Consider the following 72089-nt stretch of genomic DNA (forward strand, 5'->3'; position numbering starts at 1 on the left):
AATGGGAAACAGTATCCCTGCAGTGTTCAAAGGATGGTGGAGAAGACGAGGACAAAGAAGAAGGGGCAGGAAAGGATTCTCATGCATCCTGCTAGCAGCTGTGCTGGAGCTGCTGCTGGAGTCTCTCTTCATCTGGGCCATAATGATATACTTGATTATAGTCTAGCTCTGGTCACATGCTCCACATTCCTTCTTCTCCTCTTCTCCTGTTCTTTCTGCACCTTCCCCCTACCACAAGCAGTATGGGAGAATACTTAGGGCAGTGTTGTCCAAACTTGGCCACTTTAAGATGAGTGGACTTCAACTTCCCCATGGCTGGCTGGGGAATTCTGGGAGTTGAAGTCCACTCATCTTAAAGTGGCCAAGTTTGGACAACACTGACTTAGGGGTATATATCACTCTTGGAGAAATGCTGGCATCCAGTCTTTCAGAAATCTTTAGAACTGTATACCTGCTCAGACATTAAGGCACAGCTCTTAACTCTACCTCTAATCTTCTGACTTCCACACCATTGCTGGAGGTCTGAAAGAAAGGCTGGCTTGGACTTGAGCATACCTTTAATGGGATGCAAGGCCAATAAAGCAGGGCCCTAAATTGTATGGGGAGTCATACCCACATTCAAGAAAATACAAGGATAGGTCCACCTGAGATCTCCAGCTGAGTGCTTGGAGGTTAGGGAGAGAAAGGCCTAGCATGTATACTTGGTTCTCCACCTACTTTTAGCTTTTCACCTGTTCACTGATCTCCACTTGTATCTGTCAAAGGGAAGATCCCATAGATCCATAGAAGGATATATGATCTGCAGAGATGAACTTCTAAATACAGTCCCTGGCATTTCCACATAGGGAGGAAAGATCCCAAAGAGCCATTTCCGGTCCGTGTCATGGATAAAACTGCACTAAATGGACTCGTGTTCTTATTTGGAATAAGGCACCACCTTACCTTTGGGACAGCTAATGAGAAGAGCAAAACCAGTCCTAGACAGTTTTGGCTAGTGATATCATCTGATGGCAATATTTCTTCCTTTGTGACTCTTATCTTTTTAGGAATTGTGATTTCTCCATGGCACCCTGCCTCCAAACCCACCACTGTCCAACCCAGTTCAGTCCAGGAACAGTTTTACTTCACTGAGCAATTGTTGTCTCAACAGGTTTTAGAAGATCTGAAATGACACTCAAGCAATGCCCTTTGGCGGTGCTTGCGAAGGCAAAGAGATGCTTCTGGAATAACTCATGGAAAGTTAGGGGCTGGATTTTTTTTCAGTGCATGTGGGCAAAGTACCTGACCATAATCTCTGGTAAGGCAATGATTATGCTGAAGTTTTTTCTCCTCTTAAGACAGAATGTTTCCAAGCCACCATTAAAACAAAAAGGGACTACTGGAATCATGTTAAGTTGTATAGTTATTTTCCCTTCTCCCACCTCTGTTCAGTTCTGCAGCGTGCATGCAGAACATAAAGGCAAAAATGGAAAAAAACCAAGACAGAAACAGAAGTAGAAGGCATTTTGATGGTAGCACAGATAAAAAGAACAAAGCTTTCCCAGCAGAAAGAGATGGAATGTGTTCAAGTGACCCCAGGCCAGACAGCTGTAGGAGTTGTCAATTGCAATCCTCCCTTGCCTAGCAAATGGGAATTGTGGGCAGATTCGATGGAATAAGAAATGCTGACAAATGAGCGCCTGGTGCTTCTGCTTTGCGCACTGCCATTGTGATGTCAGAACAGGCATGAGGGCTTAAGCTAGCTAGTTTGATGTGCGGGACGGGCTCTCAAGGGTAGGTGCTCTTCCTCTGAACTAGCAGCACAGAAAGTAAGAATGGTTGTGGACAATTAAGAATGTTCCTGCTGGAATTCCAAACTCGACCTGCTGCTCAGACGTTCTGCAGACCAAAATGTGTGGGCTTTATCTGTCTCCTTCTCCTCCTCCTCCTCCTCTCCCCTCCACCAAAGAAAACAGGAGTAATTGTGTAGCTGATTTTTTTTTAAGAGCCACTTCGGCTCTGGAATAAGTTGCAGTATTGATAGAGTCCCTGGTTGGCTCCCCTTACTAAGTCTCTCAGTGACCTGATATCTGGTTTCTGGCCTACCTTTTTCATATAAGCTTCATTGTTCCATGCTTTAAAAAAAGCACTACATTTTTTACCGTTCTGTTGTTCAGTTTATCAATGTGAGCTAAGCTTATCACCAATAGCAAACTGACAAGATGTTCTTGGGCAAATGGGTGTTTTCCAGCCCCCATCTGCCATCGGGGGATAATCATTCAATTCAAACTTTATTGCAGTCATCAACCAGCAAGGAAATTGGCGCTCGAATATCCTAGATGTGCGGAACTAAGTTGACAATATCAGGATAATTAGGAAAAGTACATACAGACAGAGAATTTGACTAAAAGACAATATTAAATCAAAATATGCTAAAGGGCTTGCTCAGACTACACATATGCAGCAAGAAAAATTAAAATTAATAATCCGGATCATATAGATTTTGAAATAGCAATATAAAATGCAAATACAATGCAGGTACATATGCACATAGTTGTATATATAAATACAGTCGTGTGAAAAAGAAAGTACACCCTTTTTGAGTTCTATGGTTTTACGTATCAGGACACAGCCAAGGCTGCATAAAATGAAGCAGTATTCCGAGAGATGTATTTCTCAATAAGGTGTTGAAATATAAGACATTGGTCAACTGTTGAACGACCTTCCCTAAAACCAGCTTGTTCCTCTGCCAATAGTCCTTCCTGTTCCATCCAATCTCTGAGCTTCCACTGAAGATGTCTTGTGTAAAGTTTACTTATGATATTAAGGAGGCTTTTAAGGATAATTGGCAGAGTCAGTCTAATTCCCTTTCTTATGTATAGGCACAATGATCGCTAGACCCCAATCCTTTGGTATGCGGTCAGATTTATCAATTGCAGTGAAAAGTGATGCCAGTATAATACTAACTCTTTTCACTATTTGTTTGTTATTCTGGGGATTGGCTCTTCGTTCATCTCCATAACAACAATCCTGTGATTGTTGGGCTGAGAGGGAATCGTTTGCTCAAAGTCACTTTGTAAGTTTCATAGTTACATGGAGAATTGAACTTGATTTTCCCTGGTCCCAGTCCATCTATTAAATACTTCTAAATTCTATTACATTTTCTAAAAGCATTATATAAATGGCAAAGATGTTAAATATCTGCCTTAATTTTTAACATTTGTATAGCCACTAAAAAAACAACAACCACTTATTATCTCAGATCTCCACATATCAACTTCATTCATGTGATGTTGATGGATTTTTTTCAGGGAGGAAACTGCATCTCCCCTTGTTCATTTTTTATTTCACTGGGCTCCAGAAGAAGGCCATGATAAATTACTTTTGATTATTGCCAAGAAAACTACATGGATATATCTATGAACCAGGAGCTGAACATAACTCACGGGGATCTTTACTGTACAGCAGGACTTACCATACCTTGGCTGATCAGCAGGGTCACCCCGGTTAATACCTAGATGGAAATCTCACAACTAGGAAGTTGGAAAACACCTTCCAGAAGAAGGATATGGCAAACTACTGTTGCCATGAAAATTAAATATCGGTGTAGGAGTTGAGGATTACTTGAAGAGACTTCACTTTATATACATTGGTGTTCTGCCAATGAATAATTGGACAGCCCTACTGCTCCAAGGACCTGTTAGGTGATAGGGTGGCATGAAGCATTGTTGGGGGAATTTGTTAATTTGGGGGTGGTAGAACTAGCATCCCATCACAATAAGCCAAGACAACATGTACTTAATAACAAGATGGAGGTGGGCTAGGAGATACGGGATCTGTCTTTTTCTACTGTAGAGACTTTCGTAGCTGCTTATTGATAAGTACTTGGCAGAAGAGTTATTTTTCCTCTGGGGGCTGTTTTTGGAGGGCAGACCTGTGAGATATAAGTCTCCAATCCAAAATTCAGTCAGTTAAGGCCAGCAAACACTTTAGGAGGAGAAGAAGGAGAATTTGAAGGAGAACTGGTAAAGAGGGGTGCTGGGCAGGGAAAAGGGGCTTCAACAATATCACACATGAAATTTCAGATCTCAGGAATCTTTACTGTTACACTTGCCTCCCACCAAGGCACAATCATGTCTTGGTAACATTTTTATTTCTGTCCTTCCCTATAATACCACCTTGATTTTGTTCCCCACCCATGACTAAGGCAGGCTGAAGTCCTCCTTAATTGTACCAGCCTTAAGGAGAGCTTTCCCACTTATTCTGACCTTGTTCAAGGGCACTGCCAAGGTGAGTAGAATTAGCTGGGCTTTATCACTCATTACCTGTGACGATTTGAAGCTGAAACAACAGATGCCAAATCCAGGTTGGCAATGCTGAAAGCACACTTTAGGTCAGCAGAGTTCTTGACCAACTTGAGGATGCATGGAATTGACTTATAAGGTATGGAAAAGCCCACCGTTCCCTTGTTCTTCTGAATGTATTGATCTTCAGGGGTGGGACTGTAAGGCATGAGAATATTCTAGATGGTAGTCCAGCTCTCTTCATGTTCATGCACTATATATGTAGAAGACAAAGATGAGGACTACTTTCATGAGGAGCTAGAGAGGAAGGACTAGAGGGTTGCTATCGCTGTGTTTCCCTCAGAGAGGCTGGGAAGGAAATCGCCTTGAAGAAGGAAAAAAAATATATATAGCCATGTTCTTTCTTTACACTTTTTCTCTCTAAGGAGCCCAGAACAGTTTACAAGAGAGCAATCAAAACAATCTTAAATAAAACTACCACAAAAAACCCAACAGTCCCTAAAAGAAGTGCTTGCCAAAATTAAACAAGCTTAATTTAAAAAATAAAATAAAGGAAAGTAATATAACAGACCATCAAAAAGACAGCTCCCCACTCTGCTGATCCTCACCAATCTTGAATATTCTCAAGGTACATTTTGGAGATGTGGGAAGGAACTGAAAGAGAAGTTAAACATGGCAAAAAAGTGCTTCTTATCTTCTTTCTTTTCTGAAGCCAATCCCCTCTCTTTCTTTGTAACACATTTATTTGGACAAACACAGTGTCTTATGAGAACTAGTTTCACCAAGCTGTTCTGGCATTTGGGGGTAAGGGGAAGCTTGCTGTCTTTCAATTTCAAAGATAGCTAAAGTGAGCGATTGGTATTTTGCAACATTGACTTTAGAAAATTGCTCAACCTTCCCTCCCTGGATTGTCCTACTGAGGATGCAAATAAGCCCCACCAGGCCTGCTGATTAGATTATCTTAGCTCCAAGCCTGCACTTATTGGCTGTTTTGACACTGGGTGGCAATGTTCAAAATTCCCTACTTACACCTCACAGGTATTAACCAAGATTTACAATTCCCTGTTCCCTCCATAACCTCTGGGAGAAAGACTTAACTATCATTACAAGGGTTGGTGGAGAAAGTGAAGGAGAGGGAACATCTTAAAATTCATCCTCTTGACCAACTCTGTATTTGTGTCAGTACTGTAGTTCACTTGAAAAGCCACCCACATTCATCTTAAACCCCACCTTCCACGTAGAGTTTGAATAAAAATGAGAAAAACTGAAATATTCTGAAGGTGAAATTTTGAAACATTGTGTAATTCCTGACCATAATTTCCCAAGTAGGTCAGGCTATATTATAGATGACACAACTGAAATTTTGTTCAGGAGATTCAAGTGTAAGATTATAATGAAGGAAGAATTGTCTTGTCCAGTATCTTTTTTCAACAACAGCAACAACAATAATAATAATAATTAGATGCTTCAAGAACCCTGCAAATAGAGCATAATGTCCATAGTTGTTTCCCAGGGGTGCGTGTAAGTAAACTCTTGGTTTTAGGCCATATACAGTATCCTTAGCAGCATGACTAAGGCTAATTCATAGTTTTTAATGCAAATCATTATTGGAGCTAATGAAACAGTCATGTGGAGCCAATTCTGTTATCAAAGAGATAAATCACTGTTATATATTGACTGTCACTGTGTTGATAATCTTGCAACATACATATGCCTGCACACAGACACACATATGAACTTATAAAATACTTTGGAGGGGATTGTCCTTGTTTTTCTAGATTTAATAGTGTGGGCTATTATTTGCTGATAACTCACATTTGTAAAACCTCCTAATTTCTTGACAAACGTTTTGGACCTCGATGAACCTCGATGGACCTTCAAATATTGGAATCTAGCTTTTAAAACACATTCCAAGGTAAGTCAATACTTTGGTAAGAAATTGATATCTTTTATGGGATCCCCTATAGATGATTGTTTCTCATTGTATAAATCTGCCAAGCTTGTAACAGTAAGACCTCACCGCATGGCGGGGAAGAAAACTGAGAAATTGGATCAAAGTTATAGCTGCTGTCAACAGACCCAGGTAGACATAACAGGATTTAACTTGTTTCTCTTCAGTTCCCTTTCTCTAATATGGCTATTGGAAGATTCTGGCTTCATTTTAAAAACTACCCTTGATTATTCTTGGTAGGAATGGGCCATTCGCAAAGTGCAAGGGCTAGTAGCAGTCTAGCTGAAAAAAGAGGGAGTCTGTTCTGCCTTCCTGCAGTCTTTCTTCTCTTCTTAATACAGCAACACTTCTCTGGGATCATCCAGCAAAAGGAAGATTACCATGGATGAATAGAGGCCTGATGGCTTTGAAAGTGAGTGGTATTTCTGTTCTCTGTCTTTGGAAAAAGCTATTCTGGACTGTTTGTTTTTCTTCTTCTTTTTTTACTTTGAGCAGATAAACTAGCAGGGTTGCTGCGCAGTGCAGCAAAAGCCTTTCATTCTGCAGATGTAATGGCAGATTTTGAGTGCAATCCAGTTTAGTTTTTTTTCCCCCAGAGTGCCTACACATTGTGTTTCTTTCCAGGAGAAGTTAATTCAGCCCAGCTGCAAACCACTGGGAAGTGAGCTCAGTTTGGCAACACGTTGCTGCCTCTGAGAGCTTTGTTCCAAATGCTACAGTAGAAACAAAGGATAATTCGCTTGCTCAGATGTAATAATTCCTGCTACCCGGTTACTGCAGAAAGCCAATTAGCAAATAGTTGCTGGAACATGAAGGAAAGAAAGACGGAGGAATGGAGGAAGCTCTGTAAAAGAGGAGGAGGATTTGGAATGGTATTTCCTGATTAGGGAAAAATGTCATTTATAAGTTGCTCACTTGAAATGTCCTAAAGGGTATTACCTTCATGAGAACTCATAGCCAAAATATATAAATTCACACGCATTGACTGTACTGTAAATGTCTCCCTGGAAACTTAAGTATGCATGCTACCAGACTTGCTTTGCTAAGTAGTGAGAAATCCATCAAATTGCCTCCCCCCCTCCCCACATCTGAGCGATTTGGGAAAGATGTGTTAGGTCTTTGTCGGCAGGTGAAACTCTGCTTCCCCATTTGCTTCTGCCTGTTTTTTTTCTCTCTGCATCTTTAGAAAGGCAACCTAGGAGTAGAGCTGGCAATGTTTTGCAAAAAGAAATGAACAGGCTGAACTTTAGAAAGAGAATCACCAGTTCCAGTACAGGAAAAGGAACTTGAAGCTTTCATAATCCTATAGAAGACAGATTTTAGGAGGAACAACTTTCTTTGCAGGATATACTGTATTTGCCTCCTTCATCCAACTCTTCTGGAAATGCTCAGTGAATCTCTTGGTCTGCTTTAGAAGCAAACCATCTTCACAGCAATTAAAAAGTGACAATTTAGATTTTCAGAAAGCCATCAAGACCTGGTTAAAGGGTTGGTTAAGCATTCCACCCTCATTCTATGGAGTCCTTGGGGCCTTTCCCACTACTAAGTGAAAGGGAAAAAGGAATGGGGAAGTGATTGTGCCATTCTGTTCTCACCTTAATATGTATTTTCTTGTGATCCTACTACCACTGCCATGTGAGACGGCCAAGTCTCAACTTCTTTAAGAAGGCACAGCCAGGAGCAGTCATATCCACTTTGAAGCACCATTCATCTTCACATCCAAAGCACTGCCCATTCCTACTATGGACAAAATGGGAATTGGCTGGACAGCCCCATTCAAGATGTTCTTTTGCAATGGTCAAATTCACTGGGGTCCACTAGAACAAGGCCCCAGGAGCTCCAGAGTTTTGTTCCCAACCTCAAAATAAAACTTTTGCAACTCGTTTTGTTTCAAGCAATGAATGCTTGGGACAGCTGTTTAAGATGTTCTGTACCTCCCTAGGCGATTTTTGTCATGAACGTAGCTAGACTGCGTTCCTTAAGACAAAGGGAGTCACTTGGTTTGCCACATTGATATATGGGTTTGCTTGCCACAGATCAGTTCTACCTTAATGAATACAAGGTCTTGAGTTTTCTTGCTAGTATTTTGGAAAGCTTCTGCTAAATGCAAGGAAGAGACTTTTGAAGATATTGCCCACACTGGTGACCTATTGCTATATATAGGAACACATCACTTTCTCCAATTAATGGAGAAAGTAGTTAGTGCACCCAGCATTTCCATGTGCTTTGTAGGAAGCCTTGTATCACCCAACTAATTAACAGAATGAGGCAGGATGCTGACAATTAGCACTGTGTCTATTAAGCTTGGATTTACTATTTATTGTACAAGCATATATTGCCTTTCTTTCATCATGAAACTCAAAACAGCCAGTGCTGGGTTAGGACATGGTTCTCCAATCAGGCCTTCTTTTTAGCTTCAGGAACCTGCTTTCAGGACAGAAGGAGTAACTACCAAATGTGGGGGGAAAAATCATCAATGAAGATTGAGAAATGTTACTGCTTTTATTGGACAAATATACCACCTGTGAAACTGGAGAAGAGGGCAAGTGGACTTTGTATAAGGAAGTTGTGATTACAGCTGTAGCATTTACTCTTTGACTACATAGAGATTTATTTCTGAAGAAGTTATGCACGAAAGGAACTTGGAAGCCAGCCACTTTATTTTTGTACTGGTTCTCTGGAATTGTCTTCCATTGGACATCAGGTTGTCTCCTACCCTGACTGCATTTGAGCCTTGATTCCAACTTGTTTTAAATTCAAATTTTAATTTAATTTAATTTTAATCTGTTTTCATTCATTTGTGGACCTTTTACTTGCATCCTTTTTCTTAATGTACAGTATATGGTTTTTTACATGTCCTATTTTGTAAATTGCTGAGAGTCCTTCAGGATTTGGTGGTGTAGAAATGTAAACAACAATAACCACCCCCAGTGAGGCACTACCTTGATGTGGTTGTGGGGTTTGTGTGCTCCAAGGAGGATGAGAACTATGCCAGAGTTTCAACCATACTGGACAGGTCTCATCAGGGGAGCCAGATGAAGAGTGTCTCTCCCATAAACAATAAGGTGAGCTGTAATTTACAGAAACCCATATTGGACTGGTCTTGCCTGGATCAACAAGGACCATGCTAGATGTTCTAGTTCCTGGACATCTGGTGACAAGTGGGCTATAGGACTCAGGACTGTTGACTGAGCTAGCAGGGCCAGCAGCTGCAGGACTACTGGAAGAAAAATTGTTTACCAGTCACACATATATGAAGACTGAAACAAAGAAATAATGATCTGCTATTATAAATCAAGTCCAATGAGAAGAGGATATCTGAAAAGACTGCACCAGTTCTGGAAAGAACAACATCCAGAATCAGAAACAATGGAACAGAGGCTAACAGATCAACATCGATTTATAACACAAAATAAAGTATTCACAGAAGTAGAATTGAAATAGAGCCTTTTCCTTAGAAAGAACAAAGCCCTCTAACTAAAAAACAAGAGGAATTGAAACAAAGAATAACTGAGCATCTAGAACATCACAAAAACAACAATACGGTTGCCTGCATTGAAGCTTGCTACAAAGAAACAGCACAAGTATTAAATGATGCCAATACTATAATATCAAATATAAGCACCAGCTCACTGCAAGAAGCAAACCAACTGATGTACAGCATGGCTGCAGTTATAACTGAATGCCCTTGGATGCAAAATCAACAAACAAGAAAAAAGCCAAACAATGCACCACCAAAATGGAAGATCGGGTTAGAAAATAAGACCAGCATGCTAAGATCAGATGCAAGGAAGCTAGAACAGATGAAAGAAAAGAAGCTGAAGAACAAAAAGACCAAAGAATACCTGATCAAGAAATATCACCTAGAAACAAGGAAGTTCAAGGAAACACTGGAAATAATAAAGCAGCAAATTACAGGCATAGCCAAGAAGATCAGCAGATATGAAGCTCAGCACTGCAGGCAGAATCTCCAATTTCAGTCGAATCAGAAACGTTTCTACCAATCCATCAATGGAGAGACTGCAATGAACCAGTCGACACCTGACAAAGAAGAAACAGGGCAGTTCTGGGCGCAGCTATGGGACAACCCAAAGAAATACAACAAGAATGCAGCTTGGATAAAGGAAGTAGATAAGGATAAAAAAGAAGATGAAATGAAAGAACTTGTAATAACAGCAGACATGGTGGAGAAAAGGGCAAGGAAGATCAAGAATTGGTCAGCACCAGGTGAAGATGAACTGCATGGTTTTTGGTTGAAACAACCTACTGTTCTGCACCCACTCATTGCCAAGCAGTTTAACAAAATACTGCAAGGAAGTGAAATTGAAGATTGGTTAACATCTGGCAAAACCTACCTGATAGCGAAAGATCCAACAAAAGGGGCAGCATCAGGCAACTACAGGCCAATCACCTGCTTGCCCCCAACTTTCAAATTGCTAACTGGTGTGGTAGTAAGTAAGTAAGTAATCTTTATTGTCATTGTACTTCTTGTACAATGAAATTAAATGCCACCCCAGTGCAGCTTTAAAAATATAAAAACCATAGAACACATAAAGCACATAACACACATAAAACACATATAACACAACCTTCACATTCCATATTGCACAACCCCTGATGCTGCATTAATACTGCACTATACGATAGAATTCAGTATAGTTGCAGCTCTAAGATAGAAGCTATTCTTCAGCCTATTGGTCCTTGTTTTCATTATCCTGTACCGTCTGCCAGATGGTAACAGTTCAAAAAAAGAATGTCCCGGGTGGGATGGATCCTTAAGAATATTTTGAGCCTTCTTAAGGCAGCGGGAGCTGTAAAGGTCTTCCAAAGAGGGGAGGGGGCAGCCAATGATCCTCTGGGCAGTGGTGGTAACCCTCTGGAGCGCTTTCCTATCTGCCACTGTGCAGTTAGCAAACCATACACAGGTGCAGTAGGTCAAAATGCTCTCAATAGTACAGTGGTAGAAGGTCGCCAGCAGTTTTTCATTCAGTTGTTGTTTCCTGAGAAGTCTCAGGTAGTATAAACTCTGCTGGTCCCTCTTAACCAAGGCTGCAATATGAGCACCCCAGGTCAGGTCCTCCTTTATGGTAACACCCAGAAACTTAAAACTGGCCACCCGCTCCACTTGGTCTCCATTGATAACCAGGGGCTGAACTTCTAATCTATTCCTTCTATAGTCAACCATAAGCTCCTTGGTCTTATTGATATTAAGGGCCAAATTATTGACTCTGCACCACGAAAGCAGCTGGTCCACCTCATCCTGGTAGGCAGACTCATCTCCTTCGGAGATAAGCCCCACCACTGTTGTATCATCTGCAAATTTAATGATAATATTGCTGAAGTGAGTGGGGGTACAGTCATATGTATAAAGAGTGTAAAGTAAGGGACTCAACACGCAGCCCTGTGATGAACCAGTGTTGAGAGTAAGAGCTGAGGAGATATTGCCTAATCTAACCCTCTGGGAGAGGCCAGACAGGAAGTCCAAAATCCAAGAACAGATTGAATATGGAAGCTCAAGATCCATAAGTTTAGACACCAGTCTATGTGGAAGGATTGTATTGAATGCAGAACTAAAGTCTACAAAAAGCATCCTCACATAGGTCCCCCGCTGTTCCAGATGAGTCAGAGCAGTGTGGAGAGTAATGGCTGTAGTGTCCTCTGGGGATCTATTAGTTCTATATGTAAACTGATGTTTATCAAATGTATGCGGAAGGCAGGAAATGATGTGCCTGCAGACCAATTTTTCAAAGCACTTCATGATGATAGGCATGAGTGCCACTGGTCTGTAATCGCTGAGGTTGTTAATAGGGAACTTCTTTGGCAGCGGAACAATGATGGAAGCCTTCAGACAGGATGGAATAGTGGACTGGGATAAAGACCGATTAAAGATCTTGGTAAAAACCCCAGCCAACTGATCAGCACAGTCTTTAAGCACCTGGCCAGAGATGCCATCAGGTCTGGCAGCCTTCCTAGGGTCCACAGCCCTCAAAATACTCCTCACCACGTGCTCCTCCACGGTGAGGTAGGGGCTATATTGGACTGATGGCTGATGCAGTCCAACAGTTGAAAATAAGCTCTTTCCATTTGAGCAGAAAGGAAACTGCCCAGACAGCAGAGGGACAAGAGATCAGCTCCTAATTGACAAGATGATTTTGGAAAACTGTAAGAGAAGGAAGACCAACTTGAATGTAGCTTGGATTGATTACAAGAAGGCATTTGACTCTCTGTCATGTGACTGGATAATCAAGTCCCTAGAAATAACAGGAGTCAGTAGAAACATTAGAAGCTTTGTGCAAAGATCAATGGCACAATGGAAGACACAGTTGCTGGTCAATGGTGATAGACTGGGAGAGGTTAACATCAAGGGAGGAATTTTTCAAGGAGACTCACTATCACCACTACTGTTTGTCATTGCATTGATTCCTCTGTCAACAATACTGAACAAGTCAGGCCATGGCTATCAAACATCAAAACATCTGCCAGGGTATCCCACCTCCTTTACATGGACGATCTGAAGCTGTATGGAAAGACACCATCGGAAATGGAATTGCTGCTCAACACCATCCAAATATACAGCCAAGATATTACAGTGGAGTTTGGACTTCACTAATGTGCCATGATGACCATCAACAGGGGAAAAATAGTGAAAACTGAAGGAATCAAGATGCTCTATGGAAATAAGATCAAGAGTCTGGATGAAGAAGATCACTACAAATACTTGAGCATCCTTCAGGCTGACAACATTAAGCACACTGAAGTCAAGAAGAAGGTTAGTAGTGAATACATCAGAAGACTGAAGAAGATCTTGAGGTCCAAACTCAGTGGAGGAAATACCATCAAGGCAATTAACACCTGGGCAATTTCAGTCATTAGATACACAGCTGGAATAGTGGAGTGGACTCAAGCAGAACTAGAAGCCCTGGATAGGAAGACCAGCAAAATAATGACAATGAATCATGCCCTTCATCCATGCAGCAATGTTGACAGACTCTATGTACCAAGGAGCATAGGTGGGCGTGGAGTGTTGCAAGTACACCAGACAGTTGAAGAAGAAAAAAAGGGCAGTGGAAGAATATCTGAAGGACAGTGAAGAAGATGCACTGAAGCTAGTACACCATGAAGGTTTACTGAATGCCAAAGAGACCAAACTGGCCTGTAAGAAAGACCAAATAAAGAATAGAAAAGAGACATGGCAAGGCAAAGTATTACATGACCAGTACACAAAAAAACTAACAGGCGAAGCAGATAACAACAAAACCTGTCAATGGCTAAGAGCAGGAAAGTTGAAGAAATAGACAGGTGGGCTAATTCTGGCTGCACATGACCAAGCCTTAAGAACAAATGCATACAAAGCCAGAATTGAGAAGACAGCAACAGACAGCAAACACCATCCCTGCAAAGAACCTGAAGAAATAGTGGACTACCTAGTTAGCTGCTGCAAGAAGATCACACAGATTGACTACAAACAACAGCATGACAAAGTAGCAACAATGGTGCATTGGAATATCTGCAAGAAATACTATTTGCCTACAAGGAAGAACTGGTGGGACCACAAAACAGACAAAGTAATAGAAAATGAAGAAGCTAAAGTGCTCTGGGACTTTGGAATTCAAACAGACAAGCACTTGCCACACAACTCCCCAGACTTAACAATTGTTGATAAGAAAGACGAAAAAGTCTGGATAGTGGACATTGTAATACCTGGAGTCAGCAGAATAGAAGAGAAAGAACTGGAGAAAATCACAAGATACAAAGACCTGCAAATAGAAGTAGAGCAACTATGGCAAAAGAAAGCAAAGATAGTCCCAATAGTAATAGGCACATTAGGTGCAATCCCAAAACATCTGGAGCACCACTTGAAGACCATCGGCATTCACAAAATCACCATCAATCATAAAAGGCAGCTTGACTTGGAACAGCTCACATCCTGCGATGATACTTTTAACAACATCAGACAACATCTGTCTATCCCAAGTCCTTGGGAAGGACTCAATAGGTGGATAAAAATGCCAAATTCAGTCTAAACATCTGGTTGACTGTGTGACCAACCATCATTATCATCATTATCATCATACTAATACTAATACTAATAATTAATAATACGAAGAGGAGGAGGAGAAAAAGAAAGAAGCAAGAGAAGGAGGAGAGGAGAAGATATCCTGGGGTAACCATATTGGAATATATACGATTGGCAGAAGATCTTGGTGAAGATGAGCAAAACCAGTTATGAACAGACAAGTTCTTATAGAAAATCAAATATTACAGAAGCAGATGTACTGCAAAAGATTTCTCAGCATTTTTAGACATGTCAGCCAAGAGAGGGACTTGCACACATCATTGCAAGATAAGAGAAAGCAAAGGCAAGACCCACCAGCAGACCACTGGTGTGCTAAGCTAGAACCTTCACACAAGCAGAGGATGATGAAACAAAGTGCTTTAGCAAAAATCTTATTGCAAATTGTTGCAAAAAAGCATCTGGGACTTGCTTAAAATGTACCAAGGTTATTTTTGCAACTTAGGATAGCAACACAAGATAAGAAAGATATTTGATTTATGCAATGGGCTCACACATAACATCAAAAGATTGTATTTTAGGCTACAAGGTACTTCTTTCCTCCAAACATAGTTTGAGAAGTTTTCATGGTTTTTGTCATATAATATTTATTTGTCAAACCAGTTCTGAGCTTTTAATTTATTGTTTTTGAAGGTTATAATATGGGAGATAATGCAACTCAGGCATATCAGTGGAAAATCTTGGGTTTTCTTATCAGTAAAAGTCTGACTGCTTCGGGGTTTTACATTCTTCCCATATCTGGTACATACACCAGATAAACTACTGCAAAGATGCCTTATTTCTTCTTAAAACTACTTCTGCTTTGGAACCATGAACCAAAGTTTTGTGTCATGATTTACAACAGATGGCGAATAGTCCTCCATCTTGCCAAAAGACACAAAAGATTTTACTGAGGAAAGATTGAAGTAGATCATATTTGCATTTTAGTTATTGTAGATGCTAAACCCTGAGCATGTCTGTTCTGCTTGAGGAAGCAAGGGGTGCATTTGATTATTTTCTCTCTCATAGTCATTTAGAGTCTCCACATGAGCATTTTCTGGTAGACTTGTGATAGGTTGTCATGGAAAAGAACTATTTTACATGTGAGAATCAGTTTTACCTTCAAGCAGAAAGGGTGGGTATGACCTCTGTTATAGAAATGGCAAATTCTTTGAGAATTAGACCATAAGCATGTTGTTGTTGTTGTTTAGTCGTTAAGTCATGTCCGACTCTTCGTGACCCCATGAACCATATTGCGGCAGGCCTTCCTGTCCTTCACTGCCTCCCTGAGTTTGCTCAGTTTCATGCTCATTGCTTCAGTGATGCTATCTAACCATCTCATCCTCTGCCGTCCTCTTCTCCTTTTGCCTTCAGTCTTTCCCAGCATCAGGGTCTTCTCCAAAGAGATCTCTCTTCGCATTAGGTGACCAAAGTATCGGAGCTTGAGCTTCATTATCGATCCTTCCAATGAGCAGTCAGGGTTGATTTCCTTTAAGATTGACTGGTTTGACCTCCTAGCAGTCCAGGGGACTCTCAAGAGTCTTCTCCAGCACCACAGTTCAAAGGCATCAACCTTTGAGTTCAAAGGCTCAGCCTTCTTTATGGTCCAGCTCTCACAGCCATACATTACTACTGGAGACCATAAGCATAGTTTACATAAACTTAGAAATCAATACCTTATCTATATTTTTAATTGGCACTATATTGATGGTAATTGTATAACTTTTGAAGGGGATCCCCAAATACTCCAGAAGTTTACAAGATGGACTAATCAGGTGAACAGGAATATGGAGTTTGAATGAACCTGGAGTGCTAAATGTAATCTTTGTAGTAGTACTAACCCTATTGGTAAAAATAAAATAAAAAATAATTTCTTCATTTTAATAATTTCCATTGGTACTGTCATAAATGCAAGCTCCCATGTAGGCATTGTTTACCTCTCAAAAGAAATCACACAGATGAACATGATTTTTCTTATAATACAAGAATGTTATAATCACTATAGAGAATATCTCCATCAAGCATCACCCAAGAGACTAGACATCAGAGCAATCTGATCAATGGCAAAAAATATTTAGGAGATATCCCAACAGATGAGACAGATTTTTTTTTCCAACATAGCCATATCTCCAAAACAATAGGTGGGATTATCAGAAAATACTGGCAGTTGATAGCCTTTAGAAGGCTGTTTTATATTGCCATGTGTTTGGATTAGTGGCCCTTCATCATTATGAACAAGTGGGTCCATGCAGAATTTCTTCAACAAATAATTGGTAGGCCATTAAAAGGGCACTTCCATCTGTCTTAATTTTCAGAAGTCCAAAGAGATCATTTATCCAGAACCTAACATATTCATTTTAAAGGATGTTTCTAATTGTATTATACTCTACATAATTTACAGCATCACTTACCCTTACAGTAAGATGTATATTGGCAAAATTACTAGAGCGTTCAAGAAGAGATTATTGAGCAGATATTGAAAATCAAATGTGCAAAAATGGATGCACTTTTGGTGACTCATTCCATACATCAACCTCTCTCTTGGAGCAATAGATTTACTGTTTTGGAGGTGGTCAACCCCCCATAATTTATTGAGTTAATTTGGACTGTAGAGAAAATTCATTATAAAATGAAGTCAGGTAGGCTAAATGGGAATGCAGATTTCCACACACTTCTGTAAGTCTACTGTCCTGCTCACCAAATTATCTGAAATGGATCTTTCCTATAAAATTATGGTATCAAGTCTTGAACCACAGTCTAGAATCTGAAGAAGAACGAGAAATGTATTTGTGAACGGTAATCATGAACTAGAGATAGAGAAATTTTGTTATGTTTATAGGATAAATATGCCAGCTGTAAGACTGGAGAAGAAGGCAATTAGAGCTATTATAAATAAGCTGGCATTAGGGCTGTTACATTTACTATTTCACTGCATAAAGTATAGATAAGATATTATCGCATGAACTTTAATTTATAGATTTATTTCTGAGGACTTTATGTACAAAATGAACTTTGAATTCATATGGTTTGCAATAAAGGAAAGAAGAACAGTGTATTTGTTTTATTAGATAAGAGTTTTATCAGCAATATGAAGGAAACAAGTTTATTGTCACAGTGGCAGCATAGTGGCAAATCTTAGGATCTTTTTTTAAAACTGTTCTATCAGCATGACTGTTTGGTGGTTATTACTATTTTACTTGAAAAATCTCTTTCTCTGTTAACCAGCACTACTGGAAATTAAGAGGGAAAGGGCTGAACTTCAGGCCCAGCTTTTTGCTTTCTTATTGTTTTTCAGGAGTCCTAACAGTGTTTTTCAGTGTATGCGAACGCATAGGTAGGTGGAAGATAGACTGAGATATAGTGATGGGAACTGATCAATCTGGAATGTCTACACAGCTGTATGACAGGACATACTGTAGTTGACCTTGTCTTACTTTTTTTTTTAAATCAACTGAAATAACAAAGAAACAATGAAGATATCGTATTAGGAAATTTCACCCCAATGATTTAGTAGGTCTGTTCTGTGGACAACTGTGTCTAAGTCAACAGAGTGGGTTGGGAATTCTGGAGTTGTAGATGAAGGGTGGAAAAAGTGCTCTAGAGCAGTTTCCTATGTTTGCTATCCTATAGGTTTTTCTTTTTCCTCAGGAGATGGGAAGGGTAACCTTTGGATAAGCATCCACCTGCAAAAAAACATACACGGGAGTCAAGCAGCAGCTATTAGACTACAAACAAGGGACTCCACTTTTCAGGGCTAGGGATACATTTGGAATTTAGGAAGAAGTCATGACACTCTTGCCAAATAGTGCCACAGTGACCATAGCCGGTCACAATTCCTCTGAAAGGAAACTTGTGAGTTAAGCCCACCATCCTTTCAACCGCTGGTAGCTTATGGTTATATTTCTTTTGGGCAAGTAGACGTCCGCCTTGTGCATTTTGAACTAATAATGTCTAAGTGGCCTACTTGAAAGAAAAAAACATTCCTGGAAAGAATGAAAAACTTTCAAAATATTTTAGCAATGAGTTTGATAGGTAGCAAGGGTACTGTAGTGACCCGAGGTTATCACAGGGCTGTAACAATGAACTACTCTTGTACTGATCATTCTTTATTTCAGCCTATGGAAGACTTCACCTTATTTATTAGCACAATAGTGTTCTCATACTTGCTAGTGCGTGTTTTTCGGCTGTTCTTGGGTTAAAAATTGCATTATTTGTAAAATAACGCAAAAGGACACTGGTATGGGGAAAATACAAATGTAATATTGTGCAATTCTTATTGCAACATCATAGCTGCTGTTATACATTTTTGTTCTTTCCTAACGTCCCCAGGAAAGTATTTTTTCTATTAATTCATTCATAGAACCCTTTTGTTCCTCTTCCTGCTGCAAAATGTTTTTCCCCATTGTGCACATTTAGAGGTTGCCCCTCATGCTTGTAATGTCTTTTAGAAATTTTAAAATCATCACCCTCATTTCTATTTATTTAATACTGCCTCTCATACAAAAGCATCTCAAATGCTTATAAAATATATTTCTGTAAAATATAAAAAACATTTCTATAAAATATATATTTATTCTTATAATTTTATAATTATAAACAATATAAAAAAATAAAGTATAAAAATATTTCTGTAAGCCGCCCGGAGTCACTGTGAATGAGCTGGGTGGCCATATAAATTATTTTAATAGCAAGAGCAACAACAACAACATTCATACAAAGAAGGCCTATATGAAAAGAGGTCTAAAAAATGTAGGCACCTGAAAATTTAATAGGTGAGGACATTCCAGAATGAAGACAGCACCACAGGGAAAACTCCATGAATGATGGCAAGATGACATTCTGAAGTTCTAAGCAAATGCAGTAGGACCTCTCTCAATGGATTGATAGGTCAGTAGCTGTGAAGGTAGTCTATCAGGTATCTTGATTCCAAGTTGCTTAGGGACTTAACCATCGTAACCAGAACCTTGGCAGTTGCTTCAAGAGATATAGCATTGCTGGCCAAGTTGGAGCTCATGGATGAAACACAAGGATAACCTACTGTACCAATAAAAGAGAATATGTGTAGCTCAGGGTTGAACTGTGGAGTCCTTGGGGTTCTCTGAGCTTGGTTGTTTTCTTACAAATGTTTCATTACCCCGCTAGGTAACATCTTCAGTGCTAGAATGGTGCAAACCCCATTCTATTCTAGCACTGAAGATGTTACCTAGCTGGGTAATGAAATGTTTGCAAGAAAACAACCAAGCTCAGAGAATCCCAAGGACTCCATAACCTGCTGTATTTCCCATCTCCACCCCCACCCCCCAATTTGTGGTTTTCAGATCATCCAGGTTAAAAGTGAAATAACAATTCTTTAACACTTTGGAAGAAGTCTCACTGTGTTCGCTGAGGCCTATTCTAGAAAAGACAGGAACTCAGTTGATCTCTAGGTGGTGGGAAATCATATAATGACCTCCTTTTCAAACCTCTTTCTCATCACCAGCCAAATCACACATGATTATTAGGAACTGTCTTTTTCCTCTAAATTGATGAAAAGAAAAACAGAGTTGAATATAAAATCCTGATTTGAAACAACCACGATGAAGTCCATAAATATGGAGACTTTCAAGTGTGCATTTCTTTCTGATGTTAGATGATAGATGGAGCAATGTGGGATTAATAACATAATTCAGCCATGCATTTCTATCACTGTTTCATATGAAAATGAGAACAAAGACCGAAAAGTAAAATGGTCTCAAATTGTATTAAAAAGTTTGCAAAGCTTGTATGTATTTGCTTAATGAGCTTCTGTTGAAATTAACAACTGCTTGATGAAATTCAAGTTGTGGAGTCCTTGGTGCTCTCTGAGCTTGGTTGTTTGATTGCAGGAATTTCATTACCTGACTAGGTAACATCATCAGTGCTGATGAGTGTGGGGTTTGCTCTCTATTTATACACAGTAGCTTGCCCTGCCAGTGTTGGTGGGGTGTGGTTTTCTCCTTAGTAGTTCCTTGATAATGGTATTGTTTTCTGCTTGGTTGTTTGTCTGCTTGATTGTTTGTTTCCTTGGTAGTTCCTTTATTAGGGTATTGTTTTCTGCTTGGTTGTTTGTCTGGTGTTAATTCCTCCTTATCTGGGTAAAGGCTGCTGGAGAGGATATATTCTGGTCTTTTTGTTTCCTTCTTAGCTTTTATTGTTTCTTTTGAATTGTTTCTTTACTTAGGTTGTTTACTTTTGTAGCCCTATTTTATTAACATGATTTAATAAAAAGAGTAACTTAATTTGAAACAGACTGTTTGTATATAGGGACTTATGATTCTGTTCAGTTAGTAGAAGCATCTGGCTCATCTTAGTTGATCTTGGAAAGTTAAGCAGGTTACGCAGGATCAGGCCTGGTCAGTATTGGAAGGAGAGACTACCAAGAAATTTAAGAGTGGTAGGCTAGAATGAAAAAATGAAATTGTATCCTGGAAGAAGGAAATCCATATTGTTGCCAAAAAAATGTACTTGTGCATATGTATGAAGTCAAACTATGTACCATTATTTTGATTGATTGATTGATTATCTGCCATCAAGTTGGTGTCAACTCTTAGCAACTGCATAAACAGATTTTCTCCAGAACAATCTGTTCCCAATTTGGGCCTTCAGGTCTTCCAATGGTGCATCCATTGTTGCTGTAAATGAGTCCCTCCACCTTGCTGTTGCTTGTCCTCATCTTCTCTTTTCTTCCAGCTTTCCATCATTATAAACATCTCCAGAGAACTAGATGTACTAATATAGCTTAACTTAAAAACCCATCCAAGTTATAAATACTTAGAGTATCTTCTCTCTCCATACAAAATGTTGGACCTGATGTGAGTTGGGTTTCTAGCAAACTGGAGCGTTCCCATTTTGACTATAACCATACACACATGCCATGCATGTTTTGTCGTGTGAGTTGGCCATTAAATTATCCAGTAAATGTACTACTGTTTCAATCAAAAGGATGGTTCAAATATAACACTTAATGATAACCTGTTAAGCCATGATTTATAAACCATAATCAATGGGCTTAGACATAATTCTAGCTCCCAAGTAAAATATGTTATGGATTGGTGCTATGTTTGAACAATAGGTGATATTTGCACAGTGCGTTTACCAAATATTTAACTTAACATAGCTGTATCCGGCAAATCCTGGTTGCTGGGTTCTGATAGCATGCTAAATCTTAAATTAATCACACAGACAACCTGGATTCTCGCAACACTCTTAGTTAAATGTGATTACGTGCGTAGTATGAACACAGCCTAAAAGGAAGAGGATGCAGAGGGTTTAGTTGCAGAGGATTTCTTGCCGTTCATGGGAACATGAGAACAAGTTTTTTCTGGTGATTTTTTCACAACTTTTTAAAATATTTATTCCAGCAGGTCTTCACTTATGTGGAATTCCCTGGCAGGGAGATCTGCAAGTCCCACTGATTTTTCACCGCCTTTTAAAGTATTTATTGCAGCAGGTCTTCTACTGTGGTTGAACTCTTTTGTTCTCTCTCATTTTAGCTGTTGCAAAAGATGTTTGTTGCAAAATGCAAATAGGAACACTCTATCTATGTGATGAACTTGATAAATGACAATTAAAATGTGTGATTACCTTTGTTGTATTCCTTATTTTAATCCACTCAGATTAAATTTAAGAGAGATTTAATCCACTCTCACATTCCACTGTGTGAAAAGACTGGGCATACCTTCTGCTTTAATAAATGAATGACTAACCGCTCTCTAAGTATTTAATTTAGATAGTAAGTAAAAAAAGAATGTCTGGGCAATAGACACTAACAATGATTGTGCTGGAAATTTTGGTGACTTGTTAAAAACTGGCCAAAGCAGTCAACTTTTTAGAGTACATTCTTCTGATGTTGAAAAAGCAACTTGCTGGGAGAATACCTTGCGTGAACTCTCTTTAATGGACCTTCCTTGACAGTTTTTTCTTTGAAACCTGAAAATTACAGGCCAAGAGAAAGTAGGAACCTGAATAAATCTGTCCCAGGCAATAAGGCACTTCACCCAGTGCTTCCTTCTTCTATCAGGAAGTGTTACGTGAAAAGTTTGTTAGGGAAAGACATCTCCTCCCTAGCAGGTGGTAGATAGGAAGAACGAGATATTTTCCGGTAATCGTTCCAGGTTTTTGAACAAGGTCCTTGAGGGAAGATTGAAGCACACTTCCTTTTATTGTTAGAAAAATATTTCTCCTGGATTGCAGTACTGATCTATTAATATTAACTTGTTGAATGTATTAGTTTGGCTCTGGGTGGTTTTTGATACGGTGGTCTCTGTCTTGGCTGAGGATTTAAGGAAGCTAGCTAGGAAGAGATAATCACGATAAATAGAAAACACAGAACTGGACTCTGTAAGAACACATCACTGTGAAGGAAGCTCTAAAGTCAAATCTCCTTTGAGTCAGCCTTGCTGCTAGTAATTTCATGGATGTGTCTACAGATGTGACCTCTGGGCAAGAATAGAGAAGTGGTTTGCCATTGCTGCCTTCTTGGGATTTTCTTCAGACTTCCCAATCTAGCCTATGCCCTTTGGAATCCCTGATGGTCAGCCATCCAAGTACTAACTGGACTGATACTGCTTGATTTCTGAATTCAGACATAATCAGTCAGATGTTGTCTCCTGCTGGATGGATTCTCAGTAGGTACAGATGTCTTAATAGCTAACTAAGCTCAACTGAAACCTTAAATGTATGAAGAATCAGGGGGATTCCTTAGCCCTATCCCCATTTCCTGCTGGCATGGAATCTCAGCTTTCAGAGGATGCCTTGGCCAGATCCCCAGGCTGACAAAAGGAGTGCTGAAGGTTTCGTCTGAATTAGGTCAGCCTGGATTTATCCCACTGAATCCTTATCAGAAAGGTTCTGCGCTCCTGACTCAGAAGCATGATAGTTCCAGGACAACTAAAGGTATTTATAGTTACATCTTTCTCAAGCAGTGCCAAAGGACAGGTGAACAGTGGAGTAAATGTCTTTGTATTGGGCACACCTGCAAAGAGGCATTTACATGGGAGATACCTGTTTGGACTATCAGCATCAGATGTACAACCATGAGGCTCAGGGTCCATCACCCTCTCCCCATGTTTGCTATGTGCTAAAGATATGCATGGAAGAAAGAAGCAAATTGGGCAAATACACACTGTCTCTTTCAAGGATAGGTGTACTTGGGTTAGTTGCCTTAATCATGACTAAGTTTAGCTGGATGTGGAAGAAAATGATAAAGGTGTGTGTGTGTGTGTGTATCTCTCTCTCTCTCTCTCTCTTTGTATAAACTGGCATCATGCTTTCTCTTGGGTTCATAGCAAAGTATTCAGAAGGAAGTAAATGGAAAGATTAAATGCAGTAAAAGTACAATCAGGTCTATTGTGTCATACACTGAGAAATTGGGTCTCTTGTTTCACACATTGGGAAATAGTATGCTATGTACAGCTTTGACAAGGTACAGTCTCCTTCATTTCAGAGAAATGCACGTATGAAAAATAATTAAAATCCTTTAATGAACATGGATATCTTGTTCTGCTCCTTTATGGGAGATCAACTGGAACTCTGAGAAGTGAAGCAGGTTGGTATCCTGGAACATCTCTGAGGCCCTAATCAAGCAAAAAGGCATAGTGTGAGTACACACACACACACACACACACACACACACAGACACAAAATATGGCAGGCTATTGTTTGGCCCATTGACTCATTCCCTATTGAAGAGAGGACTGACACTTTCTTTTTCACCCACTTAGGAGAAAACAGACCCAGACAGTTCTAGTTGATCAGTTCCTAATTAACTTGGGTCTCTTCCATTTTTGCATGGTTTGCTTGTATGTTTGGAAAGAAACGTAAGGAATGGAAGATGTGCAAACAACTCTGATCAGTCCTTTGTGTGGTGTGTTTCATACTGGAATTGGAAGGGTTGGGAGGTTGGCCCTCTGGAACCACCACCGCCTGCCATCTTCTTCACTGCTGCTATCTGCTTACCTGCCTTTCTAAGTGTGCAACCAGTAACAAAGACTGAACATTATGGGGCGGGAAGAACCCTTGTCAGTTCCAATATTTTGTATCCATCTTTTACAGCTGTGATATAGGAAAAGCAGTATGCCATATAATGCAGCCCCAGTTCAATATCCATTTCTTGCTAGAGTGATAGAAAGATCTACCATCACTGTCTGGTCCTGATTCTGTTTTGGGGCTGTACTCTGGTTTCTCTTCAGTTAGCATAAATCTTTTATTCTGTTTTGTTGCTGGCTGGTGTATTGAAGTATGGGAAAAATAGGATAAGGGTCTGGAAATGGGACAAGGTCAATGTTATGGGAATCAGAAGGAAATTTCCTGCCCATTCTGAGGCTGCCAATAGCCAAATAGGAAAAGCTCTGTGTTCTCATAATCAAAGTTTTTGGAGTGTAACATTTCCTTGTTTTCAAAGAATACAACCCAAATAGGAAAAGTTCTGTGTTCTCATAATCAAAGTTTTTGGAGTGTAACATTTCCTTGTTTTCAAAGAATACAACCCACCAAGGAAATGACCTGATTAGCTTTGGAAAAGAAGCACTTTGCATTCAGATTAGGCAGAAAAAATATTAAGGACTGTTTTCAAAGGGTGTGCGTGTTACTTGCACAATATTAGATGAGATCTGTTAAATCTACAATGTGAAATAAAGATTCCAGTAAAAGCCAAAGGAAATATTGACTTAACAAAGCTTGAAAGGTCCATCACATAAGCAAAAGACAGTAGAGTCTGGTTTTGCTAGGAGCAGGGCTGGCCTTCTCATGAGGCAGGGTTATGGTCTTCATATCTAGACTGCCAAACTCCTGACAACCACTAGATGGTGGAAGAGAGATTTTTGGGGTCACTTTGCTGCATCCAGTCGCTCCCTGGATTTTTCCATCCCTGGTTTGGCAGCTATAGGCAGGCTAAGACCTCCATTTCCAGTGATGAGTTGGGAAGAATGACTAAAACGTTATTTGAAAAATGGTACTTTCTTGTCTAGAAGTGGGACTCCAAACCTTCTCTAGAACTTGCACAAGCAACACAGAAATACAGATCACTCAAAGGAGATGATCTAGTGACTTGGGTTCTTGTATCTGTTGGGCGTTCCTGGTTTAACTCAAGTGCAGATTGGTGGTTTGTCTCAAGGTGTTTTCCCTGGATTATTCTTGAATGTGTAGCTTAAGAGACTACTGTAAGTCTACCATATCTGAGCTTCCCAGGTTCTTAAGGAATAGAATAATGTCTGCAAGCTGTACATTTAGCACCACTGCAGTCCATGATAAGAAGGTGAGGGGATACTGAAAAGAGGCAGGGTGTATATAAGTGTCCTGGGTGTGGTCAGCCTGATCTCTGTGTGGTGGGTTTTGTGGTTTTGTTGGTGTGGACATATGGCAGCTCCTTTCTCTCTTCAAAGAATGTCTTCAGCATACAAGATACTTACGGTAAATCTCCTTTGTCTGAAATTGTGCACATTTCCTTGTTGAACACGGCTAAATTTGGGGAGCTATTCTTTGTAAGCCATACATTCACAGTCCATTTTCTTACAGAATTGGGTGTGATGTACTGCATTTCTTTAACTGACCGTGCAATTCTGCCATGTCACTTATTGCAAGCACAGTTAGGGTTAATGGCCTTCAGCATGCTGATCTGTGCACCACAAATGATTCAGAAATGTGCATTCCCCAAATGGTGATACAAATTTGGTAGGGTGAGGGACCAACAAACCAACCTTGCTTATCCACCCTAAGTACATATTTTTTTGGGGGGGGGGTGGAGAATCGTATTTTTGTGGGGGAGGAACCACATAAGATCATTCTTTTTTGTTCCCTGACTTGGCTCAATCTGAGTTGCAACCTTTAATTTGTCTGCTGATCAATGGAGCCAAATGAGAACTTTTGTTTACTGTTACCAAACTTAATTTTAATTAAAATATCTAGATCAAGTATCAGTACATTTCATGATCACTATGATAATTAGTTAATTCACACAGGAACTTCACCTTTCAGTTTAGAATTTGATTGGTAAAGTATTATTACTATTGCAACAAATTGATTTTTACACAAGAGTAAGCTAGGGAAAATACACTGAGACTTGCCGTTTTACATAGAATTTGACTGATGTATGATACTTTTTAATTAAAAAAAACCTTTACTATTCTTTTAAAAAAATGCATTTTTCTCTCTTGACTCAGAGATGTCTGCACCAATTTAATCTTGTTTAGAGGCACCATAAATAATGCTTCCATAGAAAATATGGAAAAACCCATACTTCCTTTCCATAATATTTTTTTGCACATTATGGACATACCTTCTGAAATAGAACAAACCATAGAAATATGACTTACCGGCAAAGTCCTAGATATAATTCTGGAGATGGGTGAGAATAATAATAATAATAATAATAATAATAATAATAATAATAATAATAATAATATGCAGCTTTGGAGTCCGCTAAGATGCTATTATAGAATCTGCTCTTAGGAGATTGTCCTAGCAAAACTCAGCACCTGACTGACTTTGTCTCAACTTGGAAACTAAGTTAGTTGTTGGATGCTTAGGGCTTGGATGGAAGGCCCTCCAAGGAATTGCAGGGTTGTACACTAGATTGTAAGTCAAAAACATTCTGGCAGCCCTTCCTATCTGGTTGCCCCAAACCCTGCAAGGATGCGTCAATTTGGAGTCTGGGGAAAATATTTTTAATTTGTTTACAGAAACGAATGCCCTACCTAAACAGCTGGTAAGCCATATTATATCTATTATCTCTATATCTACCCACCTTGCATAAAGTGCCTAAAGTGATATATTTTATATTTTCTGTAAGTTTAATGATCTTTTAGATAAGATTATGACCACTAGGACCAGCTCTGATTAGTAAGGAACGTGGAACAAAGAAATAAAAAGTTTTTGCTCAGTTTCTGGTGGGACGTGACTCATTTGACAGCGTAGTCATCCACCTGTATGAGCACTACTGTCAATAGCAATTGTGCAACTTCCTCTTTCTGCTCACAAACTCTTGCCAGGAAAATGCCCTACCAGCCCTATAAAGAGGCTTCCTTCTCTCGGCCTTCTTCACATCTGTCAAGACTGGGAAGATGAAGTTCTTTGCTGTGGCTGGAATGCTGCTGCTTGTGATTGAAGCAAGTGGCACGCCAATGCGAATGGAAGTGGTAAGAAATGTTTGGAATTCATATAGTTTGTAGCCTGGTGCTGTTGAATTGATTGATTGATTATGTGCCATTGAGTCGTTTTCGACTCCTAGCGACCAGATAGATAGATTTTCTCCATTTATATTTTCTATCCGTCTGGTTTTCTTGGTAAAAAATATAGGAGTGATTTACCATTGCCTTCTCCTGTGCAGTATGAATTGATGCTTTTTTTGTCACTAAAGTGATCATCTGCCTCCAGCACCTTCCTGTGTCACAGCTGCCCAAAGTACGTGTCTGCTTGCTTTAGCTGGGCAGCTGGGATGACCTTCATGCCTCAGGTGACCCTGTATTCTCTTGGCATACACTCCCGATGTTCTTCGCTCATCCTTCCAGGAACAGCCCCATGCTGCTCTGAGCAAGACTTGGGGTGGGGTGGGGGGCTGTTTAATTGGACAGCCATTAATATGACATTTCATGTAAGGAAGCCTACGTGGACTTATAGTCCTAGAATCAGAAAAATGACATCCAATCTAGGCTAAGAAAGATCAGACTGAGCTCTTAATTTTACGAAAGATCAGGAACTCTGATTTGCTAGTTTATTATTCTGGAACTGTATGCTGCAGAATATATAATAATACAAGTTAATGCCTATTTTTATAAAACCACCAGTGTCCATTGTGCAAAATACAAGAGACAGTCTTCCCACAGGAGTTTTTAATCTATAAATCAATGCAGAGAAGGTAAGTGAGAGAGGGATCAACAGTGGAAAAATATGTCTTTATTTCAGGTACACACATTGATTGATTTTAAAGCGAATATAGGGCCATACCTCAAAGGTCCTCTTACCACGTTGGTGAGAATCATCTCATGAATGGTTATAGCAGCTTGGATGGTTATGGCAGGCCTGGAAACAGGAGATGAAACGTATAGCAGTTCTTAGATTCAAACTTCAGACAGAAAGGTCACTTGCTCAGTGTATTCAGGTGGAGCCAAAGAAAAATGAAAAAGACAACAGAGCATACCGGCAATCTGGACATTTTGGGGCATTTTCTATAAGAATTTACATGCAATTTTGGAATGAGGGGATGGGGAAGAGGGACCCTTCTTCCTCTCTTTATGAATCATCTCTAAATACTGCAGGAGGGGCTAAATTTTGGCTTGCACAATCTCCTCTATCTTAATACCCAGTCCACCCATTAAAGATCTTGCTACAAGCAGTTATGTGTCTCAGATGGACTGCATTTAACTATAGATTTATTAGATTCTCAGAAGACATCATCAGGTCTTCTAAAACAGCAAAAGGAGAAGTCAGAGAATTTCATGTTCAGGGCAAACTTCTGAATTGGGGGGGGATTCCCTACTTCATATGGTGATGAGAAGAAGGCCAGAGAGGTCACGATCACATTCTTGTTCTGCTGTCCTCCCTCTAAGTTCTTGAACATCTCATGTTGTTTTCCTAATATAGTAGTTAGCATTTTGATTTGCACTGGAGTCTGGGCAATGCCTTTTAAATTTCCCACCATGCATTGGAGGGACTGTGCCTGGAATCTCTCAGCTATGTGTTGTTGTGGCCTGTCACTGCTATAGTCCCATTTGTTTCCCCCAGCAAAGTAGAAAAGGGCTCTCCACCAGGTAGGAAAAGGTTAATAAGAGGGCACTTTGCTGAGGACTGTTTCCATCCTGGAATTGCTCATGGAAATCTCACATCTGTGCTGCTTAATTACAGCTTCTTTCTCTTTACCAGAAGACGCTATTATAGAATCTGCTCTTAGGAGATTGTCCTAGCAAAACTCAGCACCTGATTGACTTTGTCTCAACTTGGAAACTAAGTTAGTTCTTGGATGCTTAGGGCTTGGATGGAAGGCCCTCCAAGGAATTGCAGGGTTGTACGTTAGATTGTAAGTCAAAAACATTCTGGCAGCCCTTCCTATCTGGTTGCCCCAAACCCTGCAAGGACGCATCTCTGAGGTTCCAAAGAATGGAACTCAACTCAAGGATACTTTATCTTTTTCACCACTGTGAGTACAAAACAATGAAGAACTTATTTGAATGTAAGAACTGTTGGTGGAAGGAGTTGACAGAATTATAGAACTGTAGAGCTGGAAGGGACCCCAAGGATGTCCCAGTCCAGCCCTCTGCATTGTGCAGGAAAATTAAACCATCCATGAAAAATGGCTGTCCAGCCTCTTATAAATGCCCAGTAATTTGATTAACATTTGTGAGTAGAGGGCAGAACAAAACTCATTCCCCCTCGATTTGTATTTTGGTTTGACAGTCAATATTCTGTAGCTTCCAATGTTTTCTGAGCAAACTCAATTGCATAATTATTTGGAAATGAACAGTTGCTCTGTTTTATTCATTTTTTGTTTGTTTGCTTTAATTTTTGCAAACAGTGGAGTTCCCTGACACTTGCTGATGTCTCCCATATGTATATCAATGACCTTGTTTTGACTCCCTTACAAGAAACTCTGAATTTGCAATTTTATATAATGGTTAGGACTGTGCAAGCTTCAAAAATGATTCTGAAGACATGCTTCAGAACATATAGCAGTCCTACAACAGGATCTTTTAAAAGCAGCCCCTTCTTTTTTCATGTTTCTGCAAGAGTCTGAACAAAGATACAGCTGCTTTAAGGAGTTGACACATGCTGTATAAGTATGGTGTTCCTCGTAACAGGAAACATTAGCGTCAAATTATTTAAATTCTGGGATGGGGACAAGTTAAGACCAGAGATCTGTGATCAAGGAGAAACACTGGGCCTGGTGCCAATGCAAATATCAAGTGAGAAATGAAACCCTAACCCTAACCCTAACCCTAACCCTAACCCTTAGCTTTGCTCCAGGGATTATTAAAAAAAACACTCTATTATCTTCTTTCCCCCACCCCTTTTAAATTCAGTGAATTCTCTGGGAAAAGGTAAAACCCTGTGCTTGCAGTCTTCCCTCCATTAGATCATTGGATAGCCCAGCCCTTATCAGCAGGAACAGTCCACGTGTGAAGGTAATGTTGTGGTTAGACACTGAGAGACTATGAGTTCTACTCCATCATTAGACACAAAGCCAGCTGGGTAACCTTGGGCCAATCTCTCCCAGCCCTGGGAAGAAGAAGGTCATTTCCAAAACAAATAGCCAAGAAAATTGCATGGACTTATCCATGTAGTTGCCAGGAGTCAAGACTAACACGAAGGCACAAAAAACATCAAAACAAAACAAAAAACAAAAAACAAAACAAAAAAACTAAACTAAACTAAACTAAACTAAACTAAACTAAACTAAACTAAACTAAACTAAACTAAACTAAACTAAACTAAAAAAATAAAAAATAAAAACCCTCCCAGTACATCACTCCTGGGCGTACTTGAAGTGCATAAATTCAGTACTCAATGATCCACATTGTGCTGGTCCTCAATTAAAAACAGAACTGTAACAATACCTCTGTCTGTCTGTGTCTTCTAGTGTCCAACTTCAGTGGAGTATCCATCTTCCATGTTTCAAGAGCCAAGTGGTCATATCTTAAGATTTTAAGATTCTCTTTCTTTGAGAAATTACCTAATTACAACTTTTGCAATTAAGTTCAAAGCTGAATGAATGAATCAAGTCAGGGCAGGGCAAAGTAAACAAGTTTAAATCCCACTAAGACTGAGTTGCTAAACATTAGTTAGTGTCCAGGAATTCTGGTTTCAGTAGTTATTCCAGACACAGCTGTGCTCTCTCTAAAGAAGCTGATACATAGCTTGGGATTCCTTCTGGGCTCACAGCTACTGCTTAAATAGCAGATGGAGGCCATGATTACACAGCGTCAATCCATGCACCAGCTACACCTTACCTGGATCAAGATGCTCTGGTATCAGTAACTCATACCTTGATCATGATCTGGCTGGATGATGGTAATGAATTCTAGGTGAGGCAGTTTTGGAGATGACCTGGTGGACAAGTGGTCCAGAATGTGGCAGGGGGGACTGAAAGGTCAACTCTGCCACCGTAGGTTAGCACCTTTCCTGATGCTGCCACCAATAGGCTGCCAGGGCCAATTCAGAGTGCTGACTATCACCTACAAGGCCTTATATGGTATAGCACTGGATTACCCGAAGCACCACCTTGCCAGGATGAATTTGTTGTCTGGTGGGGAAATCTCAAGAAGGCCTGTTAAGAGTGCCTCTTCTATTTGAAGTTTGGGAGATATGGGTGAGATAACAGACCTTCTCACTTCTCAACTCTTTATCCCCAAAGGTTTGTAAAACTGCCTCCCTCCTGTCATTTAGAGAATAATCAAGGGCAATTTTATTCCATGAAGCCTTCCACCTTAATTAATTGTTAATGGCATCCATCCTGGGGACAAGTTTGGTCTATCCGTTCGTCCGTCCGTCCATCCACCTACCTACCTACCTACCTACCTACCTACCTACCTACCTACTTTCTTGTTACCCACCTAGCATTTTTAAATCAAGGTGGGCTATAACAGCAAGGGGAGGCCATGGCCAGGGGAAGGTCATAGCCATGGGGTCCTTTGTCCAGATTCAGCTGGTGCACAAGTTATGACCTTACCTCAACTAGGATACCCTGGCATTAGTAACGCATACCTTGGTCACCACCCGGCTGGATTACTGCAATGAGCTATATGTGGGGAGTCTTTGGAGACAACCCAGAAGCTACTATTGGTGAGATTATTGGTGGTCAATCTTCTGCGGTTCATAAATCTCCCTTCCACTTGGCATTACTTCACAGAGCCTTCAACCCTAACCGTTACTGGGGAAGAGTTGATTTATTATTGTTGTTTGTAATTTTTAATGTGTTAGAACCTGCCCAGAACCTTTTGACTCTGGGTGGCTATAAAACTGAGAAATTAATCAATCAGGTTTGTTTCAAATAGGAAATTAAAAAGCTGATTTTTTTCTAAAGCCTTAAACTAGCCATATCCCAGTCCAGTGCTGATACAGAAATAAGCAAAGCGTTGACTTTTTTTTTTTTAATTTTAAAAAAGACTGGAGAAGTTTTTCTGACTGGAATGATTCAGCAGATGGACCGGAGATTTATGTATCATGTTTTTTAAAGCTCACTAAACCACATGCACATGGGGGATGACATGTGTCAGTCATCCCCAGAAAGATCATGATGGAAGAATGATTTGCATTGACTTGCACTAGGATAAGTTTCAGGTCCTGAATTCTGTAGTATCTCAGAAGATGAAAATTGTTTTCTAATCAAATGCAAATTCAGCATGTTATTTCCAACCAGCCAATTTATCTTAAGCGGTTGCTATCTTAGGTATTAAATTGACGGGCATTAGGACAGTGCAAATCAATTTGTTGCATCAAATTAAATAAATTCAATGAAGTTTCAACATTTTGATTAATCAAAATTGGTTTGTTGATTTACATTAAGGAACTGATTTATCAGATTGGATCAAATGATCTGATTTGGATTAAAAAAGATCTGCTTTGCAGGCATAAAAGACTGATTTCCCAAATCAAATTGGAAAATCAGCATGAATTGATTCAACTTGACTATTAAATTCAGCTGAATTCATCTGAAATATTTAATTGAATCAATCCAAATTTTAAACTGAATTGATACAGTGAATTGGATTGCATCTGATGCATGCAACCTTAGCAGGCATTTCCTGCTCTTTCCCCCTGCCTTTCTGTTATTTAGAAGTGTACTTCCTCTGAATAACAAGGGCTCTGTTCAGTGATCCTGGCTAAAACCATTGATATTCTCAATGGCTTTGTCTAATCTTATTTTTAAATGCGTCTAAGAGGCAATCCACAGTAGTGATTTATAGCATCACCCAGCCATCACTGTGCCGATATATCACTAATGTGCAGAGGCTTAATAGTGCCACTGTGAAGGTGAGGTGCCATTATAAATCACTAATGCAGAAGACACCTAAGTAAGTAACGTGTTGCAGAAACTCTTGCACTTGTTAGTTCCAGAATGTTTTTTGTATCCATCAGACAGAACGAAGCCAACCCCTGATTGCAATCTTGTACATCCTTTAAAAAAAACTTTTTTTCCCTAACAAGACCTTTTTGATTTGGCAGCAGTCTAGGCAAAGCTTGGAATGATTCTATAGTACATGGAAGGGGAGTCAGGGTAGACTGTGCAAAAGCTGAATGGCAGCTCTACTGGAACTCTGTCTTCCAATTAGTGGGGGTGCACAAGAGGAGGATGCACAAGGAGCACTGATTTTGCCCATTCAGTACCCATGGTGTGAAGTTCATGTTCCGGACACTTCTGAAGTGGGGGGAGCTTCCAGGGAGAAGAGATTCCCCACCCCATCTGTTTCCTTTATAGAGGATGGGGAAGGACAGAGGTCAATTTTTTGCTTTGCTCTCCTCTTCTCCCTACCTATTAGATGTTTTCCTAATGGGTAGCATTTTGATCTGCACTGGAAACTAAGCAGTACCTTTTAAATTTCCCTCACTGCATTTGAAGGACTGTGCCTAGAAGCTCCTAGTCATGTGCTGTTGCGGCCTATTACTCCCACAGTAACTACATCTTTTGCTGGAGGCAGACCAGAGCTGAAAAGAGGGTGTAACTGCAGACTCTTTTTGACCTGGAATTGCTTTTGGTATTTCTGGTCAGCATCCTACATCTGTACTGTTCAGTTTGCAGCTTCTTTCTTCACATTAGAAAGCGGTACCAAAGAACCTAGTAAATTGAACCTGATGACAGTTTAGTCACTTCACGTCTCACATGGCTGGCCAGAAGGCGAGTTGATAGCAGGTGAAGTACCAAGAGGTGCCCCAGGATTTCCTTCAGTGTTTTTTAATGGCATGGAGGAAGAGGCTGAAGCAGCACTTATCAAATCTGTAGATAACACGGAAATGGGTAGGAGTGTTAATACGTTAGAAGTCAGGGACAGAACTGAAAAGGGTCATGATACTTAGAGGAATCAGCTGAACTATCAGTGTTAACGAAGACAAATGCAAAATTCTTCACTTAGGAAAAAAGAACTTGTGAGTAGATGTAGGACTGAGTAATAGTTTATGTGAGAAATAGAAATTTAGTTTATCGCAAGAGTTTTGAGCTCAAAATATTTTGAATTTGAAGTATGAACTCTTCCCAGAAACACAGAAAATTACACTTACATGATTACTTCTCAGGTGATGTACCACTGAGCCAGGTTTAGACGAAATTAATTAGATGGGGAACAGAGTATTTCCTCTTTGTTTTGAATGTACCTCCAGTGTCTGGAAGCATTCAAGTTTTCCTTCTTCTCAAATCAGTGAAATTGATGGGATGCATTTCCTTTAATTGCATTTTAATGAAATCCTCCAGAAACTGGTTTGGGAAGGAGAGACAACCCTCATCAACTTTCTGGAGCCTGAAGGTCATGCTCAGCCTCAGGGAACAGGGATGTGAACCAGTTTTTTTCTTTTTTTTCCCATCATATAACAGCTCAAGAGTAAATATGGTAATTATATAATTATGAGTTGCAGAGTATTTGGGAATTACTGACCTTATATCTAGTCTCTCTTCTTCACAATGAATTTGCTCATCCTTAAAAAGACAATGAAAAGGCAAAGTGATGTTAGAAGAATGTCCAGCAGAGTTTCTATAAAATCATAGATTATATACTATACTATACTACTTGGAAGACACCATTGAGACTCAGTTCCTGCTCAGTGCAGGAATCCAAGTTAAAGCATCTCCAATAAGTGGCTTTCCAGCTAGTACTTGAATTTGTTCAGTAAAAGGGAGTCCATCATCTCTCTCCTCTTGCGATGTCAAGCTACTCTTACCATTAGGTCATTTTCATCTGGAATCTGCCTTCCCATAACTTACAGCTACGGTATTATGCCATATCCTACAGTCTGGGATGATAGGAGGTCCAGCCTTACTCTTGAAATTTGAAACACTCAATCACATTCCTCTCAGTTGTCCGAAAATTAAAACTAGCGATGGAGGCGAATATGTGTAGCTCAGGGTTGAACTGTGAGGTCCAGTGCAGAGAACCCCAAGGACCCCACAATTAAAACTAGGCTAAAAATACCTAGTTCCCTCTTCACAACACTTTGTTTCCACTCCTCTGATCATCCCGATTATCCTTCCAGTTTCTCTGCATCTTCGAGATGATTGAAGTCTAGTTCATAAAATGGAAGATGATGATGGTAATGAACATTAGTGGCTCTAGGCACAATCAACTAACTTAGAATTACACATGTCCAGAGCAGGAAACACATGGCCACCATAGAATTCATGAAGTTGTTTCAATGCAGACTGTTTTTCTTGGCTGCTTGAGAAATGGCTGAGCTAAGCAGAGACAATAGACGCAGGAGGCAGGGAAATCAAGTCTATAGAAAGAACGATCAGGGTCTCAGGCCCCCAAATGGCAGCTGAGTTCAGCTAGATGCTTTCTCAGTCAATGGAAATGGATTAGAGTCCCCCCCTTCCTTGCCTCCCGCCATCGACTGTGTAAGTGAGAGCACTGTGCAGTAAATTAACTTAGATATATGATACAAAGTTGCTTTCAACTAAAACTCAGATTCTGAGTTCAGAGGAACAGATTTTAAAAAGCAAAGCAAAAACCTAGTAAACTAACTACTGTAGATTCCATTATAATCTTTCAGTGCGGGAAATAGATCACTTTAAAAGTATTATTCATTGAAAAGGCTGTTTTGCTTCTTGATTTTATTGAGTTATTCTACAAAGCATTAATCTTTGAACAGTTTCAGATTAGAGACAGTTTGCAATGTAACAATGAGCCTAATTATTCTCCCCAAGTTTTTATGAATAGCTTTTATTTATGTCTCAATAAGTTTATATTATTCATGGTTGGTTTTCCCAGAGTGAACATCAACAAAGTGAAATGCCACTGACTAGGTGGATTACTGAAACTTTCCTCTTTTAAATATTTTTTCAGCCATTTGCTAATATGACCGGTGTTTTGGATGACAGCGGAACATGCCAGTGCTCGGTTTACCTGCCTGATACATCATTTCCTGTACAGAAGGTGGAGAATCTAGAAATTCTGGCTCAGGAGCTCTCAGTAAAATTTGACAGTGAACTTTCAAAAGTAAGTGGTTTCAGCCTTTATCATTATGATACCAAGCCAAAGGATAGCAGATCTAGCCCTGGTAGCAAGTTCTTGGTGTTTAGATAGACCTCGTCAGTTGCTTCGGAGTCTTGTTTCACATGTAGCTTCCTTATTGTTGGAGGGATTCTTATGAAGGGGAGCTGAGAAGGAATATGGTCTCTTAATTTCTTACGCTATCAGGGTGACATTGTGGCCTATTTTCCATTGTCTCACCATGAGTGCATGGAGATCTCTGCAAGTGAGTCATGACATTGTCAAGGATGGGTGGCATCAAAGAAGCCAAGAATTGCCACTTTAGGACGCTGCAGTCCTTTTTTCTTGGAAAGCGCTTTGAAGTACCTTGGAGGACATTGAAACAGTGGTCATTTCCCCACCTCTGACTTTCTTCCATAGGAAAGGCATGGACAGAATGAAGCCAGTTCAGGTAATGCTACCTTTCTCTACTCTAGCAGCTGGAGGAACCTCAAAAGGATTGGGAGGACTTTGGAAAAGAGCACCCCATCCTGAAGTTCTGACATCAACTGGGCTGCATTACCTGTGTTTTTTGTGAGAGGAAGGGTGAGAGAGAGAAGTGCTTGAGCCATTTCAATTATCCATCACTCTTCTATCTCTAACATAGCATGGATATCTTAAGGTGAACTTGGCTTGAACAGTTCTCGGCTTCTCCTGAATGCTAAACCTTTTATGGTAAAATCTCAAGGCTATAAGACAAGTCAGGGAAGTTGTTGTGATGCAGATGTTGCTGGACTTCAACTTTGAGTAGTCTCAGCCCACATTGTCAATGATGGAGAATGCTGGTGGTTGCAATCCAACAACATCTGGAGAGATCCTTGAGAAGTCATGTTGACCATCACTTACTGGAACTTTACAATACTGATGTTAGCTTTTTTTTTCAAAGAATGAAAAGTCAGTTTGACTCATTACATTGTCACCCATCCTTATGTTTTGTTTTTCAAAATCTCAAAAAGGCACTTATCCTGAAGCTTTAGTCCCATATGTATGGTTATGAATACAATCAAAATTGCAATCCTACGTAGGCATTTCTGGCTTGGGAGTAAGTTCCCCTGAATTTATCTGTGTTTATTTATGAGGACACATGTATAGAATTGCTCTATTAGAGGCTAACAAGCCAAAGATCAATCAGCTTAAAAAAAAACGAGAAGTGGCAATACTGGATTTTATGTACATAGGTAAAAATACTTGTTAGGCGAGGAAGTGTTTTGGGTTGGTGGGATGGGGACTGTGGACTCAGGATCTGAAGACAGGTTTTGCTTATACTCTTAACCTCAGGGGCCTCTCCTGTTATTTGATGTGTAGGCAGCTTATGGGAAAAATCAAATGAAAAGTGGTCAAATGACTGATCATCTCTCTCCAAAGAGTAGAGCAATAAAAGCTGATGTTCCTCTGCCCCTGATAAAAATATTTTAAGACAGAGTGGGGAAAAAGATTCTCCACCTTTCTTTCTAACATGTGAAGCTAGGTGACAGTGAGATGGTTTCATAATGCCTTTTAATTAAAACCAAGCTCCTTAGTCATATGTTGTGTTGTTTGTTTGCTATATGAATTCGGCTGCTGTTTTCCTTGAAAAATTCAAGGAAGAAATCCACCATAAATAATTCTCATAAGTTCTTCAATCTTCAGAAAGCCTGGGGTGGGGGTGGGGAGGGCCCCTTCACAGCCAAGAACCAGCATTTGAAATTGGCTGCTTGATGAAAAATATGCAGGGTTTCAATTAGGTGTCCAGGAGAAGTGGTTTGACTGCTCCAGGAACCTGGCGTCGCAATAAATGAAGTGTCCTTGAATTAATCAGAAGGAAAGACAGAGCACTCAATTATAAATTCTGGCCATAAATATTCATAAATTTTTCGCACAGTATAATCAGGAAGACGTTTACCCATTTTAAAAGAAACACACACACACACCCAACAAGGAAGGGGTGAAGGAGTTGGAGATGGTCTACTGGAAAAAAAATTATTTTTGTTTTAATCATTATTTTGGAAGTGATTGGAACAGTGACACATGCAGACGCCCTGATTTTCAGTGGGTAACTATGCCTTTGCCTAATACTCCCTCAAACTCAGGTGTTAGTTATGCTTCCTTGCATCTCTTATGCAGTAGGAAATGGCCCTGGTTGCATAGAACAGCATTTAGACACTATCACATTAAATTCAGAGGTGAACTGTATTGCCTATGAAGAAAGTGAGTAGAGCCAACCCGAGGAACAGCCTAGCAAGGTGATTTATGAGTTTATCTGGAATCTCCAAATCAAACTTTGACCATGGTGCTTCCTTTTAGACCATGACTGCCCTGCCCATTCATGTCCCCAATAGTTTCTTCAAGAATGAAGAGAACTTTCTAGTTCCCAATCTATCTCCAGTAAATCTGCCCGTGTAAATCAAAAGTGGAGTATGGGACTGGGATCAGGCTCAGAGACACAGTTCTAAAATGATAACTTTATTGCAGGGGCAGGAAAAGGGGTGACAAAGGAACTTGAGTCTTCCCTTTCTGCTGTCCCCAGATGTGGTCATTTGTAGAGGCAGAAGAAAGGTTTGCACCCACTTCCAAACAAACTTGACCTTAAAGATCTTGCAATTGTTAATGCAAAGCCATTTGTCAACCTTCGAAAAAGCATGTGGTGTCATCTGAGCTTATATATAACATTATAAATGTTACAATCAAATAATACTATTATTATACATAGACACAATGAAGGAAAGCATTTTCTCAGTTAATGGGATGTGGCTTTCGGAAGTCATGCTAGTGAAAACAAACTCTTTTTCTCTTTTGAACCAGCTTTTGCTTAAAATGATGGAGCTTAACTGATGGCTTTGTTGCTTTGCAAGGCTGCTGGGGCAGTTCAGGCCAGCTGCGTGGCACACAATCCAGCCAGATGCAGAATGATCTTGTGCATTATCCAATGTGATCTTGTCATGGAGCGCATTGTGTTAGATATTTAAAAAAAGCTTCACCACAGCGGTGTCAAAGATACTGATTTAGTTTTGACATTTTTTTTATGGAGAAAAAATAAGAGTATTTCCAGGGTTGCTTATTGTATCTCAGGGTTAAGGCTATTTGGAAGAGGTGTACAATGCACATTTGTTCTGAATGAACATGCTGTTCAAGCCATTATTTCCAGAATCAAGTGACTGATGTCTTTTATAAATGCATTATTCTTCTTGAAAATGGCTTGGAGACAAAGGAATGGAAGGGCCCAACTCTTATCCAAAGGGGCTGTCTTTCCAACCATCATCCGTTTGCCGTGTTCTTACAACTTATCATATGTTCCTTTTGTAATCTCTCACCAGAGTCACTTTCCTGAGGATTTGCTTAATGCCATTTGTTATCTTGACACTACCATCCATTCACATAGTTCAGTTTCTGGGGTTTGATTCTGTGGTCTAAATAGCTTAAAAGGGAAGTGAACTCAAAATTAGGAAAAACAAAGTTTAGGGTTTAGTCTTAAGTAGATACTCTGATTAGGTTCACCCAGGGTACAAAACCAGGTGTGTGCATGTTTTTGTGTGTGTGGGAAAACCGAAATAAGAAGTGTGATGATGCAGTATGGATAGAACTGGGATTTTCCATTTTTTTAAGTGGTGGGAGATTGTAGCTTTCTCTTTTTAAAAAATGGCTTAAGCCTACTTTACAATTTACATAACACTTTTTATTTGGTTCCCCCCCCCCCCAATATGTCAAGAAACTCCCCTGCCCAGATTTGTTGCTGTCATTAATGCACTCCTGCATTAAATCGTACAAAGTGGTTTGCCTGTTTTTGGCTTAGGGTGACGGGTCAGTGAATAAATGAGGGTTTATCTTAGGATACTAAATCACCGTTTGGTTCTTATTGGCTTCCTGGTTGCAACTGTGACTTTGTGTGAGCTCATTGGTGTCCACAGAGGGGCAAGTGATAAAATGTGAGTCACGGTATAGCAATGAAAGTACGAAAAGGCAAATCTTGCACTGAGATGTCACAACACACATTTACCATATTGGATCACTCTGAATAGTTGGGGACACTTACGTATGAACTGTAAATGGAGATACATGGTTGTTTCTGTTTTCTGGCTTATTTCTGGCTTATTTTGGTACACTGCCAAAGCTCCAGGCCAATCCCCAGAGGTACAAGACTACAGCAATTAAAAAAAGGAAGGGAAGCAGAGCTGAAATTGGCTAAACAAACCAGGATTATTTTGTTCCCCTGCAAGTTTTTCTTGAGATTGTTCCTGCTTTGTTCAACAAAGCATTCTCAAAACAAACCATCCAACTGCTAAATTGTGAATTCAGAAAAGGGAGCAAAGTTACCACAGATTATGATACAAATATATGTAAATTTGATTTGTTCAGTAAAAATCAAAACACACATGAAATCTAAAAATACAAAATAATTGTGAAATATTATAACACGGAAATTTCAGCACTTAATTCTATCTTCCCTTGCCAGTTTCAGTTCATTCAGGAGACACACAAAGGTCTATCTAGCCAAATCTAGCCCTGGAGGCAAGAATTTAGCAACCAGCAAGCCCTAAATGGGCTGTCTGTAGATCACAGTTTGTCTTTCCTCCATTCCTGGGAAGAAGGGGCATTAACATATGAGAGGCAGGAAACCTCCTTGAGATGGGGAACTCTTCCCCATTAGCCAAAACTTTTCTCTAGTGCTGCAACTTGTCTTCTGAAGTTTCTCCTCCCTTCCTGGAGCCAGAGTAACCTGGATAGTACCTTTTTGTTGTTCCTTACTTGCTTTGTCATGCCACTTAAAAGCATGGCAGGAGGACAAGAAAGGGGCGGGCACCAGCTAGTTACAATCTTTAATGCTGCTCAGTTGGCCAGCGGGAGGGAGCACTAGCTAGTTCAAGGTGGTGGTGGTGATGGAGAAGGTGGGACATTTCCAGAGAACCACACAGTGCCACAAAGTTTGAAGGGGGGCAAAACTGGCAGACTTGGGAAAGATTCTCAGATCTCAGAATCTCATTCAGATGCAGAAACTGGCCTGCACTTATAACTCTGGCCCCTAAAATTGGCAAACAGGGTGAAGGCTCTGGATCAGGGCCAGCCTTAGCATTAGGCATAATGTGGCAGTTGTCCAAGGCAGCAGATGCTGAAACGTGTCAGTGGGGCCCCAAAGATCTACGCAATGCACACTGCTCTTTATTTCCAAAGAGAGCTGCTGGAGTGGAATCGCCAATAGAAGGGAATATGTGTAGCTCAGGGTTCTCTGAGCTGTTGAGGGCTGAACTGTGCCGTCCTTGGGGTTCTCTGAGCTTGGTTGTATTCTTGCAAACATTTTGTTACCCGGCTAGGTAACATCTATGGAACTGAAAAACGATTTGGCTGCCATTCCAGCCAGTTTCTGAGCATGGAATAGAAAGAGCTATCGTTCAGTTCCTCATCTCATCCAGCAAAACCTCTTGGACCAGCTGTGCTTTGGGTGCCCTTTGATCAACTGCACAGCAGTGTACCTGCTGCACAGTGGTGTACCATCCTTCAGGCTGCATGTCAAGTTGTTGACCCGAACGTCGTGGAGATGTAGAGCTGTACTGTAGATTTCATGGCCAGTTGCCTGAGTGTAATACATCATGATATCATTATGCAGAAGTAGTTCTTCCTAAAAGCACTAGTCAATTCTTGCATTTAGTTGGAAATAATTCTGAGATGATTTCATCAGATTAACTAAAAACAAAAACAAAAACAGAGGAGGGTCTGGATAAAAATTCTGGGTCATTTTGCTGCAGTCTGATGTACTTTTTGTTGTATTCAATTAAAAAACCCACGAAGAATGTTTCTGATCAATGATAACACTTTTCCTATTCTACAGATATTTTACTTTATCTGTGTCTTTTATCTGTAAACTTTGCTATGAATTTTAGTCTATAAATAAAGGCGGTGTTAGATAAGCTTCTGTGCTCAGTTGCTGTAATCATATTTTGATTGCTGTGAGATTCCAGAGAGACAAAACTTATCTTTTAAAAAGCATCTTCAAGACATTGGCTAAAATGGAATGCATTTCTCTACACATTTATAGGTTAGCCAGTACACCAAAGCAATTGCACTATACGAAGAAAGGATTCTAAATTTAACCATCAGGATTGAACAGATGGAGAAGACCAGCGTATCTTACACGGAGTTGGATTTCCAATTAATCAAACTTGAAATCAAGGAAATGGAGAAGCTGGTCACTCAGCTGAAGACGTCACTTACTGGAAGCAATGTGATCATAGACCAGTTGTTTGTAGAGGTAAAAACTTTCCTTAGACCTACATTTTGCTCTGATCAAATCTCCCCTGACTTTAAGGGGATTGCCTGAAGCTTCTGAAACAATAATCAGGAGTTATGATATAGCCCTTTCTTTTCATTTGCTCCAGGCCAGTTTTATACTGGCCTTCATAGAAGGCAAAGATTGGAAATCCTATCTGGGCAATGGTGGACACTAAAAAGAAGAGTAAAAATAAATGAAACAACGGGGCACTAATTAAAAGCTGGGCCAATCATGAAAATAGAAGCTAGATCCAAAACAGGAAAGGGGGTTACGCACTCCTTTACCACTAGCAATATGTCATACCACAGTATTCCAACATCAATACCCACCAGAATAGCCATTGTCTCAGACCAGGTTTCCATGAATGGCTTAGAAAAAATCCACAGTCTTGCAGACTATAGAGGCCCCCAACTTCAGCAAGACACAGATTTCCTTTTCATTTTCAATCAGCCACAGTCCTGCTCCCCTCCTCCTCCATTTCTTCCCTTAGAAGCCTTCTCAAGAAAACAAGATACCAGATATGACTGCAGCTTGGCCTGCAACACCCCAAATATTTTTAAAAAATAAAGGAAAGGGGAAATAAAAGATGCCAAAGTTGGTGGGAATTGGTGGAGAGATAACAGGTGTGAAAAAGTCCAGAACAGCTGGGGTCAGGAAGAAAGAACACAAGGAACAGGGATCCAAATCATGTAGGTGTATATGAAAGAGCATCCAGGGGACATTTGCCCAGGTAAATAAAGCTCCTGGTGTCTTAATGGACAGTTTTCTCTGAAACAATACGGAAGCAGTTTGCCATAACTTTCTGCTGCTGATATTGTGCAAGAAATTGGGAACTGTTCACAGAGAGGTAATATCCCATATTGTCTCATGCTCACTATGATGTTTGAGGTTTTGTGGAATCTGCACATTAAGAATAGTAGTTTGGTTCACACTTCCTGGATGTACATATGATTGAGATGCAGTGCTTGTTCTGCCAATATTGTAAAAATACTGCAAGAGAAGAAACATATGTGCAAAAAGTATGTTCAGCAGATTAAAATACGTACGAAAATAACACAAACAGAATCAAAAGAATTTAGAGTTGAATACATGCAAAAGACTTACTGTGTAGATTTTTCAAGGCAACTTTCAACTTAGAAAATATGCCTTTGTGAAAGAAAGTTAAGGTTTCCCTTGAGTCCAGCTCAACTTGTGGAGACTACATAGATTCATTTGTGTTGTTTTCTTGGTAACAATACGCAAATGGTTTTCCAAGGCTTTGTTCTAGACCTTTGATTAATTTCCCAATCTAGCCTATGGGCCTGGTATTTCTGGTGGCCTCCCATGCAAGTCCTTCTCAGTTCTGATCCTGCTTAGCTTTTTCAAGATCAGCCAAGATTGCCTAGGTGGTGGTATCTGCAGCCTGATAATACCAGATAAGAGAACCCATAGTCAAACAAATGAATCAAATAATAAACCCAGTGATTTACAAAAGCAGAAGGAACTTGCTCAGCAACTACCAGACATCTGAAACCTTGAAAGTAATCAAAAGTCACTTCTACCTTATCATTTTACCCAGATTAGGAATTTGAGTGTCCTGGTGAATGAAGTGGAACTGTTGGATAAGAATAACATCCTTGCGGTTCGACGAGAAGTTGCAGCTCTGCGGGCTAAATTGCAGGAGTGCGAAGCGGCTCGAAACCAGAGCGTCAACATACCCTACTTCCCACCTGGTAAGCAATTTATAAAATTGTTAAATGGAAACATTAGGGGCTGGGAGTGGATGTAGGAAAGGGAGTTGGCCTAGTTTCCTTTCCCAATGTGTCGAGTAAAGAACAAAAAAGGATAGTTTCTTAAATCCATAGGTGCTGAATCAAGGATCTATATTGTGATGTTGTCCCCAAAAACCACCAATTCATGCCATGGTCTTCTCCAAGCTTCCCTGCAGTGATTGAGAAAAAGAGCCTTAAAGATCAGAATACTTTGATGGATCCTGGTGATGGATTATTTTTATGTGTTTAATAGATGTGCTTTGGATTATGGTACCAAGGCCTCCCAGGTTTGATTGAAAACAGCCTTTTGTCATGTTGAAATTCAGAATTTGGTGCCAACACAACCCTTAGTTCTATTAGGTGGCAATTCTGGGTATTGCCCAACATATCCTGAAGTGGCCAGATTAAGGAAGCCAGTATAGATTAGAGCCAAGAGAAGGAATGAAATTGATATGCACATTACGTCAGAAAATAATCTGGCATAAATACCATTAAAAAAGGCTGAATAAACAAATACAGTCAGTGCTAAATTGATACATTCCATTTGTTAAACGTTCTTCTTGCCTGAAAATTTTGAAGTTATATATGGGCCTCCTGACACTAATAGCTATTGACAGGCTATTTCCTTTATGAATTTGTTTCATCTGCTTTTAAAGCTATTAAAGTCAGCTATTATTCCTTCTTTTGGAAGCAAGTACAGTAATTTATGTATATGGTATGTGATAAAGTACTTCCTTTTGTCTTTCCCGAATCAACAACCATTTAGCAACATTGGATGACCCTCAATGTTGCTATTATGACAAAGGAAGAAAAAAAGCCTTCGTCTACTTTCATGACATGATGAATAATTTTATACATCTTTATCAAGTTGTCTCTTAGACACGCCCTTTCTTCTCAGCTTAAAAGTGCCACTGGTTATAACCCTGGGGAATTGTTCCAAGCTATTCATCATTTTGATGGTCCTTTTATGCATCTCTTATGCATCTTCTCCAACACTACAATAGTTTCCCTGAGAATTGTGCAGAATTCTGAGTGTGATCACCGTAATCACAAGCTCAAGAGCTCTTATCTGACAGGTTTCCACAAACGTAGACTCAACATGTGTGACATTAGATATGTGAGAATGAGCTGATTGATTGATTGATTATATCGTATCAAGTCCGTGCTGACTTTTAGGGGCAACATAGATAGATTTTCCCGAGATCTATTTTCAGCCTGGTCTTTCAGATCTTCCAAAGGTTGAGAATGATACATTTGCAGGATTGATTCCTATTATCACAACTAGGAGATATTTGCTCTTTTCTCTTCCTTTTTATAATTCTGAGAGCTTTTCCCCACTTGGATCTAGCCCACAGCGCAAACACAACCTGACCACCTCTTTCTTCTGCTGTGGTTCCATGATGTTGCCTTCATCTCAGTCTATGAATGAGACATGCTTAAGACATTCTTAGCTCTACTGGTATTAAAGTAATCTTTCCTTTCTTTTTTGACACTATCCAAGGGAATGTGTAAAATCTGTTGGGCTTTGTTCACACATTACCTTGCAGGGAAATCAGGGACTGCAGTTACTGGAAACAGAAGCGATGGAGGCAGAATAGGGATTGGCAGTTGGGGTAGCACATTTCAAGTTGCTATCTTTTTCTGGCCCTCCAGGATACATGGAGGACATGTTAACTCAAGAGTGGAGAAGAGCCCTGAACAATCTGATGCCTCAAATTACTAGCTTCCTCTCTGCCCATTCTTTGATCTAGATAATTAATGAACAGTTTAAAAAAGCACCTGTTTGAATACATATCTTTGCAGGAACTTACCATTATATCTCTCCATTGTGAGAATGCCTTCCAGTTATCCCATAATTTGGTTTAGAATTCTTTGGAGATGGACTTCATCAAAAATCTTGGGGGCCCAGAACAACAGGTCATTCCTAGCCACCTTTGCTGAACCTCTCAGAGCTATAGGTTCACGTTATACCAAAGAAATGAATCAGGGAAGAAAGTGTAGGCTGTAGAAGGAATTTCAAAAAACAATCTCACATAATCCCAAGAGAAGGGATAGAAGATATACCAGCATCTGCATCAGAAAATGTAAAACATGTGTTTCCTCCATCCACTAATAAGGGTTGCACAGCCAGCATCTACTATGCCTTTATTATTCATTTATTTATTTTATTAGATTTATATGGCTGCCCATCTTATATACTTGATTCTAGGTGGCTAACAATATTAAAAATGATAAACGCACACACACACACACACACACACAAACACAGCAGACAGGGAAAGAAATGACAGAAACATCAATCATACAGCACAAGGAAGAAACAGGCTCCGTCACACCCCTGGGGCCCAGGCTTGAGCACAGAGCCAAATCTTCAAGGCCTTAGGGAAGGCCAACAGGGCTGGGGCCAATCTGATCTCCAGAGGGATGATATTCCAGAGAGCAGGTGCCACAGCAGAAAAGGCTCTCCTTCTGGGTCCCGTTAGCTGACATTCCTTAACAGACAGAACTTGGAATATGCCCCTTCTGCTGGATTGGATGGGACGGGGAGAGACAACCGGGGAGAGACGGTCCCATAAATTGCCAGACCCCAAGCCACTCCCTTGTTCTGGAGAACTTCTTAAGGGATAGCACATCAGTAGACCTTGTCCAACTCTGATGCTCTCAATAACCCCCATCCCAAATAGCTACCCAAGACAGCTATTACCTCATCTATGTATGCCCTTAGTAATTACTGATGTGAACCACATCCCAGGTCTATACCCTTCTATCTATAGAAGGGAAGTCTTTTGGACAAACTGTTGCATAAAGGAATATTTGTCTGGGAAACTGAAAGCTGTTTGCCACATTTTTCTCTTCAAGAACTTCAGATCTCTTAATGGCAGAAAAAATGAAATGATGGAAGAGACCCTTTCCTTTTTTCAATCACAGCTTTAAACTACATGCTTTCTAGGTGTTGTCCCCCCCGCCCCCTTTTGAAAGATGACAAACCTTTTGCCTGCTGGGTCAAAAGTAAGAAGACCAGAAGTGCCACCTTTAAAGCTTAGAAAGACCACTGTATTCTTTCAGGAATGGCTAAGAAATTTAAAAAATATATACTTGAAAGCCATGGTTTGTGTTATTGTGGGTGACAGCGTGTCAGAGGAGACTTTCTATTTCTTCTGAAATATTCCCTTCTGTATTAAAAAAAAACTTCAAATTTAATGTTACAAAAAAGCTATTCAGGAAGGAAAGTGGTACTTTATTGCACCATTTCCAGCATTTCATACAATTTTTGTAAGAAGGTACAAGACTCAAATTAAGATACATAACCATTTTCTAGAAGATTCATAGAAGTAGATGAATGCTTCAGAGTGCTAAACACTATAAATATAAATGGTATAATATTAAACATCAAAATACTTAAAACTAATTAACTAGATTATAAACTATTTTATGAACAAAATATTAACCAACCAAGTGCTAAACTAATAATACTAACTAATAACACATATATAAACCTACTGAGATCTGGGAAAACATAAAACAGCATAAAAAGCATTAAATGTGTGTGAGATTATATGTATATGTGAGACCCTAAAATTAGGAGACTATTTTTCTGTGTAAAGCAATGACAGTTGACAGAAAAGTTGTGATTCTCCTGGAAAGTTTCACCCCAACAGTAACAAGCCAACGAGATTGTCCTCAGAACAGGTGGAACTTCTGTTAGCAAACTGAGTTATGAGGGTAGGTCACAAGCTGCTGTAGAAAGGACATCGAAGGAACATGTGGGCTACAGTCTCAGGTTCCTCCAAGTCACAGGAACAGGTCTGTGCTGCAGAAGGGGGCTTTGTTCTACCTGCCCTCCAATATTGCAGAGGGCAAGACATTAATGCAGGCTCAACAAAAAGCTCTACAGTGTGTTCGGCAAGTAATATTGAATAGGTAATTTGCTGGCATGAAAGCTTTCCAGTTTAACTTCTGCCAATAGAGATGATCTAATTTGCCCTACTCTACCTGGAGAGCTATGTTAACCACCTGCAGCTGGACTGTGGCTCTTAGTAGCATCAAGCCAGGAAGGTTGAACCCAAGATGACACAATGACGTAGATCATTCTGAATTTGGCTTTCTGGAAAGAGAAAAAATCACCAAGCAGATCATGACAGCCAGGGAGATGCTGGGAGAGCAAAGCGTGAGTCAGGAAGAGAGACAGCATATTCAGACTCCAGATTCCAGAGGGATCATCCCAGTTTCTAAATAAAGTCCTGCATTCCAAATGCAGCAAGATACTTGGAATAGCTTTGTTAGGAATATGGACTGGATAATATCTAAGCGTTTTAAGAGCCATGTAACACCTGGGAGTAGGATTTGGCTTTAAGGAATTTGACGGCAGTGGGGATGTTCTTACCTCTTTTGGAATAAAAAAGGGAAATATGGCCTTAGCACTGTTGTTGACCTTGTTAGAAATAAGTTCAATTTGTTTGTACCAGATTCCAGATGGATGGAGTACAATGCCAAGAAATTTAGAGGATATACCTGGTCTCTATTATTATTGTGCATCTGCCATTGATGTTTGTGGGATCTAAGTGCCTTTGAGAAATCCACGATTTTGGTTTTATAATAGTATAGTGAGCCTTTTCCCCTACACTGATCCATAAGGGCCCATAGACTTCTTTGAAGGCCAACCTGAAATAGGAAGCGTACAATTCTGCTTTGATTAAGCTGGGGATCACTGAGTTGCCTAGATATTGAAAAGAAGTAGGTCCTGAATACAATCCAGTTTCACTCCTTTCTGAATGGAGATAGCTGCAGATTCAGAATAAAATAAGAGAGGTGCTTCCAGGTGCCTTGCTATACTTATTCATACACATCAAACGCTTCCCTGCACAAGTAGGAATTCTGCATTTGCCAGAATCTCTTTGTGAAGCCCTTGTTTATTAGTATGCAACAAGAACCGTGTGCAGGCGGGGAAGAATCTTTGGGTGGTGGTGATGAGGTGAGCCTGTGCTGATTTCAGCAGATAGATTTTATGCACCCCACCCACCCACTTCTACTAGTTTGGAAATCAGCACATGTATACCAACTCCCCCCCCTCCCCCCGTTTACAGCTGGCTGGATAATAAATTAAAGGAGACACAAGGTTTGTATCGTCCATTTCCATGCTGGAACAAGACAGTTCAAAGCAAATGTTTGGAGTGTATTTGTTCTACTCTGTTGCTCGAAAACTCCTTTTCCTGAATTCGTATCTTTGAGAACAGAGGAAGCAGGTCGCACCTGCTCGTTCTGCATTCTGAGTAGGCAGCTCTGCCTCCTCTCTTGGCTGTTTTGCATTCCTCATTTAAACAGGTGAGCGGATAGTTAAGTACATTCTCCAAATAGCCGTAAACCTTTTCCCCTGCCAGCTGATCTGGCTGCTGTTCGCTTTAGATTCATATAATGTTTATGATGTCGGTACCAAGCTGGGACTTTATGCTTTGTCCTATTTCCAATGCATTTCGTTTCCTCCTCTTTCCTTTCTTGACATTTTGTGGTGGCATAAAAAGTGCCAGGAAATGCCACTGCCCTCTAAGCTTATAAATCTAATGAGAATATATGAAGCTAATGATGATGGCAGAGCTTTAGAAAGCCACCCCGTGAGAAATTGTGTGGCAAAGCTTCTCCTGTGGTTTTGCTCCATAAGAGTGGATTAGCCAAGTTTGCAATGATGTTCAAGCAAAATATGTCCTCCATTGTACCTGTGCATTTCTAGCTCAGTGCTCATTTGGAGAGGAAAACAGCCTTTGGCAGGTGCCAAATTATATTCTTGTTTTCTGAAGCACATTTTGGCAATTCCTTGACATTTCCATCTGTTTAACTAATTCAGGCCCAGCTCCGCAGAGCAGCAGAATCTTTTGCCATGACCCAGATGATTGCCACCATTCCAAGATCAAAGCCTGCCTATTTTCATCCTTAAAGGTCATTGGTTTCTCCATAAAAAAAGGCAGAAAGAAAGAACCCCTGGTTTCTATGCCTCCTACAAAACTGTGTATCTCAGGGTTCTTTTTGGAAGTAGAATTTATATTAAATCAGTATATTGCATGCCATTTTGTACATTGTAGGTCCATTGGGTATTTTTGTCTGAATACAGTGTGCTCTTATGGAGTTTTCCAAAATATACGAGAGCCGTACCCATCTTTTTGTGTATAGTGACGTATCTGCTCTGGGTTAACCATGCATGGAAAACAAGGGAAGTGAAAGTCTAGCATATACAGGGAACATCCTGGATTTATGCTGTAAGGAGTCAATTACTGGCTATTGATTCTAGTGTGTGAAACATTCCCAATGTTTTTGTGTCAGCATTCAAGCTCTCTTGTATTTGGATTTTGAGCTACGCAGGGCGTATATCAATGCAATGGTTACAATAAGCAGAAGTTTGAATAGTGAAAAGAAGTTAGAAATGATGTGCCTTCATTTCATAAGCATTTGGATATTTCCTGATTGAGTTGGTGCTTTACTTTCTTTCATTCTTCAACCTTCAGTTCAGCGGACTTACTTTAAACAGAATTAACCATCATATAATCTTCAAAACCTGCACTGGAAATGGATGACTCTCCCTGCCCAGCATACTGTTTGTCTGCTTATGTTAAAGACTGTGTCATGACGTATTATTATTTCTTTTAGTAAAAGGAAAGTCTAAATGAGTTATTGAAACTTATACCATGTTTGGTGTTATTAAATCAAATAATCTTATAACTTTAATAATTCATGAATTACTTCATAAATTAAAAAAAAACAAACCCACAAAGAAGTGCTTAGGTGTGAGATCATTTTAAAGGAAAGAATTCTTGTTACTTTTGTATAATAAAAGTCTCACGGCTGAATAGATGATTTTTTTTAATTTATGAAACAATGCATGAATTATTAAATTGAAGCTAGATCAGTGCTTAGTTTAGTGACATGAAAAATTATGTCAGGCTAAATCTATGTCACTGGCTGTGACACTTTCTTTTTACCTTCACAGCTTGGTACAGGTGTTTCTTTTTAAGTATATTTTCAGATTTATGCAAGTCATTAATAAGCATTTAATTTGAAAAGAACGTTACTGATTTAGGAATATTAATTCAGTCAATGTGTTGACAGTTAAGGACAAACTATAAATTACAGTGGCAATATTACCTTACATCTCAGCTGTCTAAAAGGCTGCTATTGATTTAAAAGCTGGTAAGCTGCAAGGCATTTAGCCATAAACCTGGCTCATAAAATGACTGTAATCTGTATTGGCTTTTTTATTGTGCTGATGGAGGTATATTCAGAAAGTATGTATGCCAAAAGCTAATGTTGATTACATAGTGATTCAGTGTGTGAAGAGTGTGAGTTTGGAAGATCCCTGTTCAACTCTCTCACCTATGAATTTACTAGGTGACCTTAGTTCTTTTAGGTTATTATTAGTATTATAGGAATCTGAACATTTTGGTCTGTTTGACAGAGCTATACGGATGATTGAACATCAAGGATTTTGTGTGTGTGTATCAGTTCTCTATTGTGTAGCTGGATTGCACAATTTAAAAATGCAGGTGGAGGTTCCCGTATTAACTATGATTTTCCTCCTTCCTTCCTGTCATCCTGTACAAGGGAATTGTTTAAGTACACCAACCCTAAATTTGCAATAAATTGTTATAACATGGACAAGGTTGCCCCAACTGTAATCTAAAATGATATCACCATTCATTTCAAAAATAATTTCTCCACATAGAGCAAATTCTGTGGACCCAAGAACAATTTTTGTAAACATTTAAAATGTTTTTAAAACATAATATAAAGCCTAGAGCTATGCCCCATTTGTTTCCTCAATGAATGAATCAAAGGGCGAGGGGTAATTCCGATCAGGATCATAATACCAAGAGATCTAAAGATGAGATTCCTACCTATTAGTGGATTTTTTTTTTAAAATGGAGCATTCTTGTACACTTCCTGTGTAGTGGATCTTGAACATGGAACTTGTTGAAGAAAAAAGTAGATATTTGTGACTTAAAGGATAGGTGTCATTTGATTCCCCCTTTGAATCATTGCCATACTTTTAGATGAATGCTCCACAACCTTTTCTGAACGGAGTTTGGTAGCTCGTCTTCAAATAACGTGTTGGGGACAGCCCTTCAAAAGAGTAGGTGGATCTAGAATAAAGGGAAGGGGGGAGGTAAGAATTAGGATTGCATTTATATAATTTATCCCTTCTTTCACATTAAAAGTTAAAATTAATCAGTAAGTTTGGATGGACACTTTTGCTTTAGATTATCCTTATATATCTTCTTTCCTTTTCTAAGTGCAGAGACCTGCCATGATCTTTTTTCTAAAAAAAAAAAAGACAAAAACCTTCCTAAATGAAAGCCTACATAGAAAATGTAATAGGATTATTTCTCTAAAATGTAGTATAGCAGAAAACAAATGCATTAATTGTAATTATCTGAAACAACAAATCAAAATTCACCAGTAGATATTAAATCCTTATGCAGATTTTTCTGAATTTGGCATTCATGTTTGGTTTTCAACCTATAAACTGAGATAAATATCTGTTACAAAAATTGCAGGGAACTGATACTTACTGAAACTGAAAAAGAGCCTAGAGCTAATTCCTTTATAATTCATGGATGTCTTTTACATATCAATTCTCTCTTGGTTTCCTCACCTGCTACACAGAGTAGTGCATGCCAACTGTAGAGAGCGTTGAATGGCATGAATCACAGTTCAATTGGTTGTTATAAAAGCACTCGACTGGGAGTATGCATTTGACTTCCATCATTCCCAAAGGTGAATTCTGATCAATGTAAAAAGATACTTCAAGTCTATTTCTTAACTGTAATAGAACCTCCAACTGGGAAGCCTCAGAGATACAAATTGACAGTTTTAGGCATGATACTCCCTAAAACCATCAAAGGCCAGTAATGTACTGATCCATTTGATGTACAAATCAGACCATTCCATGGTTCTTCCTGTAATTCCAGGAGGAAAATCAATTGCAGAGCTGCTCTTTTTGGCTGGCATTATAATGCCAGATCAGATGCATTGGACATATGCCCAAAAATTGAGACAAGACATGAGAGACCATTGCCACACACCTGCCCATTGCCAGCATCATACCTGGGTTCATTTTAACAGTTGGATCTACATCCAGTGTTTTGGCTTCCTTTGCTGCACAGATGGTTCAAAGTCCGGTTTAAGTATTTAATATGCTTAATGATACCTTCTGATTGCTGACAGAGAACAGCCATTCAGCCTTCTCCTTGGTATTAGGGAAGGATTGGAAAGGAGAAGAATTGTGCACAGATGACAAATCTGAGAATCTACTTGCTCAGAGACTGGCATTTTGACTTGAAGAATCTTGGGTAACAGGGTTACAAATATATTTCTCTCTAAGACCCTAAGAAGCAAATAGGAGGCCTAGTACCAGTTGTGAATGCATTATTGGGCTGAAATTTGGATCAGCAATTGCTAGCCCTTTTGCTATCTAGATCTAAGAGGATTCTTGCCATCCTTCAGTAGTCATCCTAGAAGGAAAAAACATCAATGCAGGGACTGCTAACTATTTTGGCCAAAAGATTTGGTAGCAGACCACTTTATAAAAAGTCATGAGGTCTGGTCTACAAAGCTTCATTTTAAAGTTGATCTCAAGTTGAGTTTGTTGCTGCCTAAGATTGGGTAGTAGGCTTGATTTACAAGTACTTTGATCTGGTAGAAAATATGGACAGCATAAGAAAAAAAAATTGCCCTGAGATGACATCTCCCATGAGTTGAGCTTGATTCCTAGTAGCTACATGAACACGTCTTTGAAATTTTCTTGCCAGAAAGACAGATACACATGTAGTTTGCCTTTGTCTTTTTCTGGCGTTTTTTAATTGTAATTTTTCATTTAGATAATCAGGTTCGATCAGCACAAGTTGGCTAGCCATGATCATTTACTAGAAAGGCAGGGCTCAAATTCTCAAAATAATGAACTCTTCAAAAATTACAACACTAATTTTAAGACAAAGTTGTTTGATATTGTTTGATATTTGGCCTGCATCAGGAAATCCCTTCCTGAACAAATTATTAGCTAATTTCTTGGATACTAGACAGTAGAATCAAAATTCCACAATGCTGATTTCCTTTCTGAGCTTGACACTTCTCATCAGTTTTGCTTAGAATTATTAATTTATTAAGAACATCATCTTGGAATAGCTTTTCTCTAGATCTATTACAAACTAACAGATCAATAGATAAGATAATTCATAGATAGATATTTTGGGGCCCCAGGCTGCATGCGGTCTTCACATCCTTTTAAAGGCCCATAAAGCTTCTTCTGCTAGAATTAGTGGCAACATTTTTCTTTAGGCAGGGAAACACATGAAAGCAGATGTAAGTTCTACAACAGTCTTTATAGAGTTTAGAAAAACAAAGAACTTCTCAGAATCCCCCAAACCAAAGGACGGGGCAAAGCAACCATCATCATCTAATATATATCACTGACCTGCCCACTATTGTCTTTGTGTGCCTGAAAAAATTCCAAGATACACAGGATTTTTTTTTTTTTTTTAAGATCATGTAAGTCTGACAGGGGAAATCACAGCCAGGGAAGTGATGGTAAATGGTTGGAGAGGAATGGTAACAGAGGGCACAAGACTGAACAGAAGCTTAGTGAGTGTCAGATATTCTGGAGACGTGAATCTATTCCCTGCCTGAGTTATTTGTAATCTCTGAATACCTCCCATGTTTAAACATTCTGCTTTTTCTTGATTATAGGGAACTGCGGTCATGGCCCAATTATGAACATCAGCCAGCCTTACATGATCCAGCTCAACTGGAGAGGATTTTCTTACAAATATGGAGCATGGGGCAGATATTCATCTCCCCTTAACCCTGGAAATGAACTTTACTGGGTTGCACCTCTGAATACTGATGGAAGATACCTGGAATATTATCGACTCCACAATTCCTATGATGATTTATTGCTCTTCAAAGCTGCCAAGGAATACCGAATTCAGTATGGTCAAGGCAGCGGCACAGTTGTTCATAATAATTATATGTATTACAATGCACATTCCTCCAGAAATATGGCTAAGTTAAATTTAAGCACCAATACGGTGGAGCTGAGCAAATCGCTTCCAAATGCTGTTTACAACGATCGGTTTTCATATGCAGGGGTATCTTGGCAAGACATGGATTTTGCTGTAGATGAGAGTGGGTTGTGGGTTATTTACTCAACAGAAGCCAGCCGAGGTAACATTGTCATTAGCAGACTTAATGAAACATCTCTTGATGTGCTGAACACATGGGAAACAAAGCAATACAGGCCTTCGGTCTCCAATGCTTTTATTGTATGTGGAGTGCTCTATGCTACAAGGCCTGTCAACACTAGGAAGGAAGAAATCTTCTACACTTTTGACACCAACACTGGAAGAGAAAGGACAATAAGCATCACTGTAGATAAAATGCTGGAGACCATTCAGAGCATCAACTACAGCCCTATTGATCGGAAGCTGTATATCTACAATGATGGTTACCTTATTCGCCATAATTTATATTTCGAACCCCTTCCCTTAGCATAGTTTTCCAGGGAGATTAAAAACTGTTGGGATATTCAAGGACATAGGGAAGCAAAGATTTGATCCATTTGCAAATCATCATCTAGGATAGGAAAAAGCATTTATTTGGATCTGGCCACTCCATTACAAATATAAACAAAATAAAAAAATGTAAGAGGGTTTCAGGGAGAGTAGAGGGGATACAATAAGTTCATCAGGAGGGAGTTGAAAAATTTATGTTTTTTTTACTTGGTGTGTTTTTAAAAGGGGTTACAGTTCTGTTTTCTGAAAAAAAATGTGAGAAATTGCACTACTGAATTTCTGTGCTTCGTTGAGAAATTTGGCAGTGTGATGGGCAAGAGGAGGCAGGTTTTTTGAGAGATTCTTTTGTGAAAAGAGGCTTAGGACTGCTTTTGTATCACACACAACAGACTTAACCAGTTTCAGACCCAGTGGCTGCATAACTTTGTTAATGTTCATTCCTTGATTATGTCTTTTTTAAATACCATAATATGTTATGTAAACTCAGCCAGTTTGATTGCTTTATGGTTCAATGTGCTGTGTGAACCCAGAAAAAGGTTAAACCAGGTTAAGCATGTTGGGTTAACTGTTTAACTCTGATACAGCATATTTTAGGTAAAAGGGACAATCCATTTTAGTAGACTTGGGGTCACATGCTGACAAAGTAAAGTGAACATGTGCCCAGTTTCATTTAAAAAGAAGGTGCTTAACTTTGGTACTTGCATCCATAGGTGGGTTGGGGATCAAAAAAGTCAAGATGGCACCCTGAAGGGGTGGGGTTTTGATCATGCTGCCATGGCAACTATTTTGACCAGCTGCAGATGCTGCGGGCTGCGCCTATTCAGTTGTGCTAGGTCATTTGCCTGTCTAGATCTGCTGCCTTTCTGCAACTGGCGTGTATATTTGGTAATAAATGCAAAGGAATATCCCTACAGGTTTTTGGACTGAATAAAAATAAAAACAATGCCTTAATCTCTTCCACAGGACCTTTCTGTTTTTTTTCCCCCTCCGCCATCCCAGTAAATGGATATTTTCTTTGCAGGCTTACCATTCCTTCTCTTAAGGCAAAAACCTGCTTTCTCCATTTCTCCCACATTCTAACTGCAATCATCCCTTGCTGCGAAAATGTGTTTCTATATCAATATGTCTGCTGTCTGCCTCTGTCACAGTCTGAATGTGTGTCATAGGTTCCGACTGGGTGGAACTTACAACTCTTCTTTGCTCTGTAGTAAAAAGCCCCCCTGGGGCATTGTTTAAACATTCCAGTGGAATTAAGGGGACCAGCATGACATGCTCATTCATTTCAGCGGGGTTTGCTCAAGAAACCTCTCGGGGGGCTGCTGTCATGTTGTTTGCAAAATGTCATCCATGGAGTAGGTTTTGCAAAGCTATTTTTCCCCCTATAGTTTTCCATTTTGCTGTGAATGTAAAAGTAATGGGTACTGCAATGTTTAGTCAGGGATTCACTTAACGTTTCTTCTGACCAATCCAGCTATCTAAAGAGTCTCACAAACGCTGTAAAAGTGCACGCCAACATCCAACATGGAAATGTTTCTGCATCAACCCATTCATTTCAATGTACGAAGACCCTTGTAATGCTGTGTTAGGGTTCATCCTCCCCATGGGACAAAAGGGCTAATCTTTTCAAATTACCTGTTGGATAATGCTTATGTTGCACAATATTTTGTCCCAAGAAATGGGTTTCCACTATTTGCATTTTTATCTTGACAGTTAGCAAGGTGATGTAATCTGATTTACAATTATGATTATTGGCACCCTTCCTGTGTTTCAGTTAGAGTTTTGTTCGAAAGTGATTTAGTTGCATCAGAATACTTAGACCATTACCGGCACTGGAATTTTTGTTTCGTGCCTATGCACTCCAGCTCGAGCATAAGGTTTTTACTCTAGAGAGAATAAGCTTTCTTTTATTCAAAGCAAGCATATTCTCATCCTTCTTTTGTGTGTGTGCAAAGATTTCCAATGGTTTCTGGTTAGATCATAACCTGATAAATAGTTACTATCATTCCTGAATGCTTCTTATTTGATACACTAAAACTATCCTTCCTCTGTGCTTTGCAGTGTTCTTTCCAACATGTTACAGTTTGCCGTATAAATTCCACATAATGAATAATAAAATAATAATAATAATAAACCCCAAAACAAAAGTAGTTCCATAATAAAACACAGATGTTGTGTCAGTTTGGGAAAGTAAGTACATTTGCATAAAATGTAATGCTTTGCATAATTCATGTTGAACGTAATACTAATAGTTTTTGTAATAATTTGGAATTGCATGTGAGCTTCTGTATTATGGAAAGTAAATAACTTACTACTCATAGGGTTTCCTTCCCTCCCTCCCTCCCTCCCTTCCCTTTCAATAAACTAAAGAGAGAGAGAGAGAGAGAGAGAGAGAACTGAAATTCTTTACCAAGTAGAGCTGATTCTGACAGCTGGTCTGGGAAATAACAGTCAGTTAGCTTGGCCAATTTTCATTTCAAGCAGTGACATTCACACACACTGGACTGAGTTCCTTAAGTGATTCCTAGGAAAAAACAGAAAGAAAAGCAGATGGTTATGGAGCCTTGTGTCAGCAAATACGCAGTGCAGTCTCTTAGCTAATTGGGTAAATACACTTCACTTCGATTCTGTAAGCGCATTGTGGGAGAATCTCTTGAATGGACAACTTGGGCCTAGTTATCACTGAGGTGATAAACCTGTATCTGAGTGGTGCCTCTTCAGATTGAAGAGGGAGGCTCAAATGACAAAATGCTCCATCCGTGATAGAAAATAAATGTCAAGGAAATACTTCTACCTAGATTTCTCCCTGACAGACATTGAATCCGAGTTGGATGTGAATACTTTTCATTCCATATGATCTTCCACTTATATATTCTGAAGTGGTACCACTTAGAGCTTAGGTTCTAGTAGAAGTATGATCTTTTTCAAACATTCCTATAGTTTTCTTATTATTTTATAATAATAAATAAAATTATTTTATTATTATTCCATAATAATAAAAATGGTTTGCCATTGCCTTCTTATGTGATTTTTAAAATATATTTCCTAGTCTACAGTTCTTGTATTTTCTAGTAGCCTTGTCTATTTAAGTAATAGACAAGTCCAGCCTTAGGTCACCTAAGCTCTAACATACATGAAGTAGAATAGAGTAGAATAGGATAGAATAGAATAGAATAATAGCTTTATTGTCATTCCACTATACACTATACACCAAGTGCATAATAAAATGAAATTCTGTTGCAACTGGCTTACAGTCATACACTAAAATACAATTGAGATACCTAAGTTACTATAAAACATACATTCTATACATTTGATATTAGACATTCAGAGATCTAATAGCCTGGGGGACAAAGCTATTTCCCAATCTGGCTGTTCTACATCGGATACAGTGGAACCTCTTCCCAGAAGGTAACAAAACAGGCCATGATGAGGATGGGAGGCATCACTGATGATCTTTCAAGCTCTAGACAAATAGTGCGCATATCCTAGGTCTTGGATGAGAGGCAAAGAGATCCCAATTATCTTCTCTGCTGCCCTTACTACCCTCTGCACAGACTTCCTGTCTGAGACACTACAGCCTCCATACCAGATGGAAATGCAGTAGTGAGTACACTCTCTGTAGTACCTCTATAGAAAGTAAGGAGAATGGAGGATGAGAGATGTACTTTCCTCATTCGGCGCAAAAAAAGCAAACGTTGCTGTGCTCATTTCACCAGAAATTTGGTGTTAAGGGACCAGGTCAGATGATTTGTTAACTGCACCCCTAGGAATCTAACACTACTGACTGACTCCACAGCTATGTTATTAATAAAAAGTGGAGTGTGACTACACCGATTCTTCCTGAAATCTATGATAATCTCCTTAGTTTTTTCCACATTTAGCACCAAACTATTTTTATTACACCACTCCACCAGACCCTTCACTTCTTCCCTATAAGCCCACTCATTGTCATCCCTGATAAGGCCCACCACCGTTGTATCATCCGCATTTTCACAATGGAATTGGTGGTAAACCTAGCACAAGAGTCATGGGTCATCAGGGTGAACCACAATCGGCTCAGAACACATCCCTGTGGGGAGCCATGCTCAGAGAAATAGAACTAGAGATATTATTTCCAACTCGCACTGACTGGGACTTCTCAGTAAGGAAATCAAGTAGTCAGTTACACAAGGGAGTACTAAAACCCAGGGAACCCAGTTTGTCCACCAAATGTTGGGGAACAATCGTATTAAATGCTGAGCTGAAATTTATAAATAGCAGACGCACATAACTGTTCTTCTCCTCAAGATGTACTAGACACGAATGAAGAACAGAAGAGATGGCATTGTCTACAGAGCGATTCCGCTGATAACTGGATCAAACTGGAGTGGATCAAACAAAGGAGGGAGTCTGGAAACGATGTAATCCTTCATCAGTCTCTCAAAACATTTCATCACAATGGGAGTGAGAGTTATCGGGCGATAATCATTAAGACATGTGATTGTAGATTTTTTAGGCACAGATATGAGAGTCGCAGTCTTGAAGCCTACCGGGACCACAGCCTGGTGCAAGGAAATATTGAATATGTCTGTGAGGACACTGGCCAGCTGTTCAGCACAGTCCCTCAGTACCTACCCTGGAATATTATCTGGGCCTGCTGCTTTTCAAATATTGATTTTTCTCAGGGTCCTCCGAACGTCAACTATATCAATGGTAGGTGCCTGCTCGTCTGGATGAGATACAGCCCTCCTCACAGGAGTGTCGTTAAATGCTTCAAACCTACCAAAAAACCCATTAAGTTCATATATTCTCCTCACATGATGTCGGAGTGGCCTTATAATCTGTAACAGTCTGAATACCCTGCCACCTCCGCCTGGTATTTGTAGGATCTTGAAAGAAATCCTGAACTTTCTGACCATAAGCCCGCTTTGCTGTTCTTAGCCCAGTTCAGATCAGCTCTGGCTGTTTTAAGAGCCTCCATATCACCAGACTTAAAAGCAGCGTTCCTCGCTTTCAGCTTTACATATACTTCATGAGTCATCCAAGCTTTCTGATTCGCCCGTATGATAAGGTTCTTAGTAACACTGACATCTTCCATACACTTCTGAATATACAGTATGCAGTTACTGATGAAACGTATTCCTCCGCATTCGTATGCTGGTTATTCGTTGCAGCTTCCCTAAACACATCCCAGTCTGTACACTCAAAACATCCTTGTAATGCTTCCATTGCTCCCTCGGGCCAGACTCTCACCTGCTTCACAATTGGTTTTTCTCTAATTAACAAAGGCCTATATGCTGGAATTAGCATTATAGTGAGATGGTCTGAGGAACCAATATTGGGGTGGGGGAAAGCCTTAAATGCACTCTTGATGTTAGAATAGCCTAAATCCAATGTGTTCCTACTCCTAGCTGCAAAATCCACATATTGATGAAAATGAGGGAGGGCTGTTTTCAAATTAGCCTGATTAAAGTCTCCAAGTACAATAAACACATAGTCAGTTGGATATTCCAAATGTGCAATATAATAAAGAAAAAAATTATAATTAAGTTGGGCACATGCTAATTTGAGTTCCGCATAAAGGTGTGCAAAAGTGTTTGAATTCAAAATGGTATGACTTTGAAATGCTCTGGCTTAAGTTCTAATCACCTATTCCAATGTCCAATAAGGAAATATCTTGAGGCCATTCTCACCTTAATGGTAATATTCCAAGCTTGAAAGTCCCACTCTGTCCAATGAGGTCAGAACAATCATTCCCTCAAAGTGGGAACAACCTTTTTCAAATTTGATGTATGTTGTATACTTCTGGTTTCAAGCACATGGGAAGAATCCACTGGAACATCTGTGGTGGCCACATCTGCCTTGGGCAACAACCTAGCACAGCAGGGTATTTGGAAAGTAGGATCTTCATTCCTACTAGGTACGTGCCACACTTTCTTCAATCACTATGGCAAAGCTGAGCAGCTTACCTTCGGGCCCAGCACATTCTTATTTCTATAACTGTTTCGGACTTTTTAGCTGCAGAGGGCTAGGGAAGTGATAGGGTGACATAACAGTATAATCAAAGTCTACTTGGTGCAATAGTTTTTGAAAAAAATCTGGTTTCAGAGAGTTAACACAATTATTTTAGAACATACACTGAAAGAAGACTAAAAAAAAATCATAACTGAAAAGGCAATGTTCTTGCCAAATATTGCTATTAGCAGCCAAATTTCTGGAGTGAATGTTTTGGGGAGGGATCTTTAAGAGGTCTGAAGACTCAGCTGCAGGTTCTTCAGCTTGATTTGGCCAGCTTAGAAGCTTTACTGCAAGAATGAATGAAGCCCTAAACCAACAGGTGACTGCCTACAGCAGAGGAAAGAAACCAGTCCTTTAGATTGGTCTATGCTCTAGGTTTAACCTCTGGCTTTCTCCCCCTGCCTTTCTGTGATAATGGATATCTAGCTATTTGCTTGATGTTCTTGGGAGGCAGCTGATAAATGTTTATGGAACAGCTTTCTCCGGCCTCATGAGTCTCAGTCCTTAAAAAGAGGCTAACACTTGCAAGTGAGCATACTAAGCTTATACTGTAGCTCCATGGTACATAGGTGCTCTGCTCCATGATGTTGCATCATCACATCTGGACCTTTATTACAATGGGTGGAAGAGCTCAAAACACTCTGCTGCTGCATGGTAGTTATTTAGATGCCATCCAGATGGGTTTGATCCCTTATGGTTTGGACAAAAGTTCACTTTTTTTCCTTCTCTCATGTAGTTTTCTAAGGACATCCCAGTAATTGTTTGGATTGTTAATTTTTTCTAGTCCATCATCCACTCATCTCATGTCCAAAGTCTCTGCTTGCCAATAGTAACCTCAAGGGAGCTATCAGTCTTCATTTGGTTTTGGATTGATTGATTGATATTCCTTACAGTCCATGGTACTCTGAGTGGCCACCTCCAAATCCATAAATGAAAGGCATCTATCTTCTTCCTGTCTCTCTTTCTCAGTGTTCAGCTTTCACAGCTGTGTATTAGCTTTGGAAACACCATTGTGGTAACTATTCTGGTCTTGTTGTCATAGATAGATCCTTAACTTTCATGATCTCATCACCATTGGTCATTGCCTTCCTTCCTAGGATTAATCTCCTCTTTATTTCTCTAGCATATTGTCCACCTTTATTTTATTCTTGATCCCAAGAAAACAAAACTGTCTACCATCTTCACTTCCTTCCATTCACTAAGCACAACCTCTGTGCAAATATTCCTACATTTAACAAGGAAGAAGGAAGAACTCTATCAGTAGTCAATCACAGAGCTGGAAGCAGTGTGAGGCCATCTATTTTCATTAATCTGCATCTCCCTGTTGCCAACTGACCACTAAATTCTTGGAGTCTTGTGGCACTTAATAACTCAGCAAGGGAACACTTCCCATGTCCTTTGGTTCCCTATTTGAACTTCTATTTTATTCACCATGTTGATTTTTTTTTTCCCTTTGGCAAAGAAAACCAAGATATTCTTATTATTTACTAAACATTTTAGAGAAGACGAACAACACTGATTAAAAATAGATAAAGAGAATAAGAAATTCAAGCACAAATAAGTAAGCAGGGGATCAAAAATGTCTAGGAGGTTATAGTTTTCCAATATCTCATTAATTAATTATGATCAATTGAATATATCTCTTTAAGAAACTAAAAATCAAAGCTGTAAGCAAGGGTAGATATCAAGAAACATGGTCAACGCAGTATGAATCCCCAAATAAAGTAATAAATTACAATAGGTTGAATCAAAACTGAACATCTGCTCTGATTTAAATATCCCATGAAATTGAAATATAGATTCTGTCCATCAAAAACCCCAAATGTTGCATGATGCAGAAATCCCTACATTGAATCATAGTCCAGGAATGGTTTTCAGTTTGAATTAAATTCTGTGTCAGATTTACAAAACCAGGGCAACAAACTTTATTTTCTGTTAAGTATGCACAACTGAATGTTCATCCTGAGTTCTGGGAGATCTAAGCTATTTCTTACAGAAGTGTGTTTGAACAGCTTGATTTAATTTCTTTCCTCATCTGTGTATGGACATCATTACAGCCATAACAATAACCTACCAGCTATGGAGGAATAAGATCAGGAAATTGTGTGCATTCAGTATAATGAAAAATGGTGGATTTATGGATCCACATAACAGTCTTATTTTCAAGTTTTTCCCTCTCATTTCGGCAGCCTCCTTCCTCTTCTCATGATTTCTGCTGCTTCTTAAACCTTTTCCCTTAATGTGTTATGAACGCAGGGATTTCCTCTTTTGTATCAGCGACAACAACACATCTCCATCAGCCTCCCATCCTTCAGGCAGAAGGCTACAGGAACTGTTAAAACACCAACTGTGAGCAATATCAGAAGCTCTGAATCTGGCCTTTTGCTGCATTGTGTTTCTGCTGCGACATGGGTAGAATGCAAACTATTTTTGGATGCTGGACCAACAAAACACTTCAAGACCATTGTGTAAACATTCTGCCTGGAAATTGCCTTTTCAGTAGCTGTACCCACATAATGTGATGTTTAAATTTCATAAGTTCATCCTTAAATTTATAATAGGTATGAGCAAGGAACTCTTCTGTAGTGCATGGAAATAACATTTTGTTTTCTTTCTTTTCAGTGCTGAATTTTAATGTTTGCTGAAGTCAAGGAACTTTCAGTAGTGTAGTTAGCACAAAAATGGTATTTTCCAGAATAGCTTTGTTGCCCAGATTTGCTGCTGGAACAAGCAGTTCTAATTTTGTAGAACACCTTTGTGAAATCTATGGTAAGTTATCTTTGCTTAAAATATGAATACCCTTTCTTTAGTTATACATCTTTAATTTAGTCCTTTGTGACCCACAGATTTGGCCAAATATCCCCAGCTATAAAATGTTCTCATGTGTTTTCTAGGAATTATTTTTATTATTCTTATTATCATCAGTAATATTATCATGAGGTGGTGAGTGATATAGTGCTGAAATGATGGAAGTGTTTCATGAATCTCAGAATTAAAAGGGGTTCTTCCCATGCTTGGTGACACACTGAAGATCTGGGGAAAAGAGTTAAGAAATTCTTAATACTTGAAAATAATCCCTAATTTGCTAGGATGTACCCAGTGCAACACTACCCTCACTTTAATATGGATGATTTATCTAGTTATCTTGAGGAACCACCACGAGTTAAAGGAACTTGGCACCATTTAAATGAAACAAACAAATATATTGATTCCTGACTGGCTGAATAGCATTGTGATGTCATTAATGGTCACTCCTTGTCTAGAATCAATCAGGGAGGAATGAAACAAAGTTAAAAAAAAAAAAAAAGGTCTACCAAATCTGTAGCACACAGGGGAAAATAAATGGAAAAACATGTTAGGAACAGTTGTGGCTGAAAAAGTACAATCAAGGATGTGTGTGTACACTGGACTCTCCCCTCTAATGTCAATAATTGGAAGATAAGATCTCATTGGAAGCTAAGCACAAGTACTGAATGCAGGGCATGGTCAGCAACCCTTATTGTTGACAACAGTGGAAGCCCTTTGGACATCAGCATCTCTCTGAGGTCAACACAGTCGATTCTAACTGCGCAATTACATGCAGGTTTTCTTAAAACTTACTGTTCATAATTTGTAGAAGCAAGTCCACGGAAGATATTTATTTCTTCATCTATGCTCTGCAAACATTTTTGGGCTGTTCCTCTAGGCTTTTGGCCAGGTAGTTAGGTGAGCTCTGTTGGAGAAGGTGATATGGTTTTGTTTGGGGGTTATTGTTTAATCAGAGTGCCATGAATTTGTACTATTGTGATGGATTTAATCTTTGTCGGCCGCCCAGAGTCACTGCTGGGAGATGGGCAAATCAATCAATCAATCAATCAATCAATCAATCAATCAATCAATACCAGATCTGGATGTTTTTTTATCCTTCCTTCAGATAGGATGTGTCTCTCTCTGCTTCCCCTCTTTTCACTAATGACAGCTGTATCTTTTAAAGAAACCACATGCTTCTGAGAAGTGAAACTGACTGAGAAATTTTGGAGAATTTCTGGATTCTTCCTTCCAAAGGGAAGGGTTCAACCCCAGTAAACCTGTTCTCCCTTCCCATGATTCTGTTCATTCCTATGATGTGGAAATGTGTTTGTTGCATGAGCTTGCTAAAATAGAACAAATGTGATACAATATTTGTGTGAGAGATCTATCGCTGCAGCAGCAAAACACAGCAAGGCAGATGGCTTCAATTTCCTCCCAAATCTCTGCGATAAAGCAGAGGGAGAAAACATAACAGTTCATCAATGACACCCGCCATACGTACCAGTGTGAATAAAAAGAAGCATTTAACATTCAGGATTGCAAAGAATTACTATTTTTCAGGTTGGAGAGAGCTGGATATTTTTTACAATTCTAAATGCTTTTCAGGCGGTGTCTGAAAATTTTATCATTATACAGCTCTGACGTGCAGCCTTTTCTACAGGTGATAGGCAGACACATATATGAGAGGGAGAGAAGAAGGGACAAGAAAAGAGACGTCCCATTGTGTTTCCATCAACGAGAGCTGTTTTTTTAAAAAATCGGAGCTACGTTATCTTAGCAGTTATGTATTGGGAACTGCACATGGGACCTCATTTAAAGGTGGGCCAAACCAAATGGGGATGAAGTTTAGTCCACACTCTCGTGTTTCCCATAGCTACCTATGGTTGTGCAAATTGGTCCATGAAAGGTCTAGACAGGAGAAAAATGTACTCGTTGGAGCTGTGGTATTGGAGAAGGCTCCTGCGGATTCCGTGGACAGCAAAAGTGACAACAAGTAAGTTCTGGTTTCCAGACATATCACTGGAAGGCAAAATTGCAAAATTCCGCCTTACTTACTTCGGCCATGTCATGGGATCAGATTCATTGGAAAAGGCGGTTATGCTCAGAATGGTCAGGGGTAAAAGGAAATGAGGCCACCAAAAAACACGGTGGCTAGACACCATCAAAGCCGACATCAGCCAGAGCATAAAACAACTGAAAGAAGCTGCACGAGATCCAAAAATGTGGAGAGAGCTAGTCCGTAGAGTCGCCATAGAGAGATTTGGACATGATTGAACGGGTAGTGTCATCATCATCAAACCCAACAGAGGGTGGAGCCAGGAGTAAAAAATGAGGTGTCAAGTTCACAATGTCCAACTCCCAGTTCTGAAGCATTCTCACGCAACCAGGCTTGGGTCAGATAAATACTTCTTTATTAAGAGGTACATATAGCTTGTAAACAGAACATTGCTAAAACTAACGCCTTGGGTAAACCTCCCTCTAGTTATCCCTCCTCCCCTTATTGCCTGTCGTGACTCCTCTTCACCTGTTGTTGACCTCTCTCCTCCCTCCCGGAGCTTCTTCCTGGTTCTTTGGGCCCCAGCTGCCTGGCCGGCAATCAAGCCAGTCTAAATTGCCCATATATGGTTAAGCTGCTTCCCAGCTCCCCTTACAACCATTAACAGCCACCCCCCCTCCTTAGTTACAAGTGGCAGAAACAAATCACCCCAACTCCCAACGAATGCAATACAATGGAAAACAACAACAGTTGAGTGATGCAGGTTCTGACATGAGGTGTCGCTACCGTTTTCTTTCTTTGATACCCCTTTTTCTCTCAGTGACATCTTTTGCTTTCTTTCTCTTAGTTTCTGACACTTTCCCCCTTCCATATGCAATAGCTATTAGGAATGGGGTAGACTGCTGCCACCGGAAGACTGAACTGCTGATGACTTTTGAAATTAGGAGGAAATCTCAGGGCCTAGTTTGTCCACCTGTATCTATTTTAACTAAGCAGGTGCAGAATTCTCAACAAAATCATAGAGGCCCCTGGTGTAGAGAATAAGCAAGATGATCTTGACAGAGTTATGGAAGCTCAGTTGCCAAAGCGACAAGAGGTAAAACATTTTTTAAGTCCAGAATATCCAGATAATGTTCAGAAGTGGCTCAGACAGACACCTCCCTCATTTACTGAACTACAAGAAGGCACAATATACACTACAATCCGGCTTGCAAGATTCTGGTATTCTAGCCCATCTCAATAAAAGTAGTTTTAGCCTTCCTGTGAAGTTGATTTCTTGGTCTGGTCTAACTGGGCATACAGGGGTGGGGGAGTGGGGAAGGAAGGGCAAATAATGAGCTCTGTTTGATGTCATCAAATGTATGCTGCGAATTTTGTACTTGCACCAGAAGTTGGGATGCAAGTTTTGATGGTGGTGTTTGCGTGGTGATGTCATTGCACCTATACAGTATATGTCATTGTTCTGGCATTGCCGAGTTTGTTACAGAATGATGCCGATAGAGTTTCTTCCCATATTACCGCCTTAGCAAATCACATTTGGCCAGAGATTTGGAGCCTTTCCATAAGGTTTTTGCATTTGTTTCTATCTTGTACGACATTTTCCTTCTAAGGGAAGAGTCTGTTAAGTTTGAAGATGAGACGTAAGTTTTTCAGAAGATCTTGCTGAACTTCACCACGGAGGCTTCTATGTAAAATTACATGGCAGCCCAATAGAAAAGAGTTCAGCTGCTTCCTTGGGCCTATAGTATGTTGTCATCTTCTGAATAGGGGACTGGAAAGAGCTGAGGCTTACAAGAGGAAGAGATCTGTGCTCTGTGAGATTATTTGGTTCTCTCTCCTTGGTGGAAAATGGCAGTGATGAAATAGCTTGGAAATACAGAATGGCCCCATATCCCCAACTAAGCGTGCTAGGAATGGCTAGGAACCAGTGTGGGGAGGAAATATGTGAAAGAAGAAGAAAAAGGGAATTAGATCTCAGCCTACCCCTGGAGGTAACAAAGATCACGCTGAAACCCACAGCTCTTCACTTGCCTGAAGTAGCCTACAGGCTGGTGGGTGAAACCTGGAGCTGCTATCACAATGTTCCTGCAGTTTAAACACAAATAGTCTCCATTTAATTCTGACCAGTAGGCTACCAGGTCCTATCAATCAACAGGAAAGGGAGATCTGTTCTCTGAGTCACAGGGGGTGTATACGATTGTCAAACCCCAGTAATGATGCTAATATGAATGGGATTCCTCGGGGATACATTTTGAGCTCCCCTAGTGTGACTACATTTCCTGAGTAACCTATACACATGCCAATATTGCAATGTGATTATCTGCTGGCTTTTTGTCTGCAACATGTTGATACATTCTGAAGTTATTTATTCAGTAATGAAGTCCATTGTAATGTAGACTAGCCGGAAAAGTATACCCTTCACAGTTGGTACAAAAACATAAGCCACTGAAGCAACACGGCACTTGGCTCTGCATAATTTCTCTAGCACTGGCTGCATTTTTAGAGTATTTTTTATTTCATTATATATTTATCATCTTTAATTCTGAAGCAAAGTGAAATAATTATAGTGCTTGTAACATTAATATCTGAAACTGTAATTAATATTGATAGAATATCCACTTTTTTTCATTTCTCTTATCTATATTTAATACTTTAAGGCACCTAAATAATAGAATATTAAGAATCTATTATATAAATATCATTGTATTGAAACAACATACTGTACCAAGACTGAGTAGATGGAGCAATAGATAGTTATTTTTGACTAGATTTAATATGTTAAATGATTGAACTGTTCTATGTTAACATTTTTTGGATATATTTTTAGTTTCTACAAATGTCACTCATTTATTCACTATTCTGCATATTCTTTTCTGATTTTATTAGCACTGTTATCATTTCGGTTGTACTTTACCATATTCTCTGGTTGTTATACTTACCAATAATATATATACATATGCATATTTATTCCAGGTTCTCTTGTCTCGTGGAAGTCAAGGCCAAAGAGGTCCCAGTGGTGGTAGGAGCACTCAGGGCCGTTACTCCTAAGCTGGGAGAGGGGCTCCAACAGATCCCAGGAACAACATCAGAGCTCTCTGCCCAGAAGAGTGCAGTGCTAGGAACAGCTCAGATCCTGCACAGGACCCTCAAACTCCCAGGCCTCTGGTAGAGGACCCGAGATTGAGGAAGACACAGACCACCCATAGGGGTGAGAGGGGAATTTTTATATATAATGTGCTTCTGAAATTCCATGGTGTATGTGTGGACTTACGGCACATTGTGGCCCCAAGTTGAACACTGGATGGGGAAAGCATCAGGCACTCTGTTCAAATGCACTCTGTTCAAATGCACTCTGATCCAACTTTCTTGTTTTCTCAGTGTTTAGTTAAAACCAACTGGTTGTTGATTGTATCTGCAGCACGGGAGACTACCATCTAAAGCTACAGCATTCCGTAGTTGGCAATGAAAGGAGGAAAAACAAAGATTTTTGGGTGCAAGTGGCACACTGAATCATAGAATCACAGATTTGGAAGGAGCTATTGAAACATCCCAAACAGATGGGCGTCTAGCCTCTGCTCGAACATCTCCAGTGAAAGGGAAACCAGCAGTTCTCTGGGTCTTTGAGTCCACTGTCAAAATGTTCTTATCAAGACGTCTGTTCTAACATTCCATCAGAATCTGCCTTCCTGTAACTGAAGATGATTATTCTGAGTCCTGGCCTCCTGAATGAGCAAGAACAGCTTTGGGGACATCTCTCCAAGTACTTTGAAAGGTTTATGGTGTCCCCTTTCATTCATTTTTTTTTCAGGCTCTTAGCTTTTGAATACATAATGGAGAGGAGATACAGTAGAACTGTCTCCCCCAAGTGGTAGGATATTCCTCTGGAGAATTCTGGTATATAGTGTTTGTGAAAAATAATGCTTGATTTACAAATATCCTGTTTTGGTAGGCAATAGAAGACTTCTGCTGAATCCAGTGGAAACTAGTATTCTGATCTGAATGGTGGTCAGCCAGGTGCCTCCAGAGTAAGTGCAAATAAATCAGAATTCTCTGATGCTATGTTTAAAAAGTAAAATCTCATTCACATTGGGCTGTTTGTGATTACGTGGATTCATTTGGGTAATTTTCTTAGCAACAATCTGAATGAAGTTTGCCACTGTCTTCTGATTTTTTTTTTAAACTTCCCAGTTTAGCTTAAAGCTGTAATATTCCAAGAGAGTCTCCCATCAAAGAACTAAGTGCTTAGTTTCTGAGACCAGCAAGGTGGGGTAAGTGCTTCATACATTTTAATACTGAGTGACATCCCACTCCCTTCACCAAAATTGTGGGTTCACATAGTTACTGTTCTGACTTATAACTTGATAGATTGATAGATCTGGAAATTTATCTCAATTCTACAATGACATCTTTTTAGAAAAAAACCTTTGTCTAATCCTTTAACAATTTTATTTAAGCTGGTGTCATTACCCAAGTCCTGTGAGAATGAATTTTTCAATTCACAATTTTTCAGATGTCTTCCCTGAAAACAATTTTTTCCCAGAAATGTCTGGCAGGTTGTAATTTCCCAATATATAATTAATTAATTATGAACAATTGAATATAACATATCCCTTTAAGAAACTCATAATCAAAGCCCTATCAAGAACCAGTGCAAATCATCGAAGTAGCCCCGGAAAATCTCTTCCGATTTACATCAAATGAAATTGAAATGCAAACTCTATACATTGAAAACTTGCAAAGTTCTTTGGGGCATTGAAATACTTCCACAACTTGATTTTCCATTCTTCCAATGAGAAAATCAGGACAGCCTTTCCAATAAGAAGCTTATAATGTCCTTGCTGCAGTTAACATATACAGAGCTAATTCAGTATACCTGGGGGGAATATATAGTTTAGGAGTCTTCCCTGAAACAATGGTTCATACCTTCAATATCTCCCACTGCTAAAACCAGAGCAGTAAATGTGTTTAGTTTTTCAACCATCTCCTTCCCTTCTTTATATTCTTCGCAGGCATTTACCATCTAAAAGGTCTTGATACCTACCTGTGCATTCCTTCTGCCTTTTGTCATTTTTTCCCTCCTCTTCACATAGCTGGCCTTAATCTGTTTTGGAAAGACTTTCACTGTTTAAAGGAAATGTTCTTGCCTTTTACAGATTAATTGGTCCTGCAATTTAACTAATGGCCATTCCTCTAAAATAGCCTGTACCCTTTCTCTTCTGTGGTTTTTTACGGGAGCCTTTGTAATAATTGTTTAAATAACCTGGAGAGAACTGACCTTCCTTCCCTTCCTGGCT

At 39.6% G+C, this 72089-nt stretch overlaps 1 protein-coding gene across 1 annotated transcript; it reads left to right on the forward strand.

Moving 5' to 3' along the window:
- Positions 1–6520: 6520 nt before the first annotated feature.
- Positions 6521–57055, forward strand: OLFM4 (olfactomedin 4). Its single transcript, XM_088139498.1, has 6 exons — positions 6521–6646; positions 27292–27438; positions 36283–36435; positions 42476–42688; positions 44268–44421; positions 55189–57055. Exons 2-6 carry the CDS (start codon positions 27364–27366, stop codon positions 55992–55994), a joined length of 1401 nt encoding a protein of 466 aa, XP_087995624.1. The 5' UTR covers positions 6521–6646; positions 27292–27363; the 3' UTR covers positions 55995–57055.
- The last annotated feature ends 15034 nt before the right edge of the window (positions 57056–72089 follow it).

Source organism: Python bivittatus, unplaced genomic scaffold, assembly GCF_059951505.1.
Source record: "Python bivittatus isolate LINGU-HERP-01145 unplaced genomic scaffold, Pbiv_v1 ctg000210_np1212, whole genome shotgun sequence".
NCBI lineage: Eukaryota > Metazoa > Chordata > Lepidosauria > Squamata > Pythonidae > Python > Python bivittatus.

Coding starts and splice junctions, on each gene's coding strand:
- OLFM4 (XM_088139498.1), top strand. CDS start 27,364: ATGAAGTTCTTTGCTGTGGCTGGAATGCTGCTGCTTGTGATTGAAGCA. Junction 27,439..36,282: donor CGCCAATGCGAATGGAAGTG/GTAAGAAATGTT, acceptor ATATTTTTTCAG/CCATTTGCTAATATGACCGG. Junction 44,422..55,188: donor CATACCCTACTTCCCACCTG/GTAAGCAATTTA, acceptor TCTTGATTATAG/GGAACTGCGGTCATGGCCCA.